The sequence below is a fragment of the Dipteris shenzhenensis genome, chromosome 10 (assembly GCF_047967505.1).
Source record: "Dipteris shenzhenensis isolate YYH24624 ecotype China chromosome 10, Dip_SZ_1.0, whole genome shotgun sequence".
In the NCBI taxonomy this organism is placed as follows: domain Eukaryota; kingdom Viridiplantae; phylum Streptophyta; class Polypodiopsida; order Gleicheniales; family Dipteridaceae; genus Dipteris; species Dipteris shenzhenensis.
In genome coordinates this window covers 4,305,146-4,377,234 of record NC_141605.1, presented here as the reverse complement: position 1 = coordinate 4,377,234, position 72,089 = coordinate 4,305,146, and the positions used below count along the sequence as shown (strand labels likewise).

Genomic DNA, 72,089 nt, shown 5'->3' with positions numbered 1-72,089 from the left:
AGTAAGTATTCATCTCACCTCCCTCATGGTTGTTATTTTTGTGTTTATTATTTGTAGTTTAGTGTTCATAATAAGTTGTTCCTATCCCCCTCATTGCCCTCTCTCATTCTCTTTCTCATCCCATCTTCCCTCTTCACTATACTCTCTTGCTTGAAATTATTCTCTGTTTTCAGCCCCTCTCTTGCAAAGTCCTTCATCCCCCCTCTATGTCCTTCACCCCTCTCTACATTTACTTCTCCTCTCTTCTGCCCTCTCCCACAAATCGATCTTTCGACCCTCCATATTCCATCCCTCCTCTTTCTTTTCTCTAAATTTGATTGTCTCTAAATTTGCCTTGCTTTTCTACCTTCTTTCATCCCCTCTCTTGCAAACCCCTTCATCCGCCCTCCATTCCCTTCATCCCCCCTCCATCCCCTTCCTCTCTTTCTACCTTTTTTTAGCTTGTCTCATGCAAACCCCTTAATCCCCCCTCCATCCCCTTCATCACCTATCCTTACATTATTAAATTCCCTCCATTCCCTTCTAGTAATTCAGCCCTCCATCCCCTTATACCAATTCAGCACTCCTTGTCCCATCCCTCCCCTTTCTATCCTATAAATATCCTTGTCTCTAAAATTTGCCTCTTCTTTCTCTCCTCTTTTCTACCTTCCTTCAGCCCATTGGTGCCTTCATAAAATCTTCCCTCCATTCCCTTCATCACCTATCCTTCATGAATTTATCCCTCCATCCCCTAATTCCAATCTAGTGCTCCATCCCTTCCACCAATCCAACCCTCCATCCCCATCCTGCTTCTTTTATTTTGGAACGTTTCTCTGCTACATTTACTTCTCCTCTTTTCTACCTTCTTTCATCCCCTCTCTTGCAAACCACTCTTTTATCCCCCCTTTGTATGTGTGTTCATGCCCCCTCCATCTCCTTCATCCCTCTCTACATTTACTTCCCCTCTCTTCTGCTTTTTTTGAGCCCATCTCCTACAACAGGTCTTTTAGACCCTCTCATACAAACCCCTTCATCCCCTATTGTTCATGCCAAACCCTTACTCTTCATCCCCCATCCTTCCATTCATAAATTCTCTCCATCCCCTTCTACCAATTCAGCCCTGCATCCCCCATCCCTCCTCTTTCTTTCCTCTAAATTTCCTTATCTCTAAATTTGCTCCATGAATTCATTTCTCCATCCCACAAAACCAATCCAACCCCTCCATCCCCATCACCTTCTGTCTTTCCATACCCTATAACAAATTCAGCCCCTAATTCTCCATCCCCCGTCCCTCTTCTTTCTTTCCTTTTTTTTAAATTTGCTCCTTCTTTCTCTCTTCATAAACTCAGCCCTCCATCTTCTTTCTCTCCTCTTTTATGGCTTCTTTCACCCCCTCTCTTTGATGATTCTTTTACCCATCTAATATCCTCTATTATTTTGCTTCAAATTGATGGAACATTCAAACCCTTGCTAGTCTTCCTTCAATCTAGCTCCTGTCACCAATGTCCTAATTATACGGCCATGTAGATTCTTGTTTGAGAGAAACTCCAACAAGATAAGCTTTGGATAGATCCAATTGTACTCTAAATGTATAATGTATCCACGATGCATGAAATTTATTTTTGTAAGCTTCCAACTTTTTTTTCTCAAATTGTATTTAGAGTGGGGTCCAGTGCTGCCCTCCCACAATCAATGAAGATATAGGAGAGGGTGTCGAGAGTGACCCTCCAAGTGATGAGGATGAGAGTCATAGTGGTAGTGATAGCAATGATAGTCAATAGTTTAATAGTAATGCTAGGTCTATCTATTTTGTAATGACATTGCAATATTGTTTTTAATAGAGATTCAACTCAATGACTCGTAATGTTCATTTTATTTCTAAATGTTTCATGGGTGCTTTCAGGATGTCTCTTCGGATTTCATAATGTTTGAATCATACACCATAATTTTCATAATATTTTGTAGCATTAATGTTTCTACACAGTCTTTGAGAGAAGGAGAGGAACAAAAGAGGTGTCCTCCTCTTTGACCACCTCTTGACCCTTCTCTTAAGTCTTCTCATTTTCATGAATGAGTTTTTGCTATTCATTTTTATGCTTTGTTTGGGCAATTTATAACATTTCTAATGCAAGATGTCAAGTAGCAATTCAAGAGGGGGGGAAAGGGGCATTGACACCACATCAAGGAGTAGTAGGTAGAAGGTAAGGAACTTGTTGGCTCATTTAGACCCTACTAAAAGAGAGAACATCTTTCATGAGTTTGATGAGCAAAAAGAGTGGAGAAAAGGCACACCACTTGCCTCTATCGCTATCTCACAACGGTCTTATGAGGCAAGGAAGAAGGAGAGTGCATGTCGTAGATGCTCTTCTAGACGAGAGGCAAGGGTCTTATGAGGCAAGGAAGAGGGAGAGTGCATGTCATATATGCTCTTCTATACGAGAGGTGGAAGTTGTGGCATGGAAGCTTCATCCCAAGATTCATCAACTCTACCCTACATCGTTGATAGCCAAAATCATATCACTACGAATCATAGAGGTAAATCAGATGTAGTAACTATGCACATTCAAGAGTTGGTATTGCGCCACCATCTAGATAGCAAAAAAATATTGTGTTATCGACACCTTGGGGGCCTAATACCCTGTGCCCGATGAGCTAGAGTTTGGTTATTAATGAATGCTACAAAAATGGTTGCAATTGTTAAATGTAGAAAGATTAAATCCACAAGGCCGGCTTGGCCCATATTGATGATTGGATGAAAACCAAAAAGGAGATGAATAAGAAGCCCAAAAAATTTGACACCAACAAGGGCAACTATAGCCAAGAAGGCTAAATCGAGCCCTTCCCACTTAGGCTAAAGAGGAAGGGATACATTCCTTAAAGCATTTATCACGATTGTTTGCTTTCTTTTGGTAAGTTTATTGTAGCATCTAAATCATTTGATCTATTCTTGTAACTTTAATTCTATCAAAATGGGAAGCTCATGTATGGATGACGAATACATGTATGCATACCAACATGGTGTACGGAGGTATCATTCAAGAGGATTGAAGATGGGGAGAGCTCACCCCCGTTGTTGATGTAAGCACTTCAAAATAAACATTCTTGTATTCAATATGATATCATTGTGTGTGTGGAGTAGCGGCAAAGTTTTGCTTGTAATATCTTGAGATTGAAATAGGTTTGAGGAATCTAATAGGATAGGGCTAGCCAAATTTCCCTTTAGAAAAGATTTGAACAAACTTATAAAGTCATGATCTATAGAGAGAAATACAAATATAGAGAGAGAAAGACTAAAAGCCTACACTTTTTGAAGTTTCCTATAAGAAGTGTAGAGACCCTAAGAGGTTCTCTACAAAAAGTGTAGAGACCCCCAAGAGGTCTTCTACAAAAGAAGTCCTACCCTTGGGGTTCCCTATAGAAAGCATAGAGACTCCTAGCCTTAAGGTCTCCGACAAACATATAGAGACTCCTACCCTTGAGGTCTCCTACAAAAGAGGCCCCACCTAGAAGTCCCTTACAAGTTGTGTAGAGATCCCAAGAGCTCCTCTACAAATTGTGTAGAGATTGACATGTATAAATCTCTCTCAATGGAAAGAAGCTATGAGTTTTTGGGGTTCAATGTTCATTTCACTTTGGTGTTCATGTGCCTGATCTCCTTGGTTCCATGTTCTCTAGTCTCATAGGGAATATGTACAAATCTATTCATTATCCTCTAGTCTCTATTGTTCCATACACATGTATCTCTCATCTATTTTTGCAAAATGTCCTATCCACATGATTTAGTTATGCAGATTGTGATGTCATGATATCTTCCCAAAATTACATTGTCGATATCTCAGAACAATAGTATTGTGTTTTTACAAAGCTTCTCCCAAAGACATGCTAATACATCCTCATACTTGTAATACTACTATAGCCAAAGCAACAATCCTATGTAGTCTCAAAATTCAACCAAGTCTACTTTCAATGCTTGGCTAGTTTTAATGAGAAGACAAGGCTTGAAACAATTCAACCTTTGCTAGAGCAGCTTGGTGCATGAACTCATGAACTTTGTCACTCAATCCCAAAACACCAATGAAGATAAAGTAGATGTGTTTGCAAGGAATATACATCCCTTTCTTTGCTTGTCATTGCATGAAGTCCTTGCAAGAGCACCATGGAAACTCTGATACTGTCACAATGTAAGTTAGGCCCTCCGTAATGGAATTCTCTATACGCACATGGAAAAGATGCATTTCATTTGGACTTATTATCTTCTCTTACACCACCTCAACATTCATATAGTAAGCCTCCTCTCTTGAAACTCCTTACTCAACTTAGATCTCCACTTCACTATATGATTATCCCTTCGGCCAGCACGAACATGACTCATTGTTGCAACACTCCCACATGCAAACTTTCATCTTCCTGAAGCACAAATCTTGCTTGCTGCAACAACAGCTCCTTTTCATGTTTCTTAATAGAAGTCCCAATGGAAACCTTCCACACCCCCAGTGAATGGCAGGCACACTCAGGATAGACTATCAACTCTCCATGTATGAACCATAAAGGTATTGCAAAACCACACATAATGTTCTTTAATACCATTAGGATGTTTTCTCCCCTTGAAGCAAGGTGCAGGGACACCCTCAGTCGCACTTTGTCCGAATGCATTTATCAATGCTCCACATCTAGCCTTTGTTTTAGCAATGAATCCAAAGCATGTCACCATGCTATGTGGCTTTGTTCTTCTAGTATCCCAATTAGCATCATGGACAACAGCCTCTTTGGACACAATGTCTTGTTCTTGCACACTAGAAGAGCCGGTCTCCTTCCATTAACCGATGTCTTGTTGTTGGTAGCATAAATATACTCCAGCCTATGCCTATCATGCTTCATCATGACTACAAGAGTGGCAAACTCTCTTCTCCTTCTAATCTAGGTTTGATCCATGGATGGCCTTTGCATTTCAAGTGCTTGAAGGCCAACTTCTTCTATAACATGGTGGGCTACGTCAACAAGCCTTTTGTTTGACACATTGCTAGAATCTCCAGTTAGCATCCTCTCCCTCAACTTGTCCATAGTAGGTCCTATTCCCAAATGTTTGCCTTTCATATAGGCATTGTAGTGTGCACCTCGTAGTACAGACATAAGTCTATAGCACTAGCCTCATATAAGGTTTTATACTTGGCATACTCATGAGTAGCCCTCATGCTGGAATGCTTTGTCTCTGATAAATTCATATCATACACAAATCCATTGTCCTTATGTTGTTTTAGAAATGAACCCCCCCATTGGGAAACCCATATATCTCACCATGCCAACCAATTCTCAAGATTTGGTAACTTGCCATCTTTCACACGCATTGTTGTCCACCATTTCTTCATAGCCTCTTTATAAATCTTTACACTAGCCTTGGATGTTGCTCTCATCCAATTCCTACATAGTTGCTTGTGCTCTTCTTGAAATGGTAGCCTAATGCATCTCCTTATATGCTCTATCATGCTCATTTGCCAATGGAAACCACTTGTCCCCTCCTTGCCTTCCATTACATTTTCAAGCCCAACATTATACACTGTTCTAACGACCAGCCAATTTGCATACCCCATCTTCCATGAAGCCTCTAAACTCTAGCAAAGGATACCCATTCTTTGTTAGTTGCTCATTAATGAGCTGCCCAAACTTTATATGTGTGCCATTGCCTCAATCTTGAATTCACATGTGGTAATTGTTAGGAGCTCTCTGATAAATGGGTCATACACATGGGCACCCATGGTAGACCACCCTTTCACTCAGTGGACATGATCAAAGTGCAACCATTCTTGTCCCAAGCTACCACCTGGCCTCATTCTATTCACCACATCAAGTCCATATCCTAGACCAATTGTAGACATCTTAAAGATATGAGATTGATGATTGCCTGAGAGTTGACTAGGAAAGAGGATACTTTGCAAAAATGGATATCTGCAATGTCATTTTAAATCCAACAAAGAATCTAGCCCACAATTGATGCCTTCCATTCCATGTCTGCTTGATTGGAGTGCTCTTTGAATCCTCCTTCTTTGTGATAATGGAGTAATAGTCTCAAGACTTGGTTGAAATTTAAACTCATCCAACTCTTTTGTGTCCTCTTCATTTTTAGCAATCAACATTTCCTAACAATATCTTTTGCAACCCCAACTTTGATATGTTTGCACGACATAGAAGGGTTCTTTTTGGCATGCTCTAACACCATATCATCAACTTGTTTATTTTTTCCTTGATTGCCACCCTCATCTATTGGATGCTCATGAACTCATGCACAACACATCTTGTATTGTGTTCGTGGTGATCATGTAGAATGCAATACTATATATAAGCATTACATTGTTCAAGTCACGCTAGAATCTCACCACAGTGAATTCAAACCAAGGTTCCACATTCTCTATCAATTGAACCCACTGGACCTATCTTTCTCAAATTTCCCTTCCAATGTGTCTCATTGTATAGTCTACTCTGCTCCATGTAAGGATAAACTAAATTGCCAGCACCTCAAATACCCTACACACCTACTTATTCGAAGTATTCCATTTAAAAAGTCTTATGAGCTTGTAGAGTACAATGTCCAAATATGGCCACCCAACTTCTAATCCATCTAAAACATTGTTGACCCATGAGGAGATGGTGGAAGCTCGAATGCAATATACCCATTATAGTATGTTGGCAACTCCAACACTTGCTCTATAGTTTCGGCACTCAAGAAAGGAACATCTAAAGTAGTATTAAGGGGGAGTCTTTCAAGCAAGTTGATCACACTCACACCTATGATTTGGTAGAGGGTATACTCTCTTGTGTCGTGACCATGAAGAACACTAAGCAAGACTTTGTCTCTAGCTTGAATCTGAATTCTTCACCTTTTAGCTCCATTGGTTGATGAATTATCTCAACATTTGTAAATCCTGTCTCCTCTTGCAGAACCATGTCACCACCATTCAAGCCAAATAAAATTTTGATATGTAATAGTGAAACCTCACAAACTACAGTTTTGTATCTGATCTACAATGTTTGAGAACCATGTGGGATCTGAAGAAAGGAAGCCATTGCTAGGCGAGTGAAGATGAAGACAAAAAGGCAAGGATTTGCTAGGACACAGAGAATAACATGGCAAAATCAAGAATCGCAGGGAGAGGGAAGAAAGAGGGAAATGAAGAAGGAGAGAAGGAATAAAAAAGTAAAGGAGCCATATTTCACCTTCACCTGAACGTTGCAAACAAGACATAGCAGCCACGTAATTGCAGGTTCTAAATTGGATTTACAATCATCAAATGGTGGCTACTTGGTGCAAAAAGAATTCGCAAGCACAAATAGTTATGTTCTTAGCCTCGCCACGTGATGCAGTGAAGAAACCATGGAGTAGATTGTCCTCAAACGAAAATGCTTTGAATGGCCACAATTTTGCCCTCAAAATAGGACAAAGAGGGTCCGCCGTCCTTGAATTCTATCCATGCCATAAGTGTCACTCCTAAAAAGTAGATCATACAATACAAAATCTTAAAGCAGATGGAGATCCTTTTCATGCCATATTGGGGTAGGGGCGTATTGGGGTCATTTTGGGCCCTTAACTAATCATTTTGTTAGTGTTACATTTTCCAAAGATTGTCAACTAATAGGACTCAAGATTTTAGGGCCACTAGTTGGGCAAGCATGATATTTAAACTCCTTTCACCTCAAACTCTTATTGTCCAATGGAATGAGAAATGTCATATACAAGCTTATTGGCACATAATATTTCCAACTCTTTGTTTAATAAAGCAAGATATATAGCATGCTCTTCTCTAGTGCTATGAGTGCCAACATCAGCTATCCCTTCTTTAAAGTGGCCATGGAGTGATATTATAGTTTACCCCATAACCACTACCCAAGCTAACCAAGACATGGATTGTTGTGCAAATGGATCTAAAAACTCAAGGCATAAATGGCATGCCTCATCCTTATAGCCTCAATGCTTGCTCTATACATGTCTTCAAGACCTTCCATCTAGGAATTTGGACGACAACCTGGTACATGTTTGTACTCTTTTTTATACATGATAGAACTATTGAGGAAATCATGGATTCATTGGTAGTCTATAACCAATGAAGGTTTTACTTTGGCACTTGGTTTTGGCATTGTATTACCTTTTGCAAACATTCTTCAAAGCAAATTGGTCTCATAAAGCATAAGAATAAAAGCATGAGAATACCATCATAAAAATTTTGCATAATCGAAGGACACTTATATTTTTGAATGGGCCATAATCACTGGAAGAAATATGTGACACTTTTGTCCAACCATTTGTAACTTGCTTGTAATTTAAGATCAAGATTTTCACTTTTGAATTCTTTGCTTGTTTACTAATTTTTTAAATGTCATATAAAAGCAATTCCACTTTGGAAAGGACTATTACATTGTACATGTATGCAAAGTAGTTCTCAGTATTATTTCTATTTTTGTTTCTTGCTATATAATTAAGTTATTATGCAATTGTCAGTAACGGCTTGGTAATGTAGCACATATAGATTAATAAGTTTAGATTTATATTTTTTAGGAGCATATATTGTACATCGTTGAATTTATTTTTTGAATTAAGTATAGAACTTTGTAGTTTAATGTTATATTTAACAACTTCATACTATAACAGTTTTTTATTTCTTTGCATGCAAATTTACCAATTTTAGATAAAAGCAGAGTTGAAAAATTTTGATGTGTCATGTATGAGAGATACTTAATGTTGAATACAATTCTTATTTCATAAGAATACTTGACTATTTGAAACATATAAGTACTTTATTGTGAAACACCTACACCTATATCATTGGTAAACAAAACATTGGTCATGAAAGTATCACATGCATGACCACAATTGAAGATATTGAAAGCAAAAGGGGAAAACTTTAGGAGAAAGTCTAATGAATCGATCTTGCATTTGTTTATACAAGGCAATCATATTTTAAATGGACAAAAGAGTATTATTGAGAAATTATCATATTCTATAGAAGCTCTTTGATGACATTGGATCATTTAATGTAATGTGTTTCCCTTTGTTGACTTCCCACATGAATATTGAAAGGTAGATTAATTGTTTAGGATGATGTTGTATTGAGAGATGTATCAAATGATATGCAAGGACATGACACAATAGTACATAACATGAAGATGTTAATTGTAAAAATTCAAAGCAAGTTATCGGTATTAACATCATGGAACCATGCACACAAGAGAAAGTAAAAGCTTAAAAAGTAATGCAACCAACAAAAAATTGTGATATTGCGAGATGCCTGCAAAATGGTTTTCCCAACACTGTTATCAAACTAAGAGATAAGGTAAAAACCATACTAGGCTTGTTTTTTATTTTCAAAGTGTGGAAAAAAAAGATAATGTGAAAGTGTTATCACTTATGGGACACTTCATATCATTAACTTACATTTTTGGAATTTGGATAACCAAACCCTTTCGTAGAATGGAATGTACCAATCAATGCCTCTTCAATACAAAATCTTTTCCCATGGTTATTCAATCACACATTTGTAATAGTGATTTTATTAAAATCAAATAAAGCAAGTTGTAATGTGAAGCCAAACGTAGTATTTAACACATTTAAAAAGTTAATCGAGACAACATTATAGTAGGGCAACATGTCAAAGTATTTATTCATATCGATTTAACTTTTTTTAGCATGCCAATATTTCAAATGTTTTGCTCGTCAATTCTTATAAATTCTAAAGAAGATACAAATTTTGATATATTTGAATTCAAAGATGATAATAAAGTTAACACCAACACTATGATTCCTAGCTTTTTCATGTGTCGACATGTACATATGAAGATACTAGTCTTGCACCTAGACAAGTTCACAAGTTGGTCTCTTTCATGGCATGCATTGCAAAGATGTGAACTTCCTAATATTGTATATTGGTGAACTAGAGTTGCAGCAGGCAGCTTTTCCATCATGGAACACGTAACTACTAAGTTGAAATTAAGCCTCAATCCTAGCATTTTATCAAACTTTTAAAGGAAAACAACGAACGAGTAAAAATATGGACATGAGACACAACATAGGGTCCTTTAGGACCTGATCCTCCCTGCAAATGTCAGGGGTGGTGATTTATTATTGATTTCGTGATGTTCATATTTTGGTAGCTAAAGTCCAACTTTAAATACATGAATAAGGTGATACAATAACTGATCCTCGTTGAAGTCAATACATTATTTTAGATGGAGTATAACCATATGAATAAAGGTGTCAAATCCTTCGATCTTGCATCCATCTTGGATTTCCTTGCTCCCTCGCATCGATAACATGCATTAAAAGAGAGGAATGTTGTAAGAATTCAAATTGAAAACAAGAAATTTTGAATAGACAAGTAATTGAAAATATTTATATGATAATATATAATATAGAATTATTATAACCACACAGTGTGTGGGCAGGGAGGTGGCACGCTTCCTTCCCCAAAGAGTTATAATCCGAGGGAACGGGCCCTTCACTGGGTGTCGAGATAACGTCGAGAATATTAACGCTAAGGATAAGTCTCGCAAACGGATAAGAAAATGGCATATTACCTAAAAGTCAATAGTCATAATCGTAGTCGAATGCCAATAAAATCACTACAAGCTACATGATTCAAATTCTCATCGTCTTTTGGCTATTTCTTTGATCTTAGAGACAATATCCAAAAATCTTGCCAATGTGAGCCTGAGAGGCTCTCCGTGTGTCCTTGAGCGAGGGGATTCCAACATTCTTAGATCATTTGGTAGAGTCTAGACAGCACAAAAAGACAACTATCATTAGAGGAAGTTCGAAGTAGAGCATGTAACATTCTCACTCTCCACTTAGCTCGCATTTCTATGGAGATTTTACTGGGATTTGACCCTGACCGAGATTTTCATCATCTACTCATTATTTTGCATGTCCGATATATATATATATATATATATATATATATATATATATAGATAGATAGATAGAGAGAGAGAGAGAGAGAGAGAGAGAGAGAGAGAGAGAGAGAGAGAGAGAGAGAGAGAGAGAGAGAGAGAGAGAGAGAGAGAGAGAGAGAGAGAGAGAGAGAGAGAGAGCATTGGAAGCATAAACCTAGAGCTGCTTTCATAGGTAGCCTCTTGTTTTCGCCAAAAGCTTGCTTGCTTTTGCCAATATACAGTGATAAAACTATGGTTGTTCGGCTTCTTGTTAGTGTATACTGGCTTTTCGCAAGAAGATGTTTTTCTACAGTGACAAGCCAATATACACTAACAAGAAGCCGAACAACCATAGTTAGAGGTAGCCCTTGTTCTTCAAATTCTATGTTGCTCATCCACTTTCACATCGATCACTACACTTGAGCCTTATTTGTTGAACCACGACTTGCAAGATTTTTTTCTTACTTTTTCCCATTTGGATGGCCACATGTCCATAGATCAAATAAATACATATTAAATAAGTGCACAGATCCAAGGAAAATATGTCTACTTTGAACTCTGAAAATATGTCTATGTTGAAAATATGAATACTTTGAACTCTGAAAGCTTAGACACTAACGCTTCTCAGGAATTTTAATACAATAAATGAAAGTTTACTCCATGTTAAAGTCAGGTGAGAAGCTAATTGGACGCCTATGAATCCCAAAAGAAATTCACCTTTATCGAGACTTAGATCGCATCCCCTAATTCCTTATCTTCTCTTTTCTTTTTTTGAAGATTGCCAAGGATATTCGTGCATATTGCCTGACTCCATTGCAGTGGGAGAGTGTATGTAGTTGAACAACTTTTTCATGGTGCTTAACAGTCCTGAGGCAGGAGGCTTCCTGATCGTTCTTGCAAAGCCTCTAGCTAGCAAACCTAACGCTAAAACCTCCTCATATAGAAGATGGACACGATTGCAGTTTGGGAGCAACGTTAGAAATTGTCGTCTTCTTTTTCTTGTGCTGTATTATATCCCTTTCAGTTTTGGCAAAGGTGTCCTTGCTTTGTTCAACCCCTTCCACATTTGAATTAGCTTCCACAGCTAGTGAGGCGCCCTCAATTAATCTAAGCCTTTCCTTATTAACAAATTCCAAACAATGTAAATTAGGAATTGACGGAACTGCAAATGGTGAATAGGAACGAAATTTCCACTCTACACTGACACATGTATGGATTGAAATCATCTGGAAAGAATGCAGGACATAGATTAATGTTGCGCTAGAGCTGATGCTCCTCCAACAGACCCAACGACCACATCAATATAGTTTCACAGTGGAATGTGTTGGGATATCTCAAGGTGCATGCCTCAGGCACACCTTGGTTTCTATGTGTGAGTGCTAGAGGCATAGTTAGGTGCCCACAAGCACAGTTAGGTGGTGGAAGAGCCACATAGGATGATTGAGAGGATCTAGGAGCAGATTGAGGAGATGATTGTGGAGCTCTGAAGTCATCAGTGATGTCAGTTTCATGAATGAGATGCCTACTTAAGGACCTCACTCTTCTTCATTCTACAAGCAAGTAATGCAAGTATTCTGAGTTTGTGTCCACTCTTTCCTTTCCTTTCAATTTACCAACATGGTATCAGAGCCCTTTGATCCCCCTTGAGCCCATTTCTGCCACATTATCTCTTCTTCTTCATCTTCTTCTTCTCCATTTTCCTCTTTCTTCCCAAAATTTTTGAGAGCTTGGTTCTCCACCTACAAACGACCATTGCCCAAACCCTCTGAGCTGGAAACTCCTCTAGTATGGGCAAACTTCCACCTGCAAGAAATTGAAGAAAAAACATCTGTGGTGGCTGCCATTCCCAAAACAACTCATTTTTTGCCATTTCTTCTATTGCTCAATACTCCCTACCTGCTCTGCCATTGCTTGAGCCCTCTTAGGAGTAGATGGGCGACCTCAAGATGAAGATTTTGAGCCATTTTTCAGCTCATTTGGTTCAGTAACGAGGGAGAAATCGTCAAAACTCAGGTTCAACCTGTAGCAACTCTCCCGGGCAAAAGTGCGCACCATTTCGTCCAACCTCTGTGTTGGACCCTCTCTGGTATATGAGCTTTCTTTGCTTCAGAAAGCCCTCTTTTCCTTGCTTTGAAGAGTGAGCTACAAGCCCTCCAAGTTCAGCCTTTTGGTTTTGACAGTTTTGGACAAGTTTTTGAAGATGATGCTACATAAAATGCTACTCTAGCATTTCTGGTTTTTTGAATCTTTCAATAACTTCAGTACAAGTGCGGCTTTAGTTTTGTTTTGAATTACTAGACCTGGTTTTGATTGGAAAGTATTCATTTTAGCCACTTCTATGAAGCATGTAAGAAGAAGCATCATTGATTGAATATTGGTCACTAGTCTTTGCTACATCAAGTGCTCATATTTTGGAAGTCTTTCAGTTAACTTTTGCCTTGTAAGAGAGATAGACACTGCCCAATATCTGGGTTAGACCCTCTCATGGCTACCCTATTGAATCTAGAGAAGTTCAATGGAAAGGGCTTCCACACATGGCAGATGAAGGTGAAATTTGCATTGATGAGGGAGAACTTATGGGGACTTGTCAAACCGACTCCTACCACTTCTTCTACGGCCTCCAATGCTGGAGAATCCTCAACTCCGACACGACCGGCAAGGGATCCAGCTAGAGAAGAAAAAGCATATGGTATCATTGCTCTTGCTTTAGGAGATGATTATATTCACCATATCTCTGACTTGGAGTCTCCTTCAGAAGCTTGACATGATTTTTGGTGCTAGCTCTCACATCTCTAAACTATCACTTAAAATCTCTTTCTTTGAATTGAAGATGGCTAGTGGTACTACTTTGGCAGCTCATGTCAACTATATGCGGAGTCTTATGACTCAGCTTGCTTCTATCAACTCTCCTATTACTCCAGATGATGCTATGGCAGTGTTACTTAAGAGTATGCCTGAAGATTATGATCACATAGTTAGCACTTTGAAAAATCTTCCTAATCCTAATCTTGAAGGTATTATCTCTGCTCTCCAAGAAGAAGAAAGGCATATGGAGCTCAAGAAAGGCAATGACACTGTTTATGCTGTAAAAGTCCAGAAGGGCAAGTATACCCCTTGCAATCACTGTGGAAAGACAAATCACCTTTCAAAGGACTGCTTCAAAATTAATCCATGCAAGCACTGTGGCAAGAACAACCATAATGAGAAGTTTTGCAGAGCCAAAGCAAAGACAGAAAATGCAAATCTACTTTCATTTGATGAGTCTCCACAAGATGAGGCATCCTTTGAAGATTATGCATTTTAAAACATCTCTATGCTCCAGATCTCTCTTTTTATGTCAAGGTACTCAGTCTGGATAGTCCTCCAAAATGAATGAAATAAATTATTGTGTTTTGTGTGTTTTGTAAACACCTCTGGTCACCTTATGATGTAGGCCATGTGTATGTTTTGTTCCATAGTACCTTCTGCAGACATTGTGTGCATGTACATGCAAGGGAGATAACCATTGGAAGGTCTTTTTGTATCCTTTTTGTTTACCTTACACCCAAGGGAACCCTGGCTAGCATGAGAACCTAGCCATAGATTTATCCTTGACCACCATGATATGGCATGAGAAACTATGAGACTAGATGTATCCTTGACATAGCCTGAGGCATTCCCTTGAGGGGGGGTTTGTTGGGATATCTCAAGATGTATGCCTCAGGCACACCTTGGTTTCTATGTGTGAGTGCTAGAGGCACAGTTAGGTGCCCACAAGCACAGTTAGGTGGTGGAAGAGCCACATAGGATGATTGAGAGAATCTAGGAGCAGATTGAGGAGATGATTGTGGAGCTCTGAAGTCATCAGTGATGTCAGTGAGCATGTATGAGGTGCCTACTTAAGGACCTCACTCTTCTTCATTCTACAAGCAAGTAATGCAAGTATTCTGAGTTTGTGTCCACTCTTTCCTTTCCTTTCAGTTTACCAACAGAATGACCATGGATGGCCACGCCAAGCATTCTTTCAATTGCCCATAGACCAAACTTTTGGTTTTTTCTATGTATGATTCCTCAGCATCACTCAACATCAAGGATTCAAATATTCCCTGCAATGCCTATACGAATTACAGGTGGGCAATAAAAGCAAGGATGAAAGGGGTAGAAAGAAGGGAGGAATGGTTGGGAAATCCCATGGGAGTGAATGGAGGATTGATCGACAACAATTGATTTAATGTAGAAGAAGGTTTGAATGGTTTGCAGGAGTGCTTGTTTGGTAGAGAGCACAACCTCCCTTAGTCATTACCTTTCTTCAGATATGTGGGTCAATTCGATGGGGAAATAAAGAAATTTTCTTTGTCGCTCCTTGACCAATAGACACAATGAACCATCTACAACTACACTGAAGCTAATGCTCCTCCAACATGCCCAATGAAAGATCTACAACCTGCTCTTATTTGAGTTGTGATGATTGTTGCAGCTGCTATAGTTATCCTCGATAACCTTCCTGTGTCTTTTCTCTCATCAGGGGCCAATACATGCTACAAACCAACAATCCAAAAGCTTAACATGTCAGCTATGTCAAGTGTGATGGATAGTAGAAGGAAGAGGCGAGGATGGATATCATGAGGCAAAGGACAATAGAAGGAATGCTGGAGCGCTAAGAGAAAAAAATCAGTGGCCTTTCTTTGACTAGTATATAGCTCTGGCAGTTGACGTTTGTGGCTCCAAGTCTTTGCCTCTTTGTCTCTAGATCCACTTACACACGAACATTGGCAAGTATGTATGGATTTGTAGAATGTCTGAGCAACGTCTTCAGTAGGTACGTTGCTTGGCCAGTGTAGGCAGCTAATAGCCCAAGATAGACAACTATTGTAAGGGCAATCTAGAACACACAATAACAAAGTGCAAGTCTTTAAAGAAAAAGCAATTCACACATCGAAAAATAAAGCACAATTCACACCATTAGATCTTTTGAAGATCAACGTATATTCTTATGACACATGGCTCAAGGAGGGCTTAGAAAACTAAAACTTCCCTCTAGGCTGCCTGCCGTAAAAAGGATACAAAGCAAAAACACATCCAAATACCTATAAACAAAGATGATAGTGAGAGGAAAAAAACATATATACCAGAAAGCTCTTTCTAATCTACCCCATAGGAATGCTTACACGTTACAGAGCAATTCAGAAAGCTATTTAAAATCATCTCCCAATAGGAATGGTTATAGGTTGTAGCTCTAACCACAACTATCAATTGCTTGATTTTCCCAAGTGTCTAGACTAAGCAATGCATGTGCCCTTTCTAGGACCTTCCTATGATATTCAAAGACTTTTCAATGCTTGATGTGCTCATATGCACAAGACTTGATGAGTTTGTGGTCTTTGTCCTCTATCTTTGCCGCTAGCCACATCTTGCATACTCTTTCTTCTCTTGGGATGATGTCTTTTTTCCATGTTGGAGTTTCTACTTCAAGGTCATGTGAGGTGTCTTTTGAAAATAGAGATGTCTTCACTGAGGTATCCCTACCTCCCAAAATCTAGCACGAGGTTGATTTCTCGCTTGTGAATGCCATCTTTTCTTTTGGATCCTTCCAAACATTTATGTGATATTGAGTCTCTCATGGCCATGTTTTTGTGTGGGAGATTCTTATTCTTGGCATCTATTCTCACATGGGCTTCTAATCCAATCCACCCTTGTTGGTGTGTACTAACACTTAAAGCAACATGGAGAGAGAGAGAGAGAGAGAGAGAGAGAGGTGTTAATAGGGGCTCTTAGGTGCAGCTTTGTTACTTTCCTCTGAAGTGCCACTGAGTTATGAGAGAAATTGTTTAACAACTTCAACTCCTTTGGTGCCATTTCCTAAGTCGTTCTCATCAAGGTGAAGGCGAATATGGGAAATGAGACAAATTGACGACGAGGAACGTCATTTTCCTCTTCAAGGGTTAAGAGGGGAGGGGAGGGGTTGAGAGGAGAGCTAAGGGGGGCAGCAGGGAGAGAGACGGGAGGAGTGGCATCTAGGAGAAGGAGCAAGGCAACACCAACAAAGGGTAAACAGTGCGAGAGCTTCTCACACAAATTTTCCTTCCCCAGCTTTGAAATCGTGACATACAAGAGCTCCTCACACAATCTTTTCTTCCCCAATCTTGAAATCGTGACATAAGAGAGCTCCTCTCACACAACATTCAAAAGCGCTATTTGGAATCAAAACTTTTTTTTTTTTTTTTTGGGGGGGGGGGGGGGCGGGAATAAAATAACTATTAGGTGAATCAAAATTCACAGTAGCCATACTTCTTCTTCACGCAAAAGTGGATCTGCTCTCCAAGACTTGGTAGAGAGTTCGTCAATTCCTCCAAGACGCTGCTCTGTCGTTCTACATCATGGCAAGCTGGAGCCCTTACGACAACAATGGGGGGTAGGACTCTTACGGTGCTTGCTATGACGTTTCATGCACATCGTCGCTAAGCATCCAAGTAGCCATGTGTATCGAAGTGTTGCAATAAACTTTGGCTCTGTTCTGCCTTGAAAATCCAATCCTTCTTTTAGGGTTTTTTGTCGCAAAATAGTATTCCCGTCTGAATATCTGCTGAACATTTATCTGACATGCAGAACGTGTGTTGCAATCGCCGGATCGAATTACTGCGTTATAGCTGCAGACACTCGGATGTCCACTGGTTACAGTATTCTTACACGGAATTATTCAAAGATCTGCCAGCTGTAAGTTGGGGTATTTTATTTTACTGCCTAGATGTCCAGTCAAGTGTGCAAAAGATTCGACATACATTTACATTATGCTTAACATTTCTTTTAGCATTGTGGCTCTCCCTAAGTCATGTATTTCGATCCTTCCTGTACTCCATGTTTGTCGTTTGCCTGAAATCTGACGTCAGATGTTATTTATATCTCCGCACAGGTCTCACTTTTATAGTTTTATGCATACAAAAAGCGTATAATCGTTCATGAGCCCAAATAAGTAATTACAAGCGAAGGGCGCAGTGCCTGACTTCCAGTAGGAAACGGTGCTTTATGCACAGTCTCATTAGTTTCTCGTTAGCTCGTTGTTAATGCTAAGACGGACCTCATTGGACGGCAGCATTTTCATGAGGACAGATTGAGCATTGATGCCTTTATGCGTTACATCGAGAGAAGCTGCTTGAAACTTTGCGGAAGGCTGCTTTTTGAATTACTGAATAGAGTAAATTAGTGCAAAACGATTTCTTGACAGAAAGATTTGCGTTCTCTGAAAGTTGACTGTGCCAAATTCTATGTATTTGCAGGTCCGATACTTGTGTCTTGGCTTCATCGGGATTTCAAGCTGACATTCGGGCTCTTCAAAAGAACCTCGATGCACAACATCAGGTAAATTTGATGCATTGTCACCGTATACCCATTACAATATGTAAGTGACGTTAAATTTCATGTTGTTACAATGTCATAATGGCTTAATTATAGACATCAAGGACTGAGGCTCTTCTATGCGTTATTATCTCATTTTAGTCATTTCGTACTAAAGGCGATCTGCATTATGGTGATGTTTAAATTAATTGCTATAATAATGAAAACCCTGTAAGACAGAGCACATTCTCGTCTATATTGGGATCATATACTATAGATACACGTGAAGTGTAAGATGGTTGGAAGGAAAGTGCAAGAGAATACAATAAGAAAAAGATTCTGACTTGAAAGTTGCTCAAAGGCGTAGGTCCATCAAATGGAACATTCTGACCTGCTCGACAGCAAGATGGGTTGCGCTACAATTGAAGAGCCCAAGAAATTGGAAGATGATGACATGGTTTGCTCCATGAAGTCAAGTTTGAGTTGGAAGAAATATCAGATGTTGTAACGTATTATCATACCCATAAAATGGGTATTGTAGATAAGGGTCTCAAGTAATATATAAATCTAAGAATATGTCCAACCTCATTTAGTTAAAGTAAAACATTGCAGTTCAAACTGATGACAGTCACAAACAAGGCAAGTACCATCATGCTCATATGACTCCTGAATGATGTCATCTGTTGTGTAGTCATTATAAGGCTAGTTTCTAGTGAAGAAGTATGCAAACAGGTAGAGTACCATCTTAGCAAGGAGAGCAAACAAGGATTTTCCAATTAGCCAGCCAATGGACCAAGGCAGAATATCGGACCCATGGTGAGTTCTGTAAATGATGATGTGTATGCTTATACAATTGTCTATTATACCAACGTGCTTTGATAGAGCTGGTGGGGAGGTCGTAGTTGCCAATTCCTGCATCTGTCACAGGCATGTGGGTTAAGACCCTGTAGGGCTCTCTATCCAATCGGAAGCGTACTGAACTATAATAAATGTATCACATCTGTTGGCATGCATATGAGCTATGGTGTGTGGAGAGTTGCATTTGCCCATTGCCGTAGCATATTGGCTCTATTAATATTATAAGGCAAAGGGCTGCTGTTACAACTGTTGGTGAAGGCTGGAATCCCTCCTGAAGGGACGGAGTCAACAGAGGCTATCATCTTCTGTTCTACTCCTTTACAACTGGGGAATGGAGTGGTGGCGTAGGCTCTCTTGTTAAATTCCTCACTGTCACTGTTTAGGCTTGAAGCTCTTTTGATTGCTGAGGTTGGATGCCGAGAGAAAATTGAATCTCGTAAACCCTTCAATAAGGAGGGTGGGTCAACATCGAAGACCAACAACATACCCACTTTTAGGAAACCAAACCGGTTTAAGAACAATAAAGGGAAGGGTAAAGCTCTTGTAAGGAATGTGAACAACCAATCACGTCTTGGATGGGTGCCATTTCCTTCTATGACGGACGAAGAGAAGAAGTTGATTAAGGAAGGAAAATGTTTCGGGTGTAAGAAACATAAGCCAGGGGACGTGAAGTGTCCCATTCTCTTGGCTAAAATTGCCAAGACGAGAAGGGAAAGCCAAGGCATCCAAGCAAGAGGGTGAGGCTTCTACCTTGTCACCCTTGAAATCTACCGTGACTATTGAGCCAATAGTGAATGCTGTCCATTCAATACTTTTGGGCCTCATGATCTTTTTAAGGTTTATGGATTTGTGAATGGACAGAGAATAGTGGTTCTCCTAGATGATGGATGTAATTATGACTTAGTGAGTGATAGATTGGTAAAATTACTCCATCTTAAACCAGAACCTATAAAAAACATGTCACTCTCAGGAGCTTTTAGGAGACATAATGAAGAAGACACATCTATAGTATGGAATATCCCTTTTCGTATAAAAAAATATAGAGATCAAAGGGATTTTCTAGTAGCTCCTTTACAAGACGTAGACATGATTCTAGGTAAACCATGGTTGTATGATTTTAACCTTGCTATTCATTCTCATACTCATCATTGTTGCTTTGTACATAAGGATGAAAACATAAGGATCATAGAGTATCGAGACACGTACAATTCTATTGATTACTCCTACCCAAGCGAAAAGATTGGTAAAAAGAGAGGTAGATTGTAATCTTGTGTATGTACGGGATCCACGAGATCTTCATATCTTAAAAGAAGAACATGAGAGAAATGAGTTCCTTAGAGCTTATGAGGATTGATTTTCAAGAGATGACTTATTCCAATTGCCTATGGAGAGAGAAGATGATCATGCCATAGATTTAGAGCCAGTAGCTTCGCCTCCATATAGAACCCCATATAGGATGCATAGGATAGAAATAGAGGAGGTGGAAAAACAAATTGAAGATCTATTGCAAAAAGGCCTGATTCGACCAAGCAGTTTTGCATTTGGAGCACTTGTATTATTGGTCAAGAAGAAGAATGGATCATATCGTATGTGTATAGATTACCGTGCTTTGAATAAACTTACGATTAAGAACCGGTATCCGATTCCAAAAGTGGATGATTTATTGGATATGCTTAAGGGTGCTAAAGTTTTTAGCAAATTGGATTTGAAATTTGGTTATCATCAACTTCGGATGAAAGTTGGAGATGAACATAAGACTTAATTTCGCACTCTCATTGGACATTACGAGTTTTTGGTCATGCCTTTTGGCTTAACTAATGCTCCAGCCACTTTTAGTAGGCTGATGAGAAGGGTTTTGCGACCCTACTTGGGAAAATTTGTCATAGTCTTCTTTGACAACATTTTACTTTTTTGCTAGGCTGAGGAAGAGCATAACATTCACCTTGCTAAGGTAATGGAGCTCCTAAGGAAGGATCGATTGTTTCTAAATACCAAGAAGAGTGAGTTCTTCAATAAATACCAAGAAGAGTGAGTTCTTCAAGATAGAAATAGAGTATTTGGGACACATTGTGTCTGCTGAGGGATTTCGGGTTGACTCTAAACAGGTCAAGGCCATAATTGAATTGCCAATACCCAAAAATTATACATGAGCTGGGATCCTTCCTAGGTGTGTAGTTATTATCGCAGATTCATTAAGAATTTTGCATGTCTTGCTTCTTCACTTACAGATTTGTTGAAGAAGCATTCCTTGTATGAGTGGGGAGAGGTTTACCAAGTAGCTTTTGAGGAGCTTAAGAGAACATTGGTCACTGTACCAGTGTTAACACTTCCAGACATGGACGAAGAGTTCTTTGTTGTATGTACGGATGCGAGTGGTACCTCGATTGGGGCAGTGTTGATGCAACGAGGACATTCCATTGCTTATGAGAGTTAGAAAACTTCAAGGGGCTGAATTGAAATATATCACGTATGAGAAGGAGTTACTGGCAGTCATTCATGCTTTGAAGTTATGGAAGCATTATCTATATGGTTCTGCTTTCAAGATTAAGACTGACCATCAAAGTATCAAGCACTTGTTTTCTCAACCCATTGTTTCTTTAAGGCAAATCAAATGGGCTGAATATATTCAATCCTTTGGGAAACCAAATATTGAATATCAGTCAAGAAACAAGAATTTAGTAGCTGATGCTTTGAGTAGAGGGGCCCAAGTTAATCACATTTCTGTGATTAAGGAGAAATCATTCGAGTGATGGTTGAAGCTTATCCTTTAGATGAAGACTTTGCTGAAATTTATGGGAAGGTTCATCGTAACGAGGTCGGGGATTTAGAGGCTTATTCCATCGTGGATGGATACTTATTGTTGGGACGTGCCATATGTGTACCCAAAACATTTCGGTATCTAGTCATGAGTGAGTTACATGTGAGTCCATATTCTGGACATAGAGGCATTAGAGGGACCATTGACAATATTGAGAGGTACTTCCATTGGCCTAAACTTTGCAAAGAAGTTTCAACCTTTGTTCAACAATGTGACGTATGTCAACGCATCAAATCTGACACAAATAAGACTGCTGGTCTTTTGCAGCCTTTGCCTTTCCCTTTGAAAAGTGGGAACACATTACAATGGATTTTGTGTCAGGTTTCCCCAAGGTTGGTCAGTTTGAGCAGATTTTCATTGTTATAGATAGGCTGAGTAAACAGGCTCATCTTATTCCCTGTAAAAAAGAGTTGTTTGCTCTTGAAACAGCAGGGAAATCTTTAGGTTACATGGGTTACCAAAATCTATTGTATCCGATAATGATGGCCGTTTCATTAGCAACTTTTGGACACCCTTATTAGAGAATCTCGAAACCAAACTAAAATTTACTATAGCCTTCCATCCTCAAGGAGATAGACAAAGTGAGAATGCCAATCAAACCATAATTTACTTTGAGCCATAAGTCCATGACCAACCTAGAAGGTGGCCAGAGTTCTTACCCATGTTAGAGTTTGCTTATAATAACACTGTACATACTTCCACCAAGAAAGCGGCCGAAAGCCCCATTTGAAAGTATGCATGGGCAATGTTTACCCACTCCAATAACACACTTGGGGGAGCGAATTTTTGCTGCTGACCAATTTGCTGAGGATATGTCACAGGTTATTGAGCAGGTAAAAGGACATATTAAGAAGGCCCAAGTTCAACAATCCAAGGCAGCCAATAAAAAAAGAAAATAAGTTTATTACAAGGAGGATGATTGGGTTTTATTGAAGATTGATAAAAGAAGAATCAAGTCAGTGAGAGGAAGTACAAAACATGTCAAGTTAGCACCGAAGTTTTATGGTCCATTTCAGATTTCAGCAGCTTTATATCCAGAAGAAGGATCCAGAGCATATGAGCTGAAATTACCAGCCCACTGGCGTATGAAGAATATCTTTCATGTGAGCAATTTGAAGAGATACCATGGCGATACTTCTATGTTTTTGGATACTCAGCATCAAGAAGAACCTGAACTTGAAGATGGGACTGAAGTTCTTACTCCGGAACAGATTGTGTACCATAAAGAGAAGAGTACTCGTGAAAAGAAGAGAGAGATGTATTTATTGAAGTTTAAAAACCAGCCAGCTAGTGATGCACAATGGATGGAAGAAGAGTTCTTTACAGATTTTCCACGGGATACTCACAGATTATAAAGAGGCGATGCAATTGCAGAAGTAACAAGAGAGAGTGCATGTAAGAGGAGGAGATGAGCAATAATCCAGAAGAGGACTTCTGCTCATTCAAGCAGGAGGGAGTGTCATGACAAGAGAAATGATTATTTAGTTAATTAATAGTCATTAGGACCTTATTATTGTTAGGCGTCAATTTGATGGTGCAGTTATATGTTTGTATTTATGATCGATCAAGCGGTGTAAATAGTAACGCTGTAACATTGCCCAATGATTAGTAATAAAGATGTGCACACACGTGTCTAGGTCCTAGGGGCAATAGGAAAGGGAAGGGTGCATTAGAGTGCATTGAATGGTAGGTGCATGGGTCATAGGATAAGGGTAGGTATAAATGAGAAGATGGATCTTGAGTGATCTCAAGGGACATTAATAGAAGGGTATCACCCTTTCATTGTGAATCTCACGTAGCATTCTCTCTACCACATTGCATTCATCCGCCATCTCTCTCCAGGTCGAAATAGAAACAAGCACTCTCACTAGGGCGCTCTTCTTCATTGGAGGGCCAATTGGCATTCAAATTCTGCATGCATAGCACACATTTGCATTCTCGAAAAGTGTGGTTCTTCACATAGTTGACTCCCTCGGTGGTATAAGATTTTAACAACAAGTCTCGCCTTGTATTTATGCAAATTGTATTTATGCAAATCCCATTAGATTTAAACAAATATGTGTAGATATGGATGCAACCAAGTGTGTGGTTTAAAACCTAAATGGTTGCTTTACTTAAAGAGATTAAAAAGGTAGTGCTTCAGTGAGCATGGAGGAGTTGCTCGGTGAGCTCCCCTTGCTGCCTGCGGCAGCTGTAGGCTGCCCGTGGCTCCTGTCTACTTTGCCCGTTGCCCCCTCCTCTTCGTCGCCCCTCCTCCCTGCCTTGCCCTCGCCCTCGCCCTCGCTCTGCCTCGCCCCTCCTCCCTCTCCGCTCTGCCCTGCCCTCCCCTCCCTGCTCCACCTCCGTCCCTCGCCTTGCCCCCGCCCCGTGCCTCCTCCCCTCACTGCTCCCCCGCCCTGTCTTCTCCCCCATCCTACCTTCTCCCCCGCACCGTCGCCCCTTGCTCCGCCCCCTGCCCTGCCTTCTCCCCCGCTCCACCCCTCCTTCCGCCTCCTTGCCTTCCATTCCCCCTCCTTGCCGCCCCGCACTTCCTCCCGTCTTGCCCTCCTCTCGTCAGTGCACCCCCCTCGCCACTCCGCCTCCCCCCTCCTCCTCCTCTTCCTCTCCCGCCTCTCCCGCCCTCCTTTCTCCTCTTCATTCCTCCTTCTCGTCTCCCTCCTTCCTCTCCTCTCCTCTACTTTCCTTGCCGCTCTTCCATTCTCTCTCCTTTGCCTCGCCTCGCCTCGTCGTTCTTTCTTTTCCTTTTTCATTTGCCTCCCTGCAGCGGGAGCATTCGTGTTTGTTACGGTGAAAGAAAATCTTGGTGGTGACCTTTGGTCTGGCCAGAGGGGCTCTATGGCAGCACCCTCGACTCCCACAGCCGTCAAGGTTCTTCTTTCCCCAGCTAACAAGCAATAGGTACAGTAGGCAGTTCAGTCCCTCCAAGACAAGGCGCTTGTGGGCAGAATTGTGGGCCTCACGCCTACACGGAGACAGGTGCGAGAGTGGATCCAGGCGAGCTTGACATTAGAGGGCGACCACATCCAGGAGGTCACCATGTATGGACGAGGTGTTTTTCTCATCCAGCTGAGCTCCCCTGACACCGCCTCGACACTTGTGGAGCAGAGCCCCATACTTCTTGGCCTGCACCTTGTCTACCTCTTTCCTTGGTATCATGGGTTCACAGTGGAGGACATGGATATGACACACCATATTCCACGGTTTTCGGTTATACTCCGTTTCATAGGGTTCCCCAAGGAGTATCGAGCCATCCTCCCTTCCATTGGCCGGGCATTTGGCACGGTGCTAGAGTCCCCGCCAGAGACGACCGCCTCCGTTTTAGTAGATGATGGAGTCCCAGGATCAGACTGGTGGTGGAGAGCTCGGAGTCCCTCCCAGAGTTGATCCTTCTCGAGACCCTAGAAGGGGGCACACTTCGTCAGAGGGTGGAGATCTCCGGGTTACCAGGCCAGTGTCTTCGATGCAGACAGATGGGCCACCTCGCCAGAGATTGCCCCCGTGGCCTCCCTCGCCCGCCTCCTCCCCCTCCTCTACAGAGTAGGCAGAGTCAACAGGTCCGAGCTCAACGCCCTCTCAGGCAAGAGCAGCAGGAGTCTCAGACCCCATGGGTTACCTCCTCGGAGGGGAACAAGCAAGCAGGCCCACAAACGCCCAGACAGAGTGCCAACCGTAGGGAGAGGGACAGGGTTGACCGAGAGGCCTCGAAAGAGGATTAGCAGGAGCCCCCCCAGAAGCGGGAGCCTTTGTCCATCCAGTCGATCCTCCAGCTTCGAAAGTTCAGCCTCCGCATCCACCCTTACAGCAGCAGAGAGCACCAGGAGTTCTAGATGCGGCGATGGCAGAAGCCGTAGTCGCTAGCCCGACGACGGCCGTGGAGGAGTCGATTTAGAGCCTCGACGAGCCTGATCAGCAGGGGGGCTTGAGGTTGCCCTTTTCCCTCCTCCTCCCCCTCCCCTCCCCGCCCCCCTCCTCCCCCTCCCCCTCCCCCTCCTCCTCTTTACTTCCCCCTCCCTCTCCAAGGTTCCATCTGCCCCCTCCCCCTCCTTAGCCCCCCCTCCAATGGTCACTCTCACCACCCGTCCCCCGCCCTCTGTCCCGTGCATCCCAACCTCTCCCTCTCCCGCCGCTCTCCTCTCCGCTTCAGTAGCAGCTTCTTCTGCTTTGACACCCCTGCCATCAGAGAAGGGAACGACGACGCCTCCTGCCTCCTCATCGCAGCAGCAGGTCTGTTCAGAGAGGGATCCTGAGAGACGAGGCTCGTCCTCTCGGCCAACAGCTCCCAACCTCCAGCCTGGGCATCCCTTACCGCGGGACTGGAGGTTAGGACCCTGGAACTATCTGGAGATTCCGGACTCATACCATCTACCATTGGAGATCACGCTCATGGTCCTTCAGCCCCGCAAGGGGGGTTTGATTAGTGCAGTGGGATCTCAGACACACCCCGTTTGGAGATTTTCGTTTGCCTCCACAGGGTTGGAGAAGTGGTCCCTAAAGGTGTTTGATGCTATTTTGGGTAATCAGCATATGCTCATGATGGATGAGTGGATGGGGCCACAGGGACTAGATCTTTGGTACACCCATGGCGCGGAGGTGAACTTCCAGTTGAGCTTCACGCGCGAGGAGCCGGTATGTGGTTTAGCGATGGGAGTTATCAGATTGCCGATGGAGGCAAAGGTGGACCAGGCACACTTTTGGCCCCTCCAAACGTGTGCGGATTTGTTCCGGGTGGAAGCCTCTTTCATGATGAAGTGGGCACGAAAGATCAGTATTGAGCGGATATCCACTCTAGCACGACGTTGCACAGACACTGACTACTCGTCCTCCAAACCCCCGACAAAATCACACGAGTCAGTCTTTCTAGGACAGGCACCCATCCATAGGAGAGCCTTGTTCCCGACTCCCCCGTCCTCATGAGCTGGACCATAGTGAGTTGGAACGTACACGGGCTCCACGACCGTGCTCGTAGCCAGCCGCAGTACTTGATGCTCCGGCAGGAGTTGCAGAGGGCAGTGGTAGGGCGAGCAGTGGACATCCTTATGATTTAGGATCACATGTTTTCAGCAGCAGACATCAGACGACGTTATCACCTTCTTTCAGGGAGAGGTCTAGAGGAGTGGTCTCCTGCAATAGGACGGAGCGGAGGGGTCTGCATCTCAATCTCACAGACCTTGGCTCCAGAGGTCTACGATCACGGCGAGTTCATTCTAGGACGATGGGAGTTCGGACGAGAGAGTCCAGGATTGGAATCCTGAACGTGTATGCCCCAGCATGTAGAGAGCATCGCCCGGCCTTTTGGAGGAGGCTGTCAGAGTGTCTTTCGGATGTTGACTCCTGGATTGTTGGAGGGGACTTCAACAACCTGGAGTTTGGGGAAGACAAGCAGGACGGCGCCTCGTTCTCTGAGATGCCAGCAACAGAGCGTAGTACTTGGGAGCAGTTCATTTTCATGATCAGTGGCAGAGACCCATGTAGAGAGCCAGAGTTCAGCAGGACTCCTGGCAGCCTTCTCTTCTTCTTTGGACAGAGGAGACGCGATGGATTGCTCGAGAGATTAGATCGCTTCTATGTTGGGAACTGGGCATTACACAGAGGCGGCGCTACCAGGATTCTGGCAAGTACCACGATGTCCGACCACTCTCTAGTGGTACTTCACTTGGATCAGCCCCGTCGAGGTCTCCCCCAGAAGGGGATCCGCATCCCATAGGACCTCTTGCAGGATGAGGAGATTCAAGAGGTTATGGCAGAGATCTGGGAGCACTCAGAGATGGCACCGAGTGAGGGCTGGGCTGCGTGGGTTGCCGATGCGATTCAAAGGAGTAGTGTGGAGCTACAGGCTCACACCCTCAGGCGAAGGAGGACCCTTCAGGAGCGCGAGTAGGCTTTGAGGACAAACCTCGCCTCCATCGAGAGGCTTAGGGAGCAGGACCCAGTGTCTTAGTGGCTTAGTGATAGATTGGAGAGCGCTCGTCTTGAGCTTCAGGACACAGAGCTGCGGCGGGCTGAGTTCTCCTATCATTGGTCTCGGATCCGATGGGTATAGCAGGGGGATAGGATGACGAAGCAGTTCTTTCAAACCACTGGGTCCTGATCGACCGGCACACAGCTACAGCGTCTCTGGGACTCGCAGGACATCATGCACACTGATCCGCAGGAGATTCTTGACATGACCACCGGTTTTTATAGCCAGATCTTTCAGACATAGAGGATGACCCTAGCCGGTCTTGTGGCCTGAGAGCTAGTTTGGGATCACGTTTCGACAGTAGTCTCGTGGGACCTATGCAGTAGACTTGAGGAGCCTTTCACAGATGAGGAGCTCTGGGAAGCCCTCGAGGCTCTCGCGACCCAGAAATGCCCGAGGGAGGATGGCTTGACTCCAGCCTTCTTTCGGAACTTCTGGGAGATTTTCTCCACCCCTTTCCGTTTAGCTTGCCGGGAGATTTTCGACACAGGCCTTCTCCCTCAGTCCTTGCGCAAGGGGTGGATTTGTTTGATCCCGAAAGGGGGAGATAGGTCAGATATCCGTCAGTAGAGGCCGATCACTTTGCTTGATATTGCATACAAGATCCTCGCCAAGGTCTTGAGTTTGCGGTTACGGCCTCATCTTACCGACATCATCCATGACACATAGACTGGGTTTGCCTAGGAGCGCAGCATCCTGGACAACATCTTCACGTTCTGGGAGGCAGTGGATTGGTCCAGGGAGGAGTCACAACCTCTGGCCATTCTTCTCTTGGACTTCGAGAAGGCCTACGACAGAGTGGAGTGGTCTTTCCTTGAGGGCACTATGAGGAGATTGGGTTTCTCAGACTGATGGGTTAGAGGAGTTTCAGCGCTATACGCAGGGAGCTCTAGTCAGATGCTTATCGGAGGACACACAGGTGAGGCCTTTCCTCTCTCTTGCTCGGTCCGCCAGGGCTGCCCACTAGCTGCCTTCCACTTCTTGTTTGTAGCGGAGGCTCTGGACTACTACTTGAGATCACAGGTGGCGGGTCTCACAGGGTTGAGGCTCCCAATCAGACACTCCCAATCAGACAGGAGGAGCAGCTCCTTGACTTGGAGTTTGTAGATGACACGGCCTTGTATGTTGAGGGCACCACAATGAGTCTAGAGAGAGTCAGAGGCGCCTTGGCTATCTATTGTGAGGCCTCGGGGGCACGGATCAACTAGAAGAAATCCATAGGCTTCTTCACGGGCTTTGAGGAGACATAGGAGATCCGTGAGTAGGGGAGTGACTTTGGTTTCAGATGGATAATGCGGGGCTAGAAAGCGACATACCTCGGATGCCAGGTGGGTATTGACATCACAACAAAGCAGCAGATTGCCCTGGTCCTTGAGAGTGTTCGGTGCAAGATTCTCTATTGGAGCTCGGCCAAACTCTCCCTTGCAGGTCGCGCCTTAGTGGCAAACCAGGTCCCTCTTGCCACTGCCTGGTATATTACAGGTGGCGGGTCTCACAGGGTTGAGGCTCCCAATCAGACAGGAGGAGCAGCTCCTTGACTTGGAGTTTGTAGATGACACGGCCTTGTATGTTGAGGGCACCACAGTGAGTCTAGAGAGAGTCAGAGGCGCCTTGGCTATCTATTGTGAGGCCTCGGGGGCACGGATCAACTAGACGAAATCCATAGGCTTCTTCACGGGCTTTGAGGAGACATAGGAGATCCGTGAGTAGGGGAGTGACTTTGGTTTCAGATGGATACCGCGGGGCTAGAAAGCGACATACCTCGGATGCCAGGTGGGTATTGACATCACAACAAAGCAGCAGATTGCCCTGGTCCTTGAGAGTGTTCGGCGCAAGCTTCTCTATTGGAGCTCGGCCAAACTCTCCCTTGCAGGTCGCACCTTAGTGGCAAACCAGGTCCCTCTTGCCACTGCCTGGTATATTACCTTTTGTTGGTGCTTTCACAGAAGATGCATTGGGCACCTCCTACGGTTGGTACGGAACTTCCTCTGGGCAGGTTCAGACGGCACAAGGAACACTAGGGCCCGAGTAGCTTGGTAGACGGTGATCATGCCGCAGGCACTGGGAGGCTTGGGTATCATTGATCCGGAGATGCAAAGCAGGGTCCTTTTGGGCAAGTTGGTGGTTCGTGGCCTCACCCCAGGTGCCGAGCCTTGGAAGCTCCTCTTACAGAGAGGGCTACTGAGGAACACCCCACGTACTGCGGGATAGTGGCAGCCTTCACATAGATGGATCTTCTCAGAGGCCCCCCTTACGGGGAAGGGCTCCCCCCTGATGAGGAGCCTCCACAGGGTTTGGCAGAGACTAGCAGGGGGCCTCATCCGCGCTCCGCCCAGATGCAGAGAGGAGTTCGAGCGCCAGCCCCTTATGTGGTACCCAGAGGTCAGGGATCAGGAGGGACGTATGCTTGGGCAGCAGACTCACATTGGCTGGGCACAGTGGAACAGTGGTCCAGCAGGGTCCTTTGGTCGTTGGAGCAAACTACCTATGGAGGCAGAGGCGAGGCTTGACGCCCTAGCGCATCTAAGAGGGGCAGGGCAGTAGATGGGCGAGATCGACTTAGCCATTCCTGAGTCCTGGTAGGAAGGACTTCACATTTAGAGAGACAGCAGATGGTTTGAGGATTTTGATGCAGCGCGGCAGCATGCACCTCGCCTTTTTCCGTGTAGGACCTGGAGGCCTACTTCAGCCCCTCACTGGGAGTGACCTTGAGATGGATGGGAGTCTTGATGGGATACATTGGCAGATGATCAGAGTGGTAGGACGCTTGGGGAAGGAGTGGCACATTGATCCCATTATCTCAGAGCAGGACGCCTCTTGATGGCGCCTCTGGCTATGGGAGGGTAGACCCCTAAGGGAGGTCCAGTGGGACCCGGGGGAGTGGTTTTGGTCCTCTAGGGGCAACCTAGCTGAGACGATAGATGAGGTGCCTTTCTTTTCCTACACCACACGGATTGGTAGGAAACTTCAGATGGACTCGTCGAGGTGGACTCCTTGAGGGAAAGACACTGGGTCACCCAGAGAGTGCCCCGGGATGTTCGCTCTAGGTTTTGGACGCGATTGTGGTCCAGCTTGCGGTCGAGGAAGATTTCATACTTCTTCTGGCTAGCAGCCCACGGAGGCTTGCCCATCGGCCCGTGGTTGGAGCAGATGTGAGTGGAGGGACAGTGCCACTGCTGCTCAGATGGTGTCTTGGAGACTATCCCGCATTGCCTATGGAGCTGTCGTAGCGTAGCGAGGATCTGGATGAGAGCCCTTAGGATCATGACACACATGCAGAGTATACACAGACAGCATGACGCGCAGTCCTCTGAGATGTCCGTATATAGCACCTATGCTCTTCGTACGAGATCCGTGCACAAGCGTGGAGCAGCCGGTACAACCCATTATGAGCCCAATTTATTGCTCACACCCGTATGGTCGTCAACACTGTACACAAACTTTTCCATCCGTACTCGTTGTATAAAGGCTTTGACTATTTTGTAGGTGATCACCAGCAAAACCTGCCTAACGCATAACCAGCAGGTCCAACCCTCGTGTGATGATCGGTAGCCGACTCCCTTCTTGGCTTTTGTACGAAAAGTAACGTTCCTCCTTTTGCCCGTCCATCTCGTCACCATTTGATCGAGGTGCTTCCCATGACTTCCATACCAAGTTGGAAAATTTCCATGTGGCAATTTTCCACATGCTCAATTGGGCTTTTTGGCTCTTTTATCCCCTTCGGGGCTTTTGTGCCCCCCTTGAAGGGTACCAAGGCCCAACATTGGGCCTAAAGGGCCCATTTATGCCCTTTTTGCCCCTATGAAAGACATTTAATGCCATGGGTCAATGTCTCGTGCACCCTCGTAGATTGCCAGTGCGGGAGTCCAGAGTAAGTTGATTAATCCTTGTGAGCTGCTATATGCCTGTTGTTGTTGGGGCCATGAAGTTCATCGATCTGGTGACCGTGCATGAGTTTGGACTTGAGAGGGGGCTATCTAGCTCTGTGATACAGGTGCCCATGCAGGGAAGCAGACCTTGCACCGATGCTAGTATCAGTCAAATTATTGTTCGAGTACCTTGTTGGAGTCATGTACCAGTACCAATAGTTGGATTGCTGTACTAGATGACCCAGTGTACCATTACCAAACTAGAGGAGTGTACCTAGCACCTGTGGCGTGGGAGCAGCTGTTCTAGGTTTCCAGTGATCTTGTTGAGGCGGTTCGTGCCAAGAGGGGGCTTCTTCGATGGTACTTGCGACGGTCTTTAGCGATGGAGTATCATACAATGGATTCCTGGAGTGTTTGTTCCATCCAGGAGCTTGGAGGGGGTGTTCCTGATGTCGACCTCTAACACCCCCTCTTAGCTTTCGGATGGAACAGACACTCCAGGGAGCTGGGTGTGCCATTGGAACAACTAGAGGAATCCATCGTGTGATACTCCATTGCTAAAGACTGCCGCAAGTATTTGTCGAAGAAGCTCCCTCTTGGCACGAACCGCCTCAACAAGATCACTGGAAACTTGGAACTGTTGCTCCCAGGCCACAGGTGCTAGGTACACTCCTCTGGTTGTTCCAGCTTCACACCCAGCTCCTTGGCGTGTCTGCTCCATCCAGAAGCCGAGAGGGGGTGTTAGAGGTCAACATCTCCTAATATCACCTAGAGAGAGAGGGCATTGCTTGTGGGTGTGCCTGCCCAGTGAGTGCGGCTAGGGTAGATGAGTGAGGGCCTGTGTTGTGGGTGTGCCCGACTCCAGTGAGAGTAGGACTGCATTGGCTTTCCAGTGCCACTTGTTGGTCCATGCGGTGCCACGTTGGCCATGGAGGTTCCCCAAGTGGCTGCGGAGTTTTGTGGCAGGTTTGCCCTGATGTGCTGCCACGGGTCAGACCTTATAGGCGCCTTTGATGGGCCCTATATGAGGGCTGTGGAGCAGGCAGCCCTAGTGCTGGGTCAGCCCACACATGCTGGTCGGCCCTACAGCAGGGGGTCGGCCCCTTCTAGATCAGCCGACTAGGCAAGGGGGGCTGACTATATATAGGCCCCCCATCTGATTGTTTTCCATCACCTGGTGGTGCAGCATAGTCAGCTCAATGTAGCACTTATGGAGCAGGGTTGTGGAGCAGTTCATCCACCCCTTTGTGCTCCCAGTTGGTAGCTGTCCAGTGGAGCTCTCGAGCAGCATGTTTGTGCAGAGGTTTTCCCCTGTTGTAGCGGGGATTTTTCCAGGGATTGCTTACAGTCCTCTTGTGCCTCTCTCTCCTTCTCAGTGTGGTGTGTGTGAGGCATGCTCTCTCTCTCGCTCCCTCTCTCTTCTGTTCATTTCCGCTGCACTTCTCACAAGCCCTGCCTAAGCTGCCCTGCCACATCATCATCTTCCTGCCCTAACCCTAACTGTGCCCAGCTCTCCTTGCAGCCGCCTCATTTCCACCTCTATTCTGCCTCCTCTTTGCAGCCATTAGTTTCTGTTTTTGCCTCCTCCATAGCCAGCCACCTCTTCATCCCTTGCTGTCTCCATTGCTGCCTTCATTCGAGTGTTCAAGGCGCCTATTACTTGCTGGTTGGCACCCTGTTCTACAAGTGCCTGGAGGTTTTCATCGCCAAGAATAGCCCTTCCATTGCTGCTGCAGCATAGCCGACCACCTGTGCACATCTTTTGCAGAAGTTCGAGGTCATTGAAGGCATTTTCGAGCTGTTCTGAGGCTGCTGCTGCATAACCGCCTACAACAGAGGCATTTTTGAGCTGTTTTGAGGCCTTCAGCACATCTACAACAGCCATTTTTTGCGTCATAGCTGACCACCTGTGCACATCTTTTGCAGAAGTTCGAGGTCATTGAAGGCATTTCCGAGCTGTTCTGAGGCTGCTGCTGCATAACCGCCACAACAGAGGCATTTTTGAGCTGCTTTGAGGCCTTCAGCGCATCTACAACAGCCATTTTTTGCATCAGAGACCTGCTACAGCATTCGGAGCTGTTCTAGGGAGCCGCCTTTCACATAGGCAACCTGCTTTTGCACTTCGGAGTGCCCTGGTGAGCTGTTTTGAGGAGTTCGAACTTGCTGCAGCACTCAGTTCTGCATTTCAGGGCATATACTTGCTGTTTTTTTAATTTGGGTTCACATTTGGAGCTTCACTAGGCGTCTATATCTACCCTTTTTGCACACGAGGAGTTTGCTATTGTGTTTTGAAGCCCGAGAGCAGCCTATTCCTTTGCTGGTTCTTCATCTCAGCTTGCTGCCCGCCTTCACGAAGGCCTTTGCCATCATGACTTTGTTGTCTTCTAGTTCCTTGCTTGTGGAGAAGTTCAAGGGGGAAGGCTTTCTCTACATGGAAAACCAAGATGCAGCTGCTCCTTATGCATGAAGGAGTTTGGGATGTTGTTGAGGACAACAAAGTTGATACACTTGATCAGCAACAACGCAAGCTTTGGAAGTAGCAGAATGCAAAAGCCTTTGCCCTGATTAATGATCTGAGGAGTACATTCAAGAAAATGAAAGAACCTACCCTTGCATTGAGTTGGTCTCAAAGCTGAGCCAGAATCTCAGCCTCCTCTTGATCCAGGATCCCTAGGCCTCAGACCCCCAACAAAATGATGTTCGCAAGATCATAGGACTGCAAGACTGACTCCATCATGCTCTCCGTACACCGTCATTGTTCCCATCCAATTGACAGTCCACTGGAAAGTGGGTGATACTAGAAGCTTCACTTTGTTCTCAGCCATCTCAGACAAGGTTAGCCATGTCGGAAGGAAGAGGAAGTAGATTTCAAAAGGGAGGGTGGGTGCGAAAGAAAGTAGATAAGGGGATTGACGGCCGAAGAGAGGAGAGGGCTGGAGAAGACAATGAAGAGGCTTGCTGCCTGAAATGCCTTCACGTCCTCACTGTCTGGCCCTAGAAAACGCCGCCTTCACCCATCTGAAAACACCCTTCAAAAGAATGCCCCTTGGTGTTGTAAGGCGGACAGTCCATGCCTCCTTATGCCTCTTCAAACAGCTCGGAATAGCAGCCCGAAACTCCACACAGTTCGTTGGCTCCACATGCCCTCCACGTCTCAGGTCTTCAGCCAACCTTTGGCTCTGATACATGTGAGAGTGCAGCGGGAAGCGAACACCAAAGGAGAGCAAACACCACAACCACAAGAACTATGAAATGGAAACATAGAGAGTGCAAGAGAAATCAGGAAAAGGGCAAAACCTCCAAAGAATGAGATGAATATAAGGGGGTGGAAGGGGGCCTTTATCATTCCTCTAGATAGGCTGACCTGAGCTGTCTAGTGGGCTGAGGACCCACAGGTTGGTTATCCGTACCGTCAGGTCGGGTAAGAGGCCTGGTAACCGGACCATATAGGACGGGTCTACAGTGGCCTGGTTGACCCCCCATGCTGGCCCTGAATAGGCGCAGCCCTGGGGCGACCCCCCTTGGCAGCAAAATATGTCCAATTAGACCCCGAACAGTGCCATCCAGGCCTGTGTCAGCCCATGCGTTACAGCACCCTGGTGCAGCCTCTGAGCATCTGGAGCAGGTTGGAACACCGCGAAACCCTGGCGTGGGGGCACATGCCTAGGTACGCATTCAACCCCCCTCCTACTCTACCCTCACATAGGGCAGGCACACCTGCAAAACAGCCCTCACTCTACATATGATACAGGAGATGCTTACTGTAACACAGCCATCAGTGTCCTCATTGCATGAGCTAAGCGCTCTATGACTAGAAAGAGTTCCTCTTGTGCAACAGTTGCTATATTGGACTTTGACTCTCCTCTTCCTGTCTCTTTTAGTCTATCTTCTTTTTGCAGTCTTTAGCTATGTGGCCTGCGTTGTCATAGTAGAAACTCTTTTGGTCCCGATTCTTTTTCTTTTTTTCTACATTGTCTTCTGACTTGTTTCTTTTAGAGTTGTTGCCATCCTTGGACTTGCCTTTTCCAAGCTTGCCCCTATTGTCTTTTGCAAGGAATTCCTTGTGACCACCATCTTCATCATAGTGCTTCTCTTGGGCTTCTTCTTGGAGTAGTAAAGGCCTAAGCTCCTTAGAGGTCGTCAACTTAGATCGTTGCCTTGCTGTCACTGTCGTGGCGAACCCCTTAGAGCTTCTAGAAAGGGAGCCAAGTACAAGCATGGCCTGTGACTTGTGTCCACCTTGTGACCAATTGTAGCCAATTGGTCCCTCACAACCTTCACTTTAGTGAGATGGTCATGGATCTGGTCCCCATCCTCCATCCTCATAGTGGACAGTTGATTTGGGAGGGAAAGGATGCGTGATGTGTTGTTTGTCTTGTTAAGGTCTTTCAGGATCTTCCAGGCCTCCACAAGTTGGATGTGTGGTATGATTGAATCTTCAGTGATGCCAATTATCATGAAGAGTGCCTCCACATCTCTCTGTGCCCAATCTTGCACTGCTATTGGATTTGCTGGTGGTACAACTCTTGTTGTTGGATCATTTTGTCCTCGTCCTTCACCTCTGTTCCTTCGGTGATCTCCCATATCAGCCTGGCAACTACATAAATGACTACTTAGCTTTACCTCCTAGATGGGATAGTTAGTCCCATCCAATTTCCTATTATCTCCAAAGTTGGGAATAGGCATGCGTGGAGCCTTTTGCAAGCACGTGTAACTTTGAATGCAACACTCAAGCAGAGAACTGAACTGAAACGGAGTCTTCTTGCTAGAGGAATGCCTTCCTTCATCTTGTTGGAGCCGATCAAGAGGTTACCAACTTAGGCTCTGATACCATGTTAGAGTTGAAGCGCCCACTGAAGAGTAATCCTATGTATAGAAACTCTCACTGATCTCTCTCGCAAAGTAGGTGCACACACACACACTTTTTTTTTTGGGTAAAATCCAGTGCATTGTATTTATATTGTCATAACTTTACAAGAGGGAAAGTCTCCAAGATGGAGAGTATCCCAAAGATCAGAAGCATAAAAAGAAAAGCTCTATACAAGAAGCATGTATATCACCCTGATGGCAGGCATCATATAAAGATTGCCGCAATGAGGCTCTAAAAGATTCATATGACTTGTGAAACTGGCGGCCCAAATATGCCAAATTATGCACACACACACACACACACACACACACACACACGCTCTGGAGCTGTGTGCTCAAACACTCTTCAATCTGTGTTGCCTAGGCAGCAGTGTAACTTTTGTGAACTCCTACTGATCCTGCTGCAGACCCTGACTGAGCAGCTGCTGCCTCTGCCCTGCTGCTGGTGCTACTTTACTGCCAGGCCTGTAAATAGGCCCTGGCACTGTTGTTGCACTGCCCTGCTATTCCGCTGCCACGTAGCCATGCTGCCACACACTGTTGTGGATGTTCCTCCACAAAGGTGCAGACATTGCGTGCAGGTTGCTGATGGTGTATCAGCCTGTTCTGCAGTTCCAGGTAAGCCTAAACCTACCCTGATCTGCAAACCCGTTGTCCTCGATATATGGGGCTCGCAGTTGGGTTAGTGACCATTGTTCTAACAATTTTAAAGTCACAGCATTTTCATCAAACACTCCAAAACATGGAGCACATGGTGGGAATTAAACCCAGACATGAGAGAGAGAGAGAGAGAGAGAGAGAGAGAGAGAGAGAGACTGAAGTGCTGGTGCTACACAGATTTATCAGCATCAACATAACAAGAAGATGAGCTGTCCTGCCATGGGACAACTGCTCTCAAACACATTGTATTATAAACGATTCTTCCCATATTATGCATTCAATGTCCTTGGGGGTCTAGATAATGAAGGTATGCACTCCTCCCCCTCCGCGAGCTTGTGTATCTTGCCTCTTTCTTTTCTGTTTTGGGAATGATAAAGAAATAGGAATAAACGATACTATAATCTTAACGAGTGTGTCTGACGATAGAATTCTCACTATGCTGGCAGGCAAGGGTTGTGTTTTTACTTATGATGCTGTAGGATCATATGAACGTGTTGGATACAGCTCACAAGGCAGTGGTCAGCAACTTCTTATGCCTGTGCTTGACAACCAGTTACAGTCAGCTAGTCCTCTTTTGTTGCCAGCAAGGGTGAGTCTTCAATGTCTATATTCCACACAGTTTTTAATTTTTCATATGACACTGCTTTATTGTGCTGACCTGCTCAAAAGACAAGTGCAATTTTCTACATGACATTAAACCGAATGGAACTTGTAAGGTATGTTACTTGAGGTAGATTCTATTTTACTGGTATGGGATGCATGATCTGACCCTGATATTGGCAAGCTCTCATGGTGCTCTGGACCTCAGGCTCAGGAGTGGCCTGAAGTACTGATCCTGGGAGGTGAGCTGCTGGCTCAACTTTAAGGGGTTCTATTTTGTGTCTTTCGTTAGTATACGATTCTTGCTCAAAAGGTTAGAAGTGACTTGACTTTGTCGGGGGTGTTTCATTTGGTATTAGAGCCTACTTTGAGCGTTCTAAGAATCTTATCAAATGAGGTTTGCCTGAAATATAGGCGTATTACTCAATTATATAAGGACCTACCTTTGTGAATTTTTGGGCTTGCCTAGTGGAGAAATCTTCTCCTAGGAAGCGTGTTTCTGAAAGCATATGCGTTGTTGAAAGCAAAATGCCTATGGATTGAACTGGTTGTTGGTGAGCACCTCTTCTCCATAGCTTATGGTCGCGGATTTGATCGGAATTGAAGCAAGAGCCTTGGTTTCCTTGTGAAATGCGCTTAGTTGGAGCAGATGGTATTGCTCGGTATCAAGGATGTGCTTATGATGCAAGCGAGATTGTACGGCAGAGTTCACAACAGCATTTTGCAGGCTGCATGGATGTTAAGCATTGGCATGTCACACCTAATTTTGCCTCTTGCCAAGCTATAGGTGAATTGTTAGGTAAGTAGTTAGATGGTGATCAAACTAGCATTTCGGACAGCTAGCAATTTGCAGTGTTTTTCATGTTGTGATGCTTGGTAAGACATTTGCAATCATGCGCTTAGACCAAGCTTGCGATCCAGGATCTTGTCTCAACTTGGAGTATTTTGCCGTTTGGCAAGCTGGACTAGTAGTTTTGGGATTAGACCATAGAGATCGTGCCAATGGCTGTGCTAATACCAGCAATCACTTCTATACGGTGACAATTTGAAGCAGCATCGCTACTGATAGCACGAACTTGACAAGTTGAGAAAGGGAGCACTATGGATCAATGTTGGGACTGAGAAAGACGAAAAAAAGATCTTCTACGATTAAATGCATGGACTATGTTTTGTCATAGGATTGGTTGCTAGGCTAAACGTATGCATTTTTTGGAGATAAAGGAACAATCAAAAGATGGTCGAATGCTCAAAGTGAAGTCTTTGGGGTATTGTCACTAATTTGTACTTCTCCCAAGAAATAAAGAGAAATCTTTCATATTGACTCGGGTCAAAGAAAGTTGACATTGGTTAACTAGTGTTGCATTGGTTAAAGAACACTGTGGGGATGCTCACAAGGGACTAGGACTTAGTCTAAGAACTAGAATGCATGCATTTTTTTTTCCCCCAAAGAAAGGAACCTTCTATTAATGCTTGAAAGATTTCATACAAGACAACAGTCCCGAAGGTGCTGAGTATGAAAAATCGGAAAAGGCTGAAAGAAAGAAAACCGGCCTGTTCCAGAGAAGCCCAATTCATTGCCTAGGGGATCTCTGGAACTGGGGCTAACAGCCAAGTGGGGGGACTATACAGCCAGGGAATCCCTCGCGGAGTGAAGATGTAGAAAACACCTGCAGGCCAAGCCTTGCAGAAATGAGCACGCCTCTCAATAGTCGCCCTGGAGCCTAGAGTCCCACGCTCCCAGGTGGACCGTAGAGTGTAAATCATATCCTGCCAGATGGCAACCAAGGTAACCGAGGGTGGAACCGAGTGCTCTCCCATCACAAGACTGCAGCAAGCCACCCAAATGTTCCAAGCTGTGATGTTGGCTACCACCTCCCAAACACTGTCCTCCCTAGGAGAAGGAGCTAGGGTGTCAGGGGGCTCTGCCTCGTGGAGTGCAATCCTCTGAATGCTTTGACCTTGTATCCGGTAGGTTGGGGAGATCTCATCAATCTAAAACGCGTGTCCTCCCTCTGTCAACCAAGCCACCATCCCCTAGGTGTAGTCTCTGAAGACCCTGCATACGTGTCATGATCCAGAGGGCTCTCATTCAGATCCTCGATGCGCTACGACAGCTCCATAGGCAATGCGGGATAGTCTCCAGGACACCATCTGAGCAGCAAGGGCACTACCCCTCCACTCGCATGTGCTCCAACCACGGGCCGATGGGCAAGCCTCCGTGGGCTGCAGCCAGAAGAAGTATGAAATCTTCCTCGGCTGCAAGCTGGACCACAACCGCGTCCAAAACCTGGAGCGAACATCTCGGGGCACTCTCTGGGTCACCCAGTGTCTCTTCCTCGAGGGAATCCACCTCAACGAGTCCATCTGAAGTCTCCTGCCAATCCATGTGGTGTAGGCAAAGAAAGGCACCTCATCTATCGTCTCCGCTAGGCCGTCCCTGGAGGGCTAGAACCACTCCCCCGGGTCCCATTGGACCTCCTCAGGGGTCTACCCTCCCATAGCCAGAGGCGCCATCTAGAGGCGTCCTGCTCTGAGCTACTGGGAGGATCAATGTGCCACTCCTTCCCCAGGCGTCCTACCACTCTGATCATCTGTTAGTGTATCCCATCAAGACTCCCATTCATCTCAGGGTCACTCTCAGTGAGGGGCTGAAGTAGGCCTCTAGGTCTTACACGGAAGAAGCCGGGGTGCGTGCTGCATCAAAATCCTCAAGGGAACACCAGTATGGGAAAATTGCCCCAACCATACGCTGTCCGTGTGAGTTCGCTGCCCAAGCATACGTCCCTCCTGATCTCTGACCTCTGGGTGCCACATAAGGGGCTGGCGCTCAAACTCCTCTCTGCATCTGGGCGGAGCACGGATGAGACCCTCTGCTAGTCTCTGCCAAACCCTGTGAAGACTCCTTATCAGGGGGGAGCCCTTTCCCGTAAAGGGGGCCTCTGAGAAGATCCATCTATGTGAAGGCTGCCACTGTCCCCGAGTGCGTGGGGTGTTCCTCAGAAGCCCTCTCTGTAAGAGAAGCTTCCAAGGCTCGGCACCTAGGGTGAGGCCACAAACCACCAACTTGCCCAGAAGGGCCCTGCTCTGCATCTCCGGATCAATGATACCCAAGCCTCCCAGTGCCTGTGGCATGATCACCGTCTGCCAAGCTACTTGGGCCCTCTCGTGCTGTATGAACCTGCCCAGAGGAAGTTTCGTACCAACCGTCGGAGCTGCCCAATGCATCCTCTGTGAAAGCAGCAATAGGAGGTAATATACTAGGCAGTGGCAAGAAGGACCTGGTTTGCCACTAAGGCGCGACTTGCGAGGGAGAGTTTTGTCGAGCTCTAATAGAGAAGCTTGCGCCGAACACTCTCAAGGACCAGGGCAATCTGTTGCTCCGAGGTATGTCGCTGTCTGGCCCCGCGGTATCCATCTGAAACCAAAGTCACTCCCCCACTCACGGATTTCCTATGTCTCCTTAAAGCCCGTGAAGAAGCGTATGGATTTCGTCCAGTTGATCCGTGCTCCTGAGGCCTCATGATAGATAGCCAAGGTGCCTCTTACTCTCTCTAGACTTGCTATGGTGTCCTCAACATACAAGGCCGTGTCATCTGCAAACTCCGAGTCGAGGAGCTCCTCCTCCTGCCTGATTGGGAGCCTCAACCCTGTGAGACCCGCCACCTGTGATCTCAAATAGTAGCCCAGAATTTCTGCTACAAACAAGAAGAGAAAGGGAGCTAGTGGGCAGCCCTGGCGGACTGAGCGAGAGAGGAAAGGCCTCGCTTGTGTGTTCTCCGATAATCATCTGATTAGAGCTCCCTGCGTATAGCGCTGAAACTCCTCCGACCCATCTGTATGAGAAACCCAATCTCCTCATAGTGCCCTCTAGGAAAGACCACTCCACCCTGTCGTAGGCCTTCTCAAAGTCCAAGAGAAGGATGGCCAGTGGCTGTGACTCCTCCCTGGACTAATCCACGGCCTCCCAGAATGTGAAGATGTTGTCTAAGGATGTTGCGCTCGTGGACAACATCTTCACATTCTGGGAGGCTGTGGATTAGTCCAGGGAGGAGTCACAGCGCGCTCCTGAACAAACCCAGTCTGTGTGTCATGGATGATATCGATAAGATGAGGCCGTAACCGCAATCTCAAGACCTTGGTGAGGATCTTGTATGCAGTATCAAGCAGAGTGATCGACCTCCACTGTCGGATATTTGACCTATCTTCCCCTTTCGGGATCAAACAGATCCACCCCTTGCACAAGGATTGAGGAAGAAGGCCTGTGTCGAAAATATCTTGGAAAACTAAACGGAAAGGGGTGGAGATAATCTCCCAGAAGTCCAAAAGAAGGCTAGAGTCAAGCCATCCTCCCTCGGGCACTTCTGGGTCGGGAGAGCCTTGAGGGCTTCCTAGAGCTCCTCATCTGTGAAAGGGTCCTCAAGTCTGCTGCATAAGTTCCGCGAGACTATTGTCGGAACGTGATCCCAAACTAGCTCTTGGGCCACAAAACCAGCTAGGGTCATCCTCTTTGTCTAAAAGAGCTGGCTATAAAATCCGGTGGTCATGTCAAGAATCTCTTGTGGGTCAGTGTGCATGATGCTCTGTGAGTCCCGGAGACGCTGTAGCTGTTTGTTGGTCGATCGGGGCCCAGTGGTCTGAAAGAACTGCTTCGTCATGTTGTCCCCTTGCTGTACCCATCAGGCTCGAGAGGAATGGTAGGAGAACTCAGCCCGCTGCAGCTCCGTGTCCTGAAGCTCGAGACGAGCGCTCTCCAATCTGTCGCTAAGCCACTGAGAACCTGGGTCCTGCTCCCTGAGCCTCTCGATGGAGGCGAGGTCTCTCCTCAATGCCTGCTCGCACTCCTGAAGGGTTCTCCTCTGCCCAAGGGCGTGAGCCTGCAGCTACACACTGCTCTTCTGAATCGCATCGGCCACCCATGCAGCCCAACCCTCACTCAGTGCCATCTCTGAGTGCTCCCAGATCTCTGCCATAACCTGCTAAATCTCCTCGTCCTACAAGAGGTCCTCTGGAATGCGGACCCTTTCTAGGGGAGACCTCGGCGGGGCTGATCCAAGTGAAGTACCACTGGACAGTGGTCGGACATCGTGGTACCTGCTAGAATCCTGATAGATCCGCCTCTGTGTAATGCCCAATCCCCAACATAGAAGGAGTCTAATCTCTGGAGCAATCCATCGTGTCTCCTCTGTCCAAAGGAGAAGAGAAGGTTGCAAGGAGTCCTGCTGAACTCTAGCTCTCTCCACGGGTCTCTGCCACTGATCATGAAAATGAACAGCTCCCAGGTACTATGCTCTGCTGTTGGCATCTCAGAGAACGAGGTGCCGCTTTGCTTGTCTTACCCAAACTCCAGGTTGTTGAAATCCCCTTCAACAATCCAGGAGGAAGACACTCTTGACAGCTTTCTCCAAAAGGCCGGGTGGTGCTGTTGACACGTTGGGGCATACACGTTCAGGATTGCAACAAGATTGCTCCTAACTGACAGTAAACACCCCTAAATTTGGTAGAATGTGCAGGAAAGTTAGAGTAGTGAAGTACCTTATGTTTTAGGAAAAAGGTAGGAGTGGAAGGTCATGGGCTGGACCTACAACAGAGACTTGTGAGGGGCTGCACAAGGACAGGAGGAAGTCAATCCTTTTTAGAATTCAGTTGAGTATTGAACTCTTGCTGTAATTTCTATTTCAGTAATGAAGTACAAGTCATGAATGAATTGCCAAGTACAACTAGAGCCCTTATATAGGTATGGCCCAGGGCAGTACAAAGCAGTATTGCTTATGGGATTACCTCCTAGGATGCCACGTGGCAACTTATGGTATCCCCCAAAAAAAGAAGAAAACACTTACAAGCCAATAAAGGCCTTTCTACTAACTTTTAGCCTAAGTAAAAAGTAACCCTGTGTTACAATCCTCCCTCCTCAAATAGAAATTTGTCCTCAAATTTGAAAAGGCTGTAACCTGGACATACAATGCTCCTTGTAAACCTGAACAGCTCAATTCTGGTCATATCAACTGAACAATGAAGTTTCTCAGTCAATACCTCCTTGTAGGCATGCTGATCTGTAAACGGATCATATAATATTCCCAAGAAATCAAGCAATTATGTGGAAGAGCTATGCTGTCCAATATAACAGATCTGATCATATAATCCAGTGAGAGACATGCTGATCTGAGAAAGGATAGTGAATGCTGGCTGCAGCATGTCCATATATGCTATATAGCACGGGAAAATCAAATCTGCTCATAAAGACTCAATTTTGGCCATAGAATTCAGCTAAGCAATTGAGGGTACTGCTCCACAATTGTAGATGGCTGCCAAGAAGACTCCTCATCAGGTAGACCTCTCCATTTGATAAGATATTCCATGTAGGACTTGTTCCTCAACACATGATCTCTAAATCCAAGGATCTTCTCAGGTATATACTCAATTTGGCCCTCTTCATCCATAGGAGGTAGCTCTTCCATAACTTGCTCCTTAGGCCCCAAATACTTCTTGAGCAGTGATACATGGAATACTTTGTGTATTCTAGAGGATGGTGGGAGCTCCAACTCATAAGCCACTTCCCCAACTTTCCTCAAAACCTTGTAAGGTCCATAATACCTATGAGCAAGTTTAACATTGCTATTACCTTTCAAAGAAGCATGCCTAGACTTATGTAATCTGAGAAATACATAATTCCCTTCTTCAAAATGAAGATCTCTCCTATGCTCATCAGCATAATCCTTCATCCTTGCTTGGGCCCTTACCATATTATCTTTACATTGCTGTAATAGAGCAGTCATGTGAGCCAAATCATCCTTGGCTTGCTGGCTTGTCAATGCTTGATCAATAATGGTTGATGGGACATGAGCTTTACAGCCAAACATGGCTTCAAAAGGGCTCATACCAATTGAAGTGTGCTTGGTGGTATTATAACAAAATTAACCATTGATCCCACGATGCTTGGGTCTCAAAGCAAAAATGCCTTAGATACTCTTCCAACCAGCGGTTAACCCTCTCTGTTTGTCCATCAGTTTGGGGGTGATCTGCTGTACTTGGGGTAAGAAGTGTTCCCATAGAACTGAAAAGCTCTTGCCATAAATGCCCCGTGAACTTAGCATCACGATCACTCACAATCTCCTGAGGAAGTCCATGTAATTTAAACACATTCTCCATGAATTGCTTAGCCACCTTGGAAGCTGTAAATTGGGTCTTAGTAGGAATGAAGTGCGCAGCTTTAGTAAGTCTATCAACAACCACAAAGATACTGTTCCAACCCTTAGAGGTCATTGGTAGACCTGTAATAAAGTCCTTGCTGATATGTGTCCATTTACCTTGAGGTATAGGTAGAGGTTGTAGTAGACCAGCTGGCCTCAAATTCAACTCCCTGTTTGTCGACAGGGCTTACAACTTTGAACATAAGCAAGAACGTCCTTTCAAAGCCCCTTCCAGTAAAAACTCTGCTTTACCTTATCATACGTCTTGTTGAGGCCTATATGCCCAGCCATAGGAGATGAGTGAAATTCCTGCAAGATTAGCAGCTTATAGGAGGAATTTTCAGTAAGAAATATTCTATCATTATACCACAAGAGCCCATTGTGCAACTTGAAATTGGGATATTGCTGACAGTCAGGATCTTGCAAGTCTTGGAACATAGCAGCTGCTTGAGGATCATTGAGATACTCTTCTTGAATGCCATGGATCCAATCTTTATAAACCTCAATAATAGATGATAAAGTACAAGCCCATATCCTGGAAAGAGAATCTGCCACAATATTTTCTTTGCCCATCTTGTAATCTATGTCAAAGTCATAGTTTTGCACAATGGATAGCCATCTCCTTTGCTTGGGTGATAGAGAAGACTAAGATAGAAAATATCTGAGAGTCTTATGATCAGTCTTGACCTTGAAATGGCTGCCATAAATGTAGTGGTGCCAACTTTTGATTGCATGAAGTATTGCCAACATCTCTTGGTCATAAATGTGGAAACTTGACTCCTTGTCATCCAATTTCCGACTTTCAAAGGCAATAACTCCATGACTCTGCTTTAGGACAGCTCCAATGCCCCTTCCACTAGCATCAGCCTCAATTATCAAAGGTTGAGAGAAATCAGGACATACCAAGATAGGCGCTGAAGTTAATGCCTCCTTTAATGCTTCAAAGCTCTTATTGGCACTGTCAGACCATTGGAAAGCATTCTTTTTGAGAAGATCAGTGAGAGGAGCTGCCAATTTGGCAAAATGCCTTATAAACCTTCTATAAAATGATGCTACACCAAGGAACCCTCTCAGCTAGGTGATATTCTGAGGTATAGGCCAATCCTTTACACACTTCACCTTGCTGGGATCCACCTTAATGCCACTACTGCTGACAATATGGCCCAAATATTCCACTTCTTCAGCCATGAAAGTGCATTTACTTGATTTGGCATACAACTGGTGTGTCCTCAATACTTCCAATACTTGTTGGACATGCAATAAATGCTCTTCTTTTGTTTTGCTGTAGATCAATAGATCATCAAAGAAGACCAACACAAATTTATAGAGGAAAGGCTGCAATACCTTGTTCATTAGGGCCTGGAAAGTTGCAAGGCATTGGTTAGGTCAAATGCCATCACTTTGAATTGATAAAGCCCACGTTCTGTCCTGAAGGCAGTTTTATGTTCATCTCCCTCCTTCATCCTTATTTGATGATAGCCTGACCTTAAGTCAATCTTTGTGAAGTACTTTGCCCCTCTAAGCTCATCTAGTAGATCATCAATTCTAGGGATAGGAAACCTATTCTTAACTGTCATTTTGTTCAAATTCCTGTAATCAATACACATTCTAAATGAGCCATCCTTCTTCTTAACCAATAACACAGGAGAGGCAAAGGGTGACTGACTGTATGTAATAAATTCCTTGTCAAGGAGTTCCTTTATTTGCCTTGCCACCTCTTCCCTTTCAGCTCTAGGAAGTCTGTATGTAGCTTTATTGATTGGCTTAAATCCTGGCTCCAACACAATTGCATGATCCACATCTCTCATGGGAGGGAGATGGTTGGGAAGATCAGCAAATACATATGAGTATTGCTGTAATAGGGACTGCATGTCTTTATCCTCCACCGACAACCCATTACCCTCTTGAGACTTGGTCAACTGAACAGCATAGACTCCACAAACACTTTTGAGGTCTCTAGCCATTCTTCTTGCAGAAATAAAGGACAATTTAGGAGATTGGTGACCCATCAAAGTGATGTGCTTACCTTCATGCATAAACTTCATATACATTCTGTTAAGGTCCATAGAGAATTCTCCCAAGGTTCTCAACCATTCACAACCAAAGACAATGTCAATAGGTCCCATTTCCAAGACAAATAGATCTCCATGAAAAGTATAGTCTTGAGAAAGTTGCACTTGAGCAGCCTGACAATATTGCTTATTTTGGGAATGCTGACCATTAGCCACCTCAACTTTGATCCCATGATCCAAAGTGGATGGGCATAACCTCACTGTTTGAAGTGTCTTTGCATTAATGAAGTTATGAGTGCTCCCACTGTCAACCAAAATGTGGACTGGTCTGTTATTGATTGTTCCTTTTAACCTAAGGGTTTGAGAGCCCTCGCAGCCCATAAAAACATCAGGAGATTCTCCTTACAACCCAAACTGTGCTTTAACTGCATGTTAACCTAATAGAGAATATCAACCTGCTTGTATACATTCGGTATCGCCAACTGTATCCCAATACACTTCATCATCATCAACATCATCATTTCCATCAGAATTTCTGATCTCATCCTCATAATCTTCAACAACTTCAATGTTCCATTATCTAGATCTATTTGAGCACCTTGGTAAACTATCATCCATAAGCATGGTGTCAAACATGGATAGCCCACCTGGATCAAAGGGAAAGGTGGTCCCCTTTTTGGAACTATGATCCTCATCATCATCAAGGCCTTCATTTACACAGTCCTAATATTTATGAAATTCAGATTCTGCTGCAGATGTATTAGGAGATAAATCCTCATCAATCTCTAGAATCAAGCTCAACTTTGCTCCTGTTTTTGCTTTGCACACATTCCTATGTTCAGGGGTCCACTTCTCACCACAAAGGTAGCACAAATTCTTCTTCTTCCTGTCATCAATAATTGCTTGAGATAACTGCTTAACCAACTTGTTTCTTTTATCACTCAGATCATCCTTTGGAGTGGGTTCAAAGGATGACTTTACATCTGTAGCCTTGTAAGCCTTAGGTTGTCCCATGCCATTGCCATACATTGTGGGGAACCTAGAAATAGAAGAAGTTGTAGCAGGTGCAGGAAGTTTGCTTTCATCATTGGAAACCCCTTTGACCATAGGTTTAGTTCCAAAGTGCCTCCAATGGGAAAGAGCGCCCTCGTGAGAGTACTTGTTTCTAATTCAACCTACATGCAAGGTTTGTGTGAGAAACCTACATGCAAGGTTTGTGTGAGATGGCAGATGAATGCAAATGTGAATGAAGAATGCTACATGAGATTCACAATGAAAGGGTGATACCCTTTCATTAATGTCCCTTGAGATCACTCAAGTTCCATCTTCCCATTTACACCTACCCTTAGCCTATGACCCATGCATCTACCATTCAATGCACCTTAATGCACTCTCTTCCTATTGCCCCTAGGACCTAGACACGTGTGTGCACATTTTTATTAATAGAATAAGTATCACATGTCCAAATTCGATGCCAATTGAAGCAGTGGCTCCAGCTCAACTAGTCCTATCTACTCAGATGATCCACCGCCATAACAAATTTGTCGGTGTCCATCATAAATACATATACATGTTACACCATTGGCGTATAATATAATAATGTTTTAATGTCTACTAATCACTGATTAGTGATTTCTCTTATCATGACACTCTTCACTTCCCCCTCCCCCTCCCTCTCCAGGGTTCCCCCCGCCCCCTTCCCTCCCCCTCAACCCCCCCTTCTATGGTCACTCTCACCACCCGCCCTCTGTCCCCCGCGTCCCTACCTCTCCCTCTCCCGTCGCCCCCCTCTCCGCTTCAGTAGCAGCTTCTTCCACTTCGACACCCCTGCCATCAGGCAAGGGAACGACGACGCCCCCTTCTGCTTCCTCATCGCAACAACAGGTCCGCTCAGATAGGGATCCTGAGGGACGAGGCTCGTCTCCCGGCCAGTAGCTCCCAACCTCCAGCCTGGGCGTCCCTTACCGCGGGACTTTTAGAGATTAGGACCCTGGAACTGTCTGCTTATTCCGGACTCATGCCCTCTACCATTGGAGGTCACGCTCATGGTCCTTCAGACCCAAAAGGGGGGTTTGATCAGTGCAGTGGGATCTCAGACACACCCCGTTTAGAGATTTTTGTTTGCCTCCACAGGGTTGGAGAAGTGGTCCCCGGAGGTGTTTGATGCTATTTTGGGTAATCAGATTATGCTCATGATGGACGAGCGGATGGGACCACAGGGACTAGATCTTTGGTACGCCCATGGCGCGGAGGTAAACTTTCAACTGAGCTTCACACGCGAGGAGCGGGTGTGTGGTTTGGCGACAGGAGTTATCAAATTGCCGATGGAGGCAAAGGTGGAGCAGGCACACTTTTGGCCCCTCTAGACGTGCGCGGAGTTGTTCGGGATAAAAGGCTCCTTCATGATGAAGTGGGCACGGAAGATCAATATTGAGCCGGTATCCACCCTAGTACGACGCCGCACAGACATTGACTACTCACCCTCGAAACCCCCGGCAAAATCACACAAGACAGTCTTTCTAGGATAGGCACCCACTCACAAGAGAGCCTTGTTCCCGACTCCCCCGTCCTCATGAGCTGGACCATAGTGAGTTGGAACATACGCGCGCTCCACGACTGTGTTCGTAGTCAGCCGCAGTACCTGATGCTCCGGCAGGAGTTGCAGAGGGCAGTGGTAGGATGGGCAGTGGACATCCTTCTAATTCAGGAGCATATGTTTTCAGCAGCAGACATCAGACGGTGCCATCACCTTCTCCCAGGGAGAGGTCCAGAGGAGTGGTCTCCCGCAGTAGGATGGAGCGGAGGGGTCTGCATCTCAGTCTCACAGACTTTGGCTTCAGAGGTCTACGATCAGGGCGAGCTCATTCCAGGACGGGCAGTTTGGATGGGAGTTCTGACGGAAGAGTCCAGGATTGAAATCCTTGTAACAGGGGGTTACTTTTTACTTAGGCTAAAAGTTAGTAGAAAGGCCTTTATTGGCTTGTAAGTGTTTTCTTCTTTTTTTAGGGGATACCATAAGTTGCCACGTGGCATCCTAGGAGGTAATCCCATAAGCAATATTGATTTGTACTGCCCTGGGCCATACCTATATAAGGGCTCTAGTTGTACTTGGCAATTCATTCATGACTTGTACTTCATTACTGAAATAGAAATTACAGCAAGAGTTCAATACTCAGCCGAATTCTAAAAAAATTGACTTCCTCCTGTCCTTGTGCAGCCCCTCACAAGTCTTTGTTGTAGGTCCAACCCATGACCTTCTACTCCTACCTTTTTCCTAAAACATAAGGTACTTCACTACTATAAATTTCCTGCACATTCTACTAATTAAGTGCTCTCTGTTGTGAGCTGCCACATGGCACTCTGAGAAACCCTGATTTTCGAAGTGCTCAGAATTTGGGGCTTCTTGCATCAGTGGAAAGCCCTTGCTTCCCTGATCATTTCTATGTGTGAGAATCCTAAAATGGTGGAGTATTTAGTCCAACATTGAAGTGAATTTTCTCTCTGGCGCAAGAGACTGAAGAAAGCGACGATCTGCTGTTTTCCTGCACCAAACTAAGGCGTTCTTGGCTTGATCTGTTCGCACTAATCTCATAAGGCTGCTCCCTAAGTCTGGTGGTGATCCGAGACTATTTGGAGGAGTTATGAGCTATTTCGACTGGTTGGCATGGAGGAACTGCTGCAAACTTCAGATGCACAGCTCCATTTCGGGTCAGCTTTAGTGCAAATGGTCGCCTAGATCCATGAATGCAACTGACAAAGTGTTATAGTGATCTGGTTTTTTATTACTGAGAATTTCAAAAATCAGTTGCAACAGCTAGCGCAGGATTGTCATTTGCCAAAAGTCTAGCAATTTCTCGCCATCAAGGTGTAATGTTACGAATTTCTACTCCTGATTGGCTCTTTGGTTCAGTCTTGGCATAAGGATCGCCTAATCAAGTGGGAAATTTCAAGTTTCTCTCTGAAAGTTGACCTGCAAAATTAGGGCAAGACTAGCATTTGGGGCTTTTGGTACTGATTCTTGATTAGGGCTTAAGACAGTGCATTTACTCTAGATTCTAGTCATTGAAGATGCCTGTAAAGAGATCTATTGGTCAAGCTAGTAAGCAACCAATGGGTATCCTTGATTCCATCTCAGAAAAGGAACCAATTGATGATCAGGCTGTAGTTTCTGAGCCCAATGATCCTCATGTTGGCAATGTTCAAGGGGATTTAGCAGCAACTCCTCAAGTACAAGCATCCCTTAACCAAGAGCAAATCATAAAGAGTTGTATGGACCCAATGCTACAGATATTCAAGGAGTTAACTAATGAGATTAAGACCAATAATCAGAGGATGGACCAAAGGATGCAGAACATGTCTGCCACTTTTAATAAAAGGTTTGACCAGTTAAAGAGACGCCAAATTTATGATGGGAAGAGACCTATGGATCCCCAAATTGATGGAGACTCAGGTTCAGATGATGATGATGATGATCATCCTATACATGTAACTGAACCGGTTGGTTTTATGGCTTCTGCCTGAAGGACCTATCACTCTAGTGGAGTTACAGCTCATATGGATAAGGATTCAACACATGGTAAGACTAATAATAACAGTTCAGTAGCTAAAGAGTTGTGTAAAAAATTCCATGAATATAAGTTGCTACCAACAGACCTTAGGGCAGCAATGACATTCCAGCAATATGTACAAATAGTTAAATCTATTGAACCAAAAGGACCTGTTCATCAAGACAAATATATGAAAGACAAGATTATACTTCCTAAGTTCAAAGGTGATTCTACCTCTCCTGAGGAATTGGAGGAATGGCTCAGCAAGATGGATGGTTACTTCCTTCTATATCCAAAGGGTGATCAAGGTAAAATCAGATTTGTTGTTCTTCATCTGGAAGATTATGCCCACTCTTGGTGGAGGCATCTACAGCAAGAAGGGTTAACTTTTAATGCTTGGGATGAATTCAACGTTGAAATGCTTAAAACTTTTATATCTCCTTTTACTAGGGATCAATATATTTGTAAGTGGTATGATCTTACTCAGCAAGGATCAATGAAAAATTATATCAAACAGTTTTGGAAATTGGCTCTGTTTGTTCATGGTATTGATGAAAGAGTTAGAATGCTCAAGTTCATCCATGGTCTGCACCCTAGTATTGCTTCAAATGTTGCAGCTCAAAAGCCCAATTCTCTTAAAGAGGCCATGCAGTTGGTAGAGCTTTATGAACCCAAATACAATGGGAAGGAGAAGACTTTGGGTATTGGTGCCAATCGGCATTCAAATTCTGCATGCATTGCACACATTTGCATTCTTGAGAGGGCTGGTTCTTCACATTTGGTATCAGAGCTGTGACAATCCACGACCGGGATAGAAGAGTATGCGGGACGGAGGTACGGACAGTAGGCATGAGCGTACTAGAAGGCTGCGTGGAAGAGGGTCGCAAAAGGAGGCGACGCGTAGGGGAGGACTGCCCGCAAGATGCAAGCAAAGAGAGCTGCAAGAAGGCCACGCGTGGGGAGTTACGGGCGGGAGGAAGGGCGCGGGAAGCAGGAGGTTCGGACGCGATGGAACGTGGGCGCGGAAGTGCACCCACAAGATCCGCACGCGAAAGAGACCTCCTCTGTCACCCGTGCACGAAACAACCATCTACAAGGACACCGTGCAAATGCAGCAGGCCGGAAGCCACAAATTCGGAAGCTCTGAGGCAAGGGATTTCTCTGATTTTTTTGGGTCTTTGGACGAGGAACAGGGTGTCCTAACGGGGTGCCCCCCCCCCCCCCCCCCCCCCCCTCCCCGCGTGAATAGACCCTTAAAACTGTGAGGAAAAGAGACCTCCCCCGTTTCTCCTAACGGAAAGTCGGATTGGAACAAGATTTTAAGGGGGTGATCCACCCATCAAGTACCCCCTATAACGGTATCTAGAGCTCCAATTCACTCAAAATAAGTAGCCCAAACGGAGTGCACCAGTTTACAGAAGAAATACAAGAAGAAAAGCTTAAAAGAGAAGGAAGAACTTGTATTACTTAAAAGAATGAATGGAAGGGGAAGGGATATTTAATAATGAACTTGCCCTTTTTCCTCCACTACCTGAAGGAGATAGGGAGAGAACACCATCTTCTCCTCCTGAAGAGGATGATGTAGATGAGAGTTTTACACATATTGAGTATGATAACCCACGTATAGAATTACCTTCATCTCTCCTTCAACAATCTCTTGATAGGAAGTTTTCCTTCAGAAATGAAGGGAGAAACGAGTTTATCCAAGAGCAAGGTGCTGAGTTTACGCCTTTAACTCAAAATCCCGTACACATGGATTATAATCCAAGTGCAAGAGGGAGGGAGAGAGGAGTCTCCCGTTGATAAGCTGGTTTCTTAGCTTAGCCATATGATTGAACAGTCCATTATGACAAAATTAGGAACGAAGAGAGTGCTGAATTTTGGGGATGACGATTTAAGTACCCCCTCAAAGAGAGCTAAATTCCAACCCCGAGAGATTATTAATAGAGTTCCCAAAGTATGATGGAAGAAGAGAGGTGGATAAAATCCTCAATTGGATTCGCCATTTTGAACTATATTTTGCCCATCAAGATAAGACCGACCATGAGAAGCTTGCTCTTGCTACACTGCATCTACAAAAGGATGCTTTGATGTGGTGATCCTTATCACAAAGGGGAAAAGAGCCTATTCTTTAATGGTCCAAATTTGTAGAGCACCTTAAGGCCACTTTCATGCCTCCGAGGCATGAAGAAGAATTGACCTTCCGTTGGGAAAGGTTCAGGCAATTCGAAAACGAGAGTAACGCTGAATTTACAGCTAGGTTCTGGAAACTCTCTTTAGAGTTACCTGAGAAGAGCGAGGATGATAGAAGCAAGAAGTATTTAGCAGCCCTAACCTTGAAAGTGAGGCATGAGGTTGAAATTTTCAACCCAACCACCTTGAAAGACCTCACTAAATTGGCTGATATTGCTGAGAGGAAATTGAATCCTGGTAAACCCTTCAACAAAGGAAAGGAGAAAGCTATTGTACAAAATGTTAACAGCCAATCACGTCGTGGATGGATACCATTTTCTTCCATGACTGACGATGAGAAGAAAAAGCTAATTAAGGAGGGTAAATGTTCCAGATGTAAGAAACATAAGCTAGGGCATCCATGGCATAAATGTCCTACTCTATTAGCCAAAATTGTCAAAACCAATTCTATAAAAGGGAAAGGAAAAGCATCCAAGCAGGAGGGTGAGGCTTCTACCTCCTCATTCTAGGACTCTACGATGCAAGAGTAAATGCTATCCATTCAGCCAACACCGGTGTATGGATGTGTGAACTGAATAGAGAGTAGATATATTCATTGTAGAGTATGGACAGAGAAAAATATTTTTCTCCTCCGTGTAGAGTGTCTGATAGGATAAATAGGGCTGAAATAGAAGAGTTGGAAAAAGAGATTGAAGGTCTATAGTTTCTATAGACTAAGTAGCTCTCCATCGCAAAATCATCCATAGCCAAGGTCTACCTAGTTCAATGAAACATTTGGGTGAGAGAATCGTTATAATATTGACAAGTTTGTTGAGAATGTGTTTCAGCTTATTGAGCAGGTTACTGTAAAGAGATTTCAGCAGCTAAGTATTCAGAAGAGGATTCTGAGCATGAAGAGATACTTAAGAGGCACTGCAGTGGTATTTTTGCATTTTGAATATTCAGCATCAAGAGGAACCAGAACTTGAAGATGAGATTTAAGTTCTGATTTAGAAGAGATCGTGTACTACCAAGAGAAGATTATTTGAAGATTATGAAGAGGAGATGCAAATGCAGAAGTAAAAGAGAAGCGTACGCAAGAGAAAGAGACGAGAGGATCCAGAAGAGGTCTTCTGCCCATTCAAGTAGGGGGGAGTGTCATGACAAGAGAAATCACTAATCTGTGATTAGTAGACATTAAAACATTATTATATATTATACGCCAATGGTGTAACATGTATATGTATTTATGATGGACACCGACTGATTTGTTATGGCAGTGGATCATCTGAGTAGATAGGACTAGTCAAGCTGGAGCCATTGCTTTACACGGCATCGAATTTGGACATGTGATACTTATTCTATTAACAAAAATGTGCACACACGTGTCTAGGTCCTAGGGGCAATAGGAAGAGAAGGGTGCATTAAGGTGCATTGAATGGTAGATGCACGGGTCATAGGCTAAGGGTAGGTGTAAATGGGAAGATGGAACTTGAGTGATCTCAAGGGACATTAATGAAAGGGTATCACCCTTTCATTGTGAATCTCACGTAGCATTTTTCATTCACATTTGCATTCATCTGCCATCTCACACACACCTTGCATGTAGGTTGAATTAGAAACAAGTACTTTCACGAGGGCGCCCTTCCCCATTGGAGGGCCAATCGGCATTCAAATTCTGCATGCATTGCACACATTTGCATTCTTGAGAGGGCTGGTTCTTCACAAAGAGGAGGAGGAGGAGGGGTTGGGGGAGGGGGGGGAGGTGAGGGAGGGGGAGGAGGAGGGAAAAGGGTGACCTCAGGCCCCCCTGCTGATCAAGCTCGTTAGGGCTTTGGATCAGCTCCTCCACGGCCCTCGTTGGGCTAGCGTCTGCGGCTTCCGCCATCGCTGCATCTGGAGCTCTTGGGGCTCTCTGCTGCTGCAAGGGTGGGTGTGGATGCTGAACTTTCGAAGTTGGAGGATCGACTGGATGGGCAGTGGCCCCTGCTATTGGGGGAGGTGGCTCCTGATGTTCCTCTTTCGAAGCCTCTAGGTCAACCCTGTCCATCTCCCTGCGGTTCGTCCTTTGTTTGTGGCGTTTGTGGGCCTGCTTTCTTGGTTTCTTTTTCTTTTTAACCTGTGTCCAGTTCCCTTCCGATGGGTCTAGGACTCCTGTTGCTCCTGCCTAAGAGGGTGCTGAACTCGGGCGTGTTGACTCTGCCTATTGTGTGGAGGAAGGGGGGGAGGCGCACGAGGGAGGCAACGGGGGCAATCTTTGGCGAGGTGACTCACTGTCTACATCGAAGACACTTGCCTGGTAACTCGGAGATCTCCACCCTCTGGCGAAGCGTGCCCCCTTCCAGGGTCTCGAGAAGGATCAACTCTGGGAGGGGCTCCGGGCTCTCTACCACCAGTCTGATCCTGGGGACTCCATCATCTGCTAAAACGGAGGCGGTCGTCTTTGGCGGGGACTCAAGCACTGTGCCAAATGCCCGACCAATGGAAGGGAGGATGGCTCAATACTCCTTGGGGAGCCTTGGGAAGCGGAGTGTAACTGAAAACTGTGGAACATGGTGTGTCGTATCCATGTCCTCCACTGTGAACCCATGATACCAAGGAAAGAGGTAGATAAGGTGCGGGCCAAGGAGTATGGGGCTTTGCTCCACAAGTGTCGAGGCGGTGTCAGGGGAGCTCAGCGGGATGAGGAAAACGCCTCGTCCATAGATGGTGACCTCCTGGATGTGGTCGCCCTCTAATGTCAAGCTCGCCTGGATCCACTCTCGCACATGTCTCCGTGTAGGCGTGAGGCCCACAATTCTGCCCACAAGCGCCTTGTCTTGGAGAGATTGAACTGCCTGTTGTACCTGTTGCTTATCAGATGGGAAAAGAAGAACCTTAACGGCTGTGGGAGTCGAGGGTGCTGCCATAGAGCCTCTCTGGCCAGACCAAAGGTCACCACCAAGATTTTCTTTCACCGTAACAAACACGAATGCTCCCGCTGCAGGGAGGCAAATGAAAAAAAGGAAAAAGAAAGAAGGACGACGAGGCGAGGCAAGGCGGAGAGATGGAGGAGAGAGAAGGAGAGGGCGGCAGGGAAAGTAGAGGGGAGGAGAGGAAGGAGGGAGCAAGGGGGAGGAGGAGGAGGAGGAAGGAATGAAGAAGAGGAAGGAGGGTGGGAGAGGCGGGAGAAGAGGAGAAGAAGAAGGTGGAGGGGAGGCGGAATGGCGAGGGGGGCGTGGTGGCGGGAGGAGGTGCCAGGCAGCAAGGAGGGGATTGGGAGGCAAGGAGGCGGAAGGAGGGGTCGAGCGGGGGTGGGGGAGCAGTAAGGGGAGGCGGAGCGGGAGAAGGCAGGGCGGGGGGCGGGGGAAGGCAAGGCGGAGCGGAGAGGGAGGAGGGGCGAGGCGGAGCGAGGGCGAGGGTGTGGACGAGGGCAAGGCAAGGAGGAAAGGCGGCGAGGAGGAGGGTGCAGCGGGCGGAGCAAACAAGAGCCGCGGGTAGCCTACAGGCCGCCACGGGCAGAGGGGGGGAGCTCACCGAGCAGCTCCTCCATTACAGTTGACACAGCTACAAGCTCTTTTGTGATCATGATCTATTACTTCAAATAGAAAGGGAGATGAATGCATGCATTTGACTAACCACTAATGGGTTAAAATGTTGGATATTGTTAGTGGTGTATAAGACATTGGACAGTGCTAAATTGCCCACTTTTAAAGGAGAAAGCCACCAAGACAAGTAGTGGTACCCCACTTGGATGGAGGGCCTGTTGGAGCCAAAAGCAAATTAGGCAATGCCTACTTTTTGGAGAAAAGCATTAAAGCCCAACTTTTTGGGAAAGTCTCCAACTTTTTGGGAAAGACACATTCTTTCTTGCTGCCTGGTCTAGTCTATAAATTAAGGGCTTTTGAGCTCATGACCCGATTGCTGCAATTGTTCTATCCCTCTCTCTTGCTCCCACACTCTTTCTCTATTGCAAATTGTATTCCAGCGCAATCGATGACTTCTCCCCCTGCTATTCGGGATTTCCAGCTACATTGCTCTAGAGTGCTGTGATGTGATTCTTGATACTGCATTTCGGATTCCAGCCATTTGTGGTCAACATTTCTGAAGTGTGATTTAACTAGAAGGCTGCAATTTGATTATAGAAGCTGAGTTTGGGGTCGGTATCAGAGCTCAGCCTTGCCACTTTCTTTGGTGGCAATGATCCAAAGAACTACCAGATTGATGAGGGACGTCGCTGAATTATAGAAGACAGCAGATACCCAGCCGTAAAGAGAATTTTTGAATAGACAAGGAGTTCCCTATTTGATTGCTATTCAGTTTAGCTTGTTTAGCTTTATCAATTTGCTCCAGATTCGTGCTCAAAGCACGTGTGATTTGGCTTGCTACCAGCCCCTGAATTCCAGCGAAATTAGACTGAGGAAGTTCAGCCTTGATTGCTCACCTATAATTGTGACTTTCAAGGCCACAATAATCTCAAATCTTGAGGATTTGATTCAGCCTTGTTTGCTGCCCCTAAAAGGAAATTATTTGGATGACTTTCTGCAAGAAGTGTTGATTTCGAAGCAGATTTGGTTGCGAATTAGTTTTTCTCAACAATTCAATATTACTTTGGCTGAGCCAAGCTTAGAATTTGTTGGAGCTTAATATTATTCGATCCTCGAGCACATCATAGGAAGTTCGGCTACCAGTCCAAAGCCTTGAATGGACCTCCGGGGGTACCCTCTGGGTCACCCAATGCCTCTCCCTCGAAGGGGTCCACGTCAAAGTGTCCATCTGGAGCCTCTTGCCAACCCGGGTGGTATAAGAAAAGAAGGGCACCTCGTCCACCCGCTCCGTGAGGCTGACCCTGGAAGGCCAAAACCACTCTCCCGGATCCCACTGGACCTCGCCTACCTTCCCAAAGCCAACGGTGCATCCTGCTCTAGAATGCTGGGGGGGAGCCCTCACTCTGAAATTTCATACAGACAATAAGACAATACAGCATAGAGAGGGATAAAACTACTACATCTAGGTACAGATGCTGGGTAAAATAGCAATCAAAGATGATTGCTTTCTATTGAGAGACAGATATGTAAACATTCCTTTGGTTGGCGGGGCCTTCAGAGGCTTCAGTTGCTACAGGGAATGTGCAAGAGAAAGGTGCTTATTTATAGGCAACGTGGAGAGCTGAACCTTGGCTGACCCAGTTTGTTGAAAATACTTGACTGATATCTGGAGGCACAGACCTGGTCCTGCTCTAGAAAACCAGATGGTACCAGCTCTGAGGTAGGGAACATGTTGCTGCTAATGTCGCCTACTGCCAGGGCTATAAATAGGCCCTGGCAGGTGACTGCCACACAGACATTTTGTCGTCCATTGCTGCTGTTTCTATTTCTCTTTCAGATGCAACCAGTCTTGCCACATAGTTGCAGACACATGTGCAGTACCCTTCCCCAGGTAAGGCTAACTCCCTATGTGTTCTGATCCTTGTTCTCTGCTCATAGGTGGGTCATTGACACTTGCAACACCCCCTCTGTTGGAAAGGTCACCTCCCCATTTGTAAGCCCCCATATGAGGAGAGCATGGGGGAGGGAGACCTAGGGCAGTACCCCACAGAAAAAGAGGGAAAGGGGCTGCCACATAGACAGCATCATGGCTGTCATGTAGGCAGCACATCTAGAGCTGTTATGGGCAGATCAGAGGGCCAGAATAGTACGGAAGCATTGTAGATTTGTACGGATTACAGATGCCTGCTGTATGGCTGGTTCAAGGGACATGCACGGAGCTCGGGCAGAAGCCCTAGAGCTGGAACAAGCCTGGAGCAGAGGCAAGATAGTCTGGGACAGATTGCGATGGATCTAGGATATGGAGGCGCACTGTTTGCGGCAGGTTTGGGGCGGATGGACCCTGAATATATAGGAGGGCCAAAGCCCTAGTGTTGTGGGCCAAGGGCCCTTGTAATGAGAGCCCTTTAAGGGCGGTTTTTCAGCAGACTGGTCGGCCTGTTTGGGTTGGCCAGAACGATGCTGTTGGTCGGTTTTTTGGAGCAGGCCTTGGGCCTATATAAAGAGGCCATTGGGCCTCATTCACTCATCACTTGGAGCAGCAGAAAAGCCCCATCAGAAGGGAGCAGCCGGGAGCTTGTGTTGGGCCTCATCACTGGAGGAGAAGAGAGAAAACAATAGCTGCAGACTTAGCCGAGGATGCTGCCCATCTAGGCTGGTGCAAAGACAGCAAGGTGGAAGGGATCTAGACGGAAAGTCTACAGAAGCTCGAGGTGGAGCACGCGGGCTCGAGTCTAGAGATAGCCAGCAGATAGGAGGAGTACCTTGTGGTAAGATCAGAGGACCACACCATTGGTGGGACTCTGGATCTCTCTCTTTTGTATTGTGTCCATAGCTTTGGACGGAAATATATGATTTTGGTGATTTGGCTGGTTGATTGTCTGTTGATGATTCTGCACATCTATTCTATGCACATAAGTTTAAGAAGTTTGTGATTCCACACCCCACACCACTGTGTGAGCTCCTGGGCAATTTATTAGTCTTCTGCTGTGCGTACCCTATGTTGGTCCATTTCTAACACCCTCTTAATTTCTCAACTGTGGGCCAAGGCCGATACGTGTAATGAGGTGCTTCAACTGCTCTATGGAAAGCCTTGGCAAAGAAATGTTGTGTTACAGGAGACAGAGTCTGAGCGACAAGCAGTTGCACAGAAGTTCCAGTTGTTCCTAGAGACCACGGCTTGTTATCACGAAAGAAAATGAAACAAAGGATACAGAAACTGAAGATTTAGAGTGAGAGTCTACACACCCAAGCCAACAAGACAGACCTTGACGGAAGGAAAGAAAGTTACCAAAGTGGTACGATGGAAGATTCAGGAGTTTGAGAGTAGTTTGGAGGTAAGGAGAAGCCTCTACCCTGAACTATGCTTTGATGGTTTAAATCCAAAAGATCCTCGAACTAAGGACCTTTGAAGAAGCAAAGGGAATCCCAGGACGGTAGGTTGCTATGAAAGTAGAAACTGAAGCCATGTTGAAGAACCACACTTGGGACCTGGTTGATAGACTTGGAAAGTTACCAAAGTAGTACGATAGAGGATTCAGGAGTCAGAGAGTAGTTTGGAGGTAAGGAGAAGCCCCTACCCTGAACTACGCTTTGATGGTTTAAATCCAAAAGATCCTCGAACCAAGGACCTTTGAAGAAGCAAAGGGAATCCCAGGACGGTAGGTTGCTATGAAAGTAGAAACTGAAGCCATGTTGAAGAACCACACTTGGGACTTGGTTGATAGACCCCGGAGGAGGAAGATCATTGGAACCACTCGAAGTCCATCCACTAGCCCAGCTCTTTGCATCTTTGAGAAAGATCCATAGCTAACATGCCACATGAATTACGTGTATCCACTTGGGCCATTAAAGCCCTGATTTTTTACAACCGATGCTCCTCTGTTCCTCTTGCCAGCATTTGTCCTATGTCCTTTCGATTGGATCAACACTCTTCGATCATCAAACTCAGCCTTCATCCTGTTCTTTGTGATCTGGTTACCAGACAGAAGATTTTTGCACAAATGAAGAGCATAAAGAACATTTGTGAGTAGTTTTTCTTCACCTGAATCTGTGGTGAATGGAATGCTCTTGATTCCTTTTATCGAGCACTTCTTGCTGTCCCCAACAGTTACATGTGAATCCGTAGGTGCTACTTTGAACCAATTCTTGTTGTTAGACACCGCTGTCAGTGTAACAGTCATTGCTATCCTCACTCACTGTGGGAGCTGAGCAGTGCTCCATGACTAGAAAGAGCTCTTTTGCTATGTTTGTTGAATCTGACTTTGACTCTTCTTTGGGCATTTGGCCTTCCTTCCGATTTTGATATGCCTTTTTCTTCCGACAATCCTTTGCTATGTGGCCTGGCTTTGTCATAGTAGAACTTCTGATCCAGATTCCTTTTCTTCTCATCTCCAATGCTTCGCAGACTAAAGGAGTGCTCACATATCTGTCTCTTCTGTAGTTCTCAGTAGGAAGCAATCGTCCTTGATTGCTTTTTTGCCAGCATCTCTGGTTGGATGTATTTGGCTCATCCTTCAGCAGATGTCCCGCAATCGTGCATGAATGTACTGAGTTCTTCTGCTCTCTATGCTGTACTGTCTGTGTGAAATTTCAGTGAGTGCGTGATTTCAGTGAGTGCACGCTTCTGTCCTGAGAGAGATCAGTGAGGATCTGAGTTCATTTCGCTGTGCTAGGGTTTCTGTCCAAACAGTCCCTACAGGCTAACATGGTATCTGCTCCAACATACTGAAGGAAGGTGCCCTCCAACGGAGACACCGTTTCAGTAAGGTGTGTGAAAAAGCAACCAACTCCGCCTCTTCCATCAACCAGCAGCAGGCTGTGGAGCAAGTACAGAAGACAAATGAAAAGCTCTAGGCCAAAAATGAAAATATTCAAGGCAAAATGGTGGATCTCTTCAAACTCTGCACTGAAAAATGAAGATCTTACCAGGAGAATTCGGGAGTATGAACAATTCCAGTGAACCCTGCGAAAAATAGCCGGGCCAGTCTGTTGAAAATACCAGACTAAAATGTGCAGACAAAGAACTGGTCCTGCTCCAAAAGACCGACTGGTATGTGCTGTGACTGAACCTGTTTGGATTGGAACATGCTGCTGCTGACGTCGCCTACTGCCAGGCCGATAAATAGCCCTGGCAGTGCATTCCAACTACTGCTTCTGCCATGCAGACATACTGTCCTCCATCACGGCTGTTTCTGCTCCTCTTTGAGATGCACCAGTCCAGCACATAGTTGCAGACATATGCGCAGTACACATCTAAACTCCCTATGTGCCCCCCTTGTCCTCCTCATATGTGGGTTCACTGGAGGGTCAGTGACACTTCTAACAGAGAAATAAGACTTGCATCTTGATTTTTGTTGGATGAAATAGACCTTGTTTTGAAAAAGAAAAAGGTGTAGGTGGAAGATGTCTTTTGTTGGTTAAACTTTCTTTTGAATAATTTGTTCGTAACTCTAGGAGACTCTTTATTCCAATATTCCGATGGGCACTAAAGGAGCAGTTTGCTTGGCAAACTTTACCATTTTAACTATGAATTTGAATTTATGTAACGATTGGTCTCTTGTGAGACTTGTCCAATAGTTTTTCATAAACTTAGTGAGGTTAGGAGATTCATAGATGACTTGTTTGTCCCATAAATTCCAAACTTGAAAGATTTTATATACAAAGATTGAAATTCTTTTGGTGGAGGACTTTATCCTCTAGAGTTTTGTGAACTTGATCGTGTAGTTTCTTGGATCGTAGTATTACTGAATCTTTGATATCTGTAATAAACAACAACAACCTGAGTAGGCTGTGTTGGATATCATACAAATGCCTCACATTGACTCAAACATCTCTGATATGGCTAAATATGGACTGAATCCTATAGGTTCCCTTGTCTTTGTACAAGTAGGAGTGCATATATTTTTCAACTCTGCTGTGTTTTCCCTTCAAGAGAGAGAGAGAGCTTTGAGGCGTGACTTAGCCTCCATTGAGCATCTCAGGAAGCAAGACACAACTCTTGCTTTAGTATCGCTTTAGAATGCTTCATGCGCATGCCAAAGAGTGTTTCCAGAATTCTCCAATTTTCAGTAGCTGATTTCTTTACATTAATATGATGAAAGTAATCTGGTCCAAGCGCTCGTCCAATCAGCCCGATTGCTTTGTCATTCTTTTGGCTCCATGGTAGCAAATCTCATGCAGACCCTGGCTTCTTTTCTGTACCATCGACTAAACTCCAAAGACCTTTCTGCATAAGATATAGTCGAGTGGCTACTTTACGCATGAAGCCTGAGCTAGCTGGTAAGGATCCCCTTGCCAAAGGCAATGGCAAGAAAGTCTGGGATGGAATGAATTAAGGCAATGACTTAAAGGTTTAAGGTATCATGACTCTTAAATTTCTAAGCGTGCACTTCAGAGTGGTCCTAAGAGCTAGGTCATATTGTATTGACGTGTTTACTTGAAACGATGTACTTGAAGTGGAGTACATTCTGGTCCGTTCAATGGAGCTTCAAGACATGTTACGAGTATTGATTATATTTAAAGGACCTGTATTGGAATAACAATAAAATTTGGATGTTTGATGGTGCGTTTCCGGATGATGGGTTTGTTGGTCTTTCTACAATTGGTTTAAGATGCTTTATCCTTTAAGAAACTCAGAAGAGGAAGCTGAAAGGAAATGCGAACAGTATTCTAGGAAAAATCCATTCAGCCAGGTATTTCGCCTTTAGTTCCAGTGGCGATGAAAAGGGATTTATCTTTCCATTTGTAGATTGCATATGTTGATTTATTTTTGAGTTGCTTTGATTCTTATAATGTAAATCAGGACCACCACAACATACAATAAGCTGTTTCTGCATTAACTTGCTTCCCTCTTACCACTGAGAGTAATTAACACACATGCATTACAGCCCTTCTATACAAGTTGTATAGCAGATTGACTGGTTTTGACTTATTCATGTTGCTGCTTTTCAGGAATCTGCTACTCCTTTAAGTGAAAATGAAGCTGTTGATCTTATCAAGGATGTCTTTGCCTCTGCAGCAGAAAGAGACATTTACACAGTCTGTTTTACTTCCCTTAAGTGGACAGTTTCTCTCAGTGCATATTCTTATCCTTTTGAATCGATTAAAGGTGTACGCTCCTAGACAGAGTGATTAACACAGAATAATTTTCTGCAGGGTGATGGTGTGGAGATAGTGGTAATAACTGCAGATGGAATAAATCGTCAGTACATGGATCTACGAAAAGATTGATCTCATCAGTCTCAAGAACTGAAAATCTCTCTTAATTTTCTATTGGTAGGTAGTGGGATGAAACAGTTCAACTTCTTTAAAGCACAGTTGTCAAAATTAGTACATTCAAAACAATAAGAGTTTTAGACAGGTTTTTTTAATAGGTGCAAAGGCTCCTATACACCCCCCCCCCCCCCTCTCTCTCTCTCTCTCTCTCTCTCTCTCTCTCTCTCTCTCTCTCTCTTCTGTGTGTGTGTTTATACCTGTCTTTCTGTGGTTTTTTTTTGGAGTCACATTATATAGATTACATACAGCTCGAGATATGCCAGTGCAAGCAGAACAACGATTTGACGCAGTCATCTTTCTTATGATCGCTGGTAGGTACCTGTTAGCAAAAACTAGCATGCGTTCTGTAATCTGCAATGCAATACTTTGTAATCTGCAATGCAATACTTTGTATTCTTAAGGATTCCTGTGTAATGTTTTGTAAGATTTTTAGTGAGGGCATGTTGGTCAAGGAAATTTTTACGTACCCTATCGGTAATGTGGGGGCATTGGAGCTGAGGTAGATTCTATTTTAGAATTGTGTCTCTGAAATCTAACTTGTTAGGCTAGCTGTATTCTTGCCTTAAGGCATACATTCATTTTCTTCTTATTTCCAAAAATTGAACCAAGATGGAATAGCAATTTTTTTTCTCAACAGCTACAAACTTGAGGGTCACACACAGGCAGTGCTCTTTTAGGGGAGATCTGGTTTATAGATCAAATACCACAATCCCAGGACCATGATTGACATTATGGCTCTTTGAACTGTCGAGCTTTTTGTTTGTAGTCTGGATGATAGTGGCTACTAGTTCTAGCTTACAAGGGTCAATTCTTGCTCAACCTAGGAAGCTTCAAGGTTGTCATAGCCCTTTTAGTGTGTGTGTGTGTGTAGGGGAGGATTTCGCGCCTCCTTGTGGGGGTGGTTGGGTTTGATCAATGATGCAAGGGTAGCCTTGCAAAGATTTTAGATATTTGATAGTCTGTTTTGAGATGATATGAAGCTGGAATACATTCAAGGCCTTCACAAGCTGATTTATTTCGACGCCTTTAGAATGACATTCTACTTCTTACGTTGAGTTGCTTGCTTTTCTTTTCGCTCAAAATTGCTCTTTGGATATAACAAGGTAAAGCACTGAAAGGACTTGGTAGCATGATTTTTTAGTGTACATTTATTTCAAAGAGCGAAAGCTTTGCAAAGAAAATAGAAGAATATGATATATTTGGGAAATTCGTAATCAAGGCTAGCTTGTCCTAGTTTTACGATTGTCATATTGAGCATATGCTAGTTTTCTAGTGGTATTGCATGATTCATTCCATACCACCACTTGGGTGGACATGCATGCTTCCTTTAGCTTGCGAGATGCCTGAAGGCTTGTGAATAGTCACTTTGTAATTGCTACATGCTCCCCCTGCTTGTTAATTGAAAGCTTTGAATTCTCTTGTTCTTTTGCTTTATCAACGTTGTGAACAACTTTTTGCTTCTTCTATTGTCTCCCTCTACAAGTTTAAATGCATCTCTAGGTTGGTGTCTATCTAGCATTCGCTCACTTGCTACTGATGGAGTTTGGAGAAGAAGTGAAAGTGAGAACCACTCTTCACATATACGTTATTAATTCACACAATATGTACTTGGAATCTTTGCAAACTATGAAAGTATGCAGATCAGAAGCACAAATGAGATTGCGACCAAATTTTGTGTTACATCAAAATCAACCCGACTCTCGGCCTCACCTCACCTCTACTAATTTTGTTGGCATTACAAGACAAAATTGTATGCTAATTGACTACAGAATCGATGGACTCGACCAAGGACCCTACTACCTTGATGAGCAATTGCTCTACAAGAGACCGTCCTTAAAAGCTATGGTGCGCGGCATTGTGGCTTGTGGCCTCGACAAAGATAGGCCACAAAGATTTTTGTAGAAGTTGCTTGCAATCACCACTTGCTGTCACCGCCATGCAACATCGAGGTGCTTCTTCCAAGTTGCGAAGTGTTGCCATGTCCTCAACACACCAATCACCTTGTGCTTCATGCATGGGCCAATCACAATAGACTAGCTAGCATGTGTTCTCCAATCACAACCCACCTCTAAACCTTAGTTACTCACACCATCCATTACGTGATTGTCCCTATGAGGATCATTCCTCCAACACCCTCCCTTGATCCGAATAGGGAGGATCTCAAGAAACAATGGACATCATAGTTCTTAAAAAAACTTAGGCATCATAGCCCAACATAAATCTTCTAATTATGTAGGTTGGTATTGGCATCAAAGCCAAAACACAATGACCATTACATAGAGACAACCATGACAAAACACAACATTGAAAATCTATAACACATTCATGACTTACAAAGCCCAATCTTGATCATGCAGGTTATTTGAAACAAAACTTGCCATATCATTCGGTGGTAAAGGTTCTTCAACGCAAGCATTGGTCTTCCCTCGTTTTGTTGCCTCTTCTTTTTGCTTCTTGGTGCAAAATCTCTTAATGTGGCTTGGCTTTCTGTAGTAGTAACATGCACAGGTATTTGCTCTTAGATCTCTAGTTGCCTTTCTCTGTCCTTTGCAATATAAGCAATATCACTAGAGGAAAGTTACTCTTCGCATTTCTCCTCGCTCATCAATAATCCACACAGTCCGATTATAAGTCTGCCTCGTCATACAGCCTTAAAATCCGACCAGTCTCACTATACCTAGAGGGTAGCCTCTTCAATAGTACTGCCTTCTGATTGTCATCCTCAACCTTTGAGTTGAGTTCGTGGAGTTGCTTTAATAAGGCTTGCATGTAGTACGTTGCCAAGTCTTCATCATCATTCATGTGTACATAATATAGCTGCTGCTTCAAATTGGCCTTGGAGTGTCACATTTTTACTCCGAACAGAGCTTCAAGTATTGTCCAATTAGCCGTTGTAGATTTTGATACATCCAGATGGTGGAAAATAATCTTCACCTAGGGCTCTCCCCATCATCCCTATAGCCTCACCATTGTCTTTCTTCCATGTGCGCTTTTTTGCTTCACTTGTGGTCGGTTCCTTCTCCATGCCAGAGACAATTCCCCATAAGCCTTTTTGCATGAACCATAGCTTGGTGGACAATTGCCAGGTTGCAACATTAATACCAAAACTTAACAATTGATGCCTCACACTTGTCTTCTTCAGGGAATCCATGCATGCAAATTATTACGCACTATCCAACTCGGCTTAGAGTTGACAACACAACACCTCCAACGACCTCTTGGAATGCCTACGAACTTTGCTTCTCAGTCTTTTGTTCTTCCACGCCAAAATATGACCGTTGATGTAGAGGCTTCCGACACTGTGTTTATCCCACTCATGGATACCAATCTCTCATATAGTTCTATCCTATGAATCCAATCTTGATTCTCCAGGCCACTAAACCGACTTGCTCTGATACTACTGATGGAGTTTGGAGAAGCACCTAAAATGAGAATTACTCGTCACTTATACGTTATTAATTCAGAATCTCTGCAAACTATGAAAGTGTGTAGATCGGAAGCACAAATGAGATTGCGACCAAATTCTTTCTATTACATCAAAATATGCTAACTAACTCTACAGAATCAATGGACTCGCCGCTACTACCTTGATGAGCAACTGCTCTATAAGAGACCATCCCTAAAAGCTATGGTGCGTGGCGCTGACAAAGAGACTCGAAACTTCGTCACCAGGAGGATTTTTGTAGAAGCTACCTGAAATCACTGCTTGTTATCACCGCCATACAACGTCTAGTTGCTTCTTCCAAACTACCAAGTGTATGCCACATCCTCAGCACACCAATCACATCGGGCTTCATACATGGGCCATCACAGTAGACTAGCCAGCATGTGTTCTCCAATCACAACCCACCTACTTGAATGTTCCGATGAGGATCATTCCTCCAATAGCGCTACAATGTCTCATACGACTTGTATTGCTTTGATGGCATGGTGAGAGTTTGTTTCTAGGTTGCCAATAATTTGGCAGCTTGTTTGTTTGCTTTAAGGATGTTTGATGAAGTTGTTATGGGCATCATTGTGGTTTATATGTCGATGTTGCTAATGAAAATAAAAATGTACCATGTCCACATTAATTAAGAAAAACATGAACATCGAAGCCATGAGTAAAAGAATCAAGAAAGTGAAAAGAAAGAAATAAAGTGAAGATGACCCCTCTAGATGGTTCTCATCTCGATATTTATAATCTTTCATTGGAAAGAAAAAAGAGCCATTAATAGTACATCCAAAGCATCCTTTGTTGACAATTGGAGGGATTGCGCAACATAGCTCTACAAGCTCAAAACATATGCCCTCATCCAAAATTAATGAGAGAAATTAGCCTAGGGATTTATATTCAATATTTTACAATATTGGCCCATGGCCTTTATCAAGGGTTCAATATTTTGTTCAATCCAAATTATCTTCAACATCTCCATTCCTCATTATCCAACTCATCTGTTGTACTCAAGCTGCCAATGCTCTTACATCACACCAACTAATTCCAATACACTTATGCTTGATACACAAACATCAAAATATACCATGCCCAAGTGCAATAAAGCCAATCATTCTTCCACATTAGTATTAACATGGGATCATCCACAATACCAAACATCTAGTTGTGCAAAATATAGATACTTTGACTTCTTTGTGTGACACCTCAATTGGTATAAAATATTATTATTTTTAGCTTGTACAAGTAGAAATTATTACATTATATGAATTCATTGATCATGTTATTGGATTATATTTGTTAGATTCCTTGCATCTATACTATCTCATACCAGTATTGACAAAGACCATATAATGCTTAATTCTTTGAGTTTTTAAAATTATAATTTGAGTAACAACTGTTGCAGACAGGTCATCCAGAGACATTTCAATGACATGAAATTATGCACAGCTTTTGAGTGTATAAAAGAAAATCAACCAAGATGTTTGGGTATTAGACTCAGGTGCATCACAACACATATGTTGCAAATATAATTGGTTCACACCGAGATGTTTGGGCATTAGACTTGGGTGCATCAAAACACACATGTTGCAAATATGATTGGTTCAAGACACTTGATCTAGTTAGGGGAGCTCTAGATTTTCATCCTGGAGGCAATCATCCATGTTGAGAGATCACGCTCAACATCATGTGACCATATGTGCATAGCACTAACCCAATAGAGTGCTATAAAGGAAAGGGTTAGATGCCCTAACCCTAACCTCAACCCTAACTAGGTTTGTATATATTCTGCATTTTCAACTAAATCTAACGTACAGTTAGTAATTTCTGGTGTGCTCTCTAGCTGTGTTCTCTCTCCTCATCTCCACTCTTCTTCTCTCCTCTCCTCATATTTTGTCATGGTATTAGAGCATGGTTCTGCCTTCCGCTGAGGCGCCATCCTTGTGAGGGATTGTGATAGATTGAGAGATCGAGTGTTCTCTTCCGTGAGAGAAAATTCCGTCCATTGTGTTGAGAAAATTTCCGTCATTCTTGAGAGATTTTTCATTCTTTCTCCTGAGTATATGAGAGTTCATTTCATTCTAGTTGAGAGAGAGAGAGATTCCTTGTGAGTTCTCCTATTGAGAGAAATAGAGAGATACGGAGAGAGACTTAGAATCGTGAGAATTCATTGAGAGAACTTCCTCATTACTTGTGAGAATTTCCCTCCATGTTGATACAATTCCGTCCATTGAGTGTGAGAAAGAGAGTTTTCCGTCATTGCATGTGAGTAATAGAGACGGAGAGAGAGCCCGAAGCTCTACCTACACTCATCTCCAACAAGCAGCATCGGCTGCTTACTCCAAGGCAAGCTTGTAGTCTACACGACCAGGCAACTAACTAAGCTAAGCTTCAAAACGGGCTCCTCTCCAGCTCTCCTGCAACGCCGACTCTCCAACCAAGCCTTAAGGAGGATCAAAGCACGGGCCTCGACCTGCTTCTCCTCCAGCCGATTCTCCATCGCCTCTACACAGCAACACGCATCTACCTTCATAAGGCTTGCAAGCTCTTTGTCTCTAAGGTTTGCTTTCCCTTCAACGACCTCTGAGCTTGCAAGCGACCAGGGTCACCAACGAGTTCTGCCCATCGTGCCATCCGCCAGCAACGACGGTCCCTACTCTCTGTCAACCGACGAGCTTCCGACGACAGTTCCAGTGGAGGCAGGCACTGCAGCTCTCACCTCTACAAACGGTGCCATCTACCCATACGGGACGCAACTATTGGCTCAATCTCTAGCGTAGAGACGTCTCCAAGCAAAGAGACTCTCAAGCTCCAACCGGATCAATGACCATCCAGCCTGCACTGCAATGAGCTCCAACGCTTTGATGCTCCATCTTCACAGCGGCTCCCGCAACGAGCAGCGCACTGGGCCCTTCTCAGGCTCCTCCAGCTCCGGCTTCCACGACGGCTCCCCGCACCAAAGCTCTTGAACGTCGACGACGAGCTCTCAACGAGCATGGTAGCCCCTCCAACGAGCGTCCCTAGCAGCAAGAAGCAAAACGAGGTGACCTGCAGACTCTAGTAGCCAACGCAGCGGCGGCGACATCGCTTAGCTCCAAAGTCTTCTCCAAGACCTTAGCGAAAGCCATGTGGCAGCTTCCACATCACCACTGTGCTTCATAGGCACACCTCTACACAAGCACAGTTTTCATGTGATCCTGACTGCCACATCACTGAGCACATTTTCACTCCTTTTTTCGCCCCTCCACGTAGATCAAGTTGTATCTCTTGATCCAAGAAGAACTTGGGGGCGCTCCAAAAAGAAAAATCGATCGATTTTTTGTGCTCTACGCGTTCGTCACATCACACACATTTCAACGCAAGTATCACTCACTTTTGAGCCTCGTTCGACAAATCCACTTCCTACACGCACATCAGCCTCTACATCGATGCATCTGACTCAGCATATAAAAAGAACCAAAGAAAAGAAATTATTTGCTGTTCTTTCATCGATCGAAGGTTGGTATAGATCTAGATTAGAGTAGACTAGATCGCCATAGAGGAGACACTTTGAATTTGTCCAAGTTGCCAATCTAAGCCATGCCCAAAATTCCCCACTAGTTCCTACTCGTAGTCAGTCCCTACACTCACATACGGTTTCACATCATCACATTACCTGAAACCAAACGTTCATCAGTTCAGTGAGCAGACTTCAGAGTGTTCAGAGGCATTGTCAATTGATCTATGGGCAGATAGCACATGCTTTGATTTCACACACACATGCCATCATTGTAAAGCCTATTTGTCTATTTCACGGCATTGTGCACATCATTTCAGCCTTGTAAAGCCTCTTGGCTATTCCCAACATCATTTGCCACAAGCCTTGTTATTCAGATTGGATTATATTGGATTATATATGTTGCAGTTCTACCTTCACCGCCGATAGTTCAGATTTCACTTGCTACAGTCAGTGTTTTGTAGTTGATTGAGATAGTGATTTTCACAACACTTTTAGTACATTTCTTACACCATGTCTACCACTAGCAACCTCAATCTAGAGGCATCTGCTAAGCTAGAAAACTCCAATTACGGCACATGGAAATACCGAATGGAGACCATT

At 44.7% G+C, this 72,089-nt stretch overlaps 1 protein-coding gene across 1 annotated transcript; it reads left to right on the top strand.

Annotated features, from left to right (window-relative positions):
* The first annotated feature begins 17,134 nt into the window (after positions 1 to 17,134).
* PBF1 (N-terminal nucleophile aminohydrolases (Ntn hydrolases) superfamily protein) lies at positions 17,135 to 64,652 on the top strand. The gene is made up of 7 exons (XM_087380427.1): positions 17,135 to 17,284; positions 17,479 to 17,586; positions 18,147 to 18,228; positions 37,415 to 37,544; positions 37,684 to 37,826; positions 64,234 to 64,320; positions 64,438 to 64,652. Exons 1-7 carry the CDS (start codon positions 17,250 to 17,252, stop codon positions 64,510 to 64,512), a joined length of 660 nt encoding a protein of 219 aa, XP_087236553.1. The 5' UTR covers positions 17,135 to 17,249; the 3' UTR covers positions 64,513 to 64,652.
* Positions 64,653 to 72,089: the final 7,437 nt, after the last annotated feature.

What these genes read in the sequence shown, in the direction of transcription:
- PBF1 (XM_087380427.1), top strand. Translation starts at nt 17,250, where the DNA reads ATGGCAAGCTGGAGCCCTTACGACAACAATGGGGG. An exon ending in TATTCAAAGATCTGCCAGCT is followed by an intron (nt 17,587 to 18,146) that starts GTAAGTTGGGGT and finishes ATGTATTTGCAG; the next exon opens with GTCCGATACTTGTGTCTTGG. An exon ending in CAGAAAGAGACATTTACACA is followed by an intron (nt 64,321 to 64,437) that starts GTCTGTTTTACT and finishes AATTTTCTGCAG; the next exon opens with GGTGATGGTGTGGAGATAGT.